The following is a 72,089-nucleotide window of genomic DNA, read 5'->3' as shown; positions in this document are numbered from 1 at the left end:
AGTTTTTCATCTTAAAATATCTGTGCATTTAATATGTAGAGAATAATGCTATACACAACCTAATGGGGTTTCTTGTATTAAAAAAATGCACTGCAGTGTGTTTGTTAAAATGGGGAAAAAAATACTGGCACTTTTTATGTGGCGGTAAATACCTGCAGAAGCAGATGCTTAAAAATACACTTTGTTATCGAATTTAAAAAAATTATATACTTTTTATATATTTTTGTTATGCGGTTATGGATTTTTCTTACTACTATAGCCAGTATGTAGAGAGGATAGGTATTCATAATACAAGCTTTGCATAACCCCCGCAGCCACTCAAAGTATTCTGTAATCAAGAGCAATCGGCAACAACGTATTTTATGGCAGAATATATCGATCCTTCTATACCAGGGGTGTCCAAGTTTTTTCTGCAGTGGGCCACTTCATCAGAATTGTATACGTGTGAGGGCCGCACTCATTTTTCACTGAGAGAAAATATGGCCTTTAATAAAATATGCAGATTAAAATAAAGTAAATGACACAAAACCTTTACTTTTCCTCTCACTGATTTCTGGGATTTCTGGGCCTACAAATTCAGGATTCTGGATAAGTAAAATTCAGGGTTCACTTAGCCAAAACTGAAAGTGACCGCCCCCCCCACACACTTTTAATAAAAGTAAGTTACACACCAACATTGTACAAAAAAATTATATATTATGATTGTTAACAGCAATCTCAGGCATACCCAGATTCCAGCATGTACTGGTTGGCTGGGCATTGTATTTTTTGTCCAATTTTAGTGTGTAACCACACTTTTATTAAAAGTAACACACCACAATTGGACAAAAAAAATCAACAATATGACTTGGCATGATAGGAGTGTGATTGCTAACAGCAAACACACTCTTTTTATACCCAGGCAACCAGTGAATGCTGAAACCTAGGCATGATGAGACTGTGATTGCTGTTAGCAGATTGCTGTTAGCTGTTAGCAATCACACTCCTATCATCCCAAGTAGGCAATACGTGCTGGTACAGGGTGGCTGTAAGTGCAGACCCCATACTGCTGGAAGCATCAATACACAAGGGGGGCAGCTAGCCAGGTTTCAGCATGTACTGGCTGACTTGGCATGATAGGAGTGTGATTGCTAAGAGCAATCAAAGACCCATCATGCCTAGGTTCCAGCAATTACACATCCATGCTATCACACACACACAAATTCATTCATTCACAGATTCATTCCCTCAATCAGACATACTCATTCACACAACCTACCCCACCCCCTTACCTGCTCTACAGCTCTCGATGCCGCTCACAGACTTCAGCAGGGGGCGCGGCCTCTCTCGTTCTCCCCACAGGGGAAGCAGGACTGGAGCAGAGAATAGACCCTCCCACAAGTAAGCAGCAGGGCTCTTGTGATCCTGGCTGCCGATCTCACCCGGGCCGCATCTCGAGGTTCCGCGGGCCGCATTTGGCCCGCGGGCCGCATGTTGGACGCCCCTGTTCTATACAATGGTTCACTCACACACAGTATTTATGTAAAGATGCGATACAGCGTGTACTCACAAGCGATGCTCCGTGTAACACTCGGTGCCACAGATGGTAACATAACAAACCGAGAACAGTACTAAGGTATTCGTCTAAAAACAAAAGCAGATCCACTGGAAAATGACGCTCAAAGGTTACCCCTCTCTCCTTTAGTTTTATGGCACAAATTATATTTTGGTTTTGTTTCAGAAAAATGAAGACTTTTTTTTTTTTTTTTTATCCTACACATTTAGTATGAAAATAATTTTAAAAAGTCTTATCAATTAAGGAAACAAAATACATTTTCTACATAGAAGCTATAATAACTATACAGTGCTAGGGCAAGTGGCAAATGTGTGTGTGTTTATATACAGTATATATACACTAAAGAACTTGTCTTGATTTAGAAAATATCTTTAATAAATTTTGGTAGTTATAGTAAGAGTTTCACAAATTATAATCTTCCCCAAAAGTGTGTGTGTTTGTTAGCATGTATGTGTACGTGTGTTGGCATGAGTGTGTATTTGTAAATGTGTGTTAGTATAAATGTGCATATGTAAACTGGACTGGAAAGTCTCGGTCAGTTGCATACCTGATCATTTGATTTGATTGGATGCTTTAAGCTTTAAACTGTCTAACAGACACAGGCACTACACACATGCATACACTCTGACTTCACGTTGCATCCTGTCTCACAAGTCTCTACGTGCCACATTGGCTTGAAGATCCTGGCGCATTAACATTGAGCCTTGAGAAAATCATGCAGCTCCTACACTCACCATCTCTGATACACATGTACCAAATGATGGGAAGTGACCAGAAGACTTGTGCACGGCAAGCGAAATTGATTCAGATTAAATGTTTGTTTTGTTTTTGTTGCATTCTTTCTCAGATAACTACTTTAGTTTTTACATTTGAAGAAAAAAAAACATTTAGGGGGAGTTTTTTTTAAGTTCTTTATAATTTATTTTAATTTCTTTTTTTATGAAGGGTAAACACCCTGCTGCACAGTAACAACACTTAAAGAAGACAATCTACACTTAGGTGATATCTAAAAAATCTTAGGGTTCAATTGCTAGTGGTGATTTACCATTATTATTACTTAGTGGTGTGCAGGAACAGTGTTTTAAGATGCAACCTCTAGAAACATCTCCCAAACACCATCAGTAAGAAGAGAAAGCAGATGTCCATTTACTGAAATGTCTTACATTATAAGGGTGCCAATACATTTTATAAATATACATTAATGAGTTATAAAGGGGGCTATGATTGTACAAGCTCAGTCATCCAGTAGAGTAAGTGGAACATCAGTATCAAAGGCTCATCTCTGAAGGAATTTGGGTTTTAGGTAACTTTTCTTGTACTCCTATAAGAGCCCTAAAATCCAACCAATGAAACTTTATTGAGTGTGGTCTATTAATCGTTCTGACCAAGCTGATCATTTCACAGATTACATGGTTACATTGGTACAGTTTCCTTGACTGATTAGGTCTATATGCCACTGCCTACCACCCACATTTTCCTACTAAATGATGACACTAGACACTGTAAGTTTTGGGTAGGGAGTTGGGCACAGCTTTATTATTTATTATTTCACTTCCTAGGCCAGCTGCCAACACTTTCCAAACAACCTGCCAGCTGCCAACCCTTCAAACACTGTGAACACCCCACCAAGCAAACTTCCGGGTCAACAGTTCTCTGTGCTACAACTCTGAGCTGGCCAGGGGACTTTGACTGCGACCAAAGTACAACAGATACACTCAACAAGCAAACTTCTGTATAGATAAAAAAAACATAACCTTTCCATATAAGTCCAGGGGCCCCCATTCCAACCACATTCTTAATAATGACAACTTTTTTTTTATATCATCACCATGTATTTGCTCCAGTTGGAATAACATGTGAATACTTCAGTTCATGATTGCATATTTATTTCGGGCCAGGATTGTCAATCCCATAAAAAAAAGACCTATCTGCAAACATGTCCTATGGAATCTGTCCAATACTGTTGTGGCAAAACACCTCTTAATAGTAGATGAAAGTTGAGTGAGCCTGTTTGGGCTCATGTCCAATTACTTGCTCAGCTCAGTTTGTTAAGAGAAGAGAACCTGAGCCGCAGTGACAAAGTTAGTTAAAATACTTCCTCCTCTAACCTTATTGAGGCACACTCTGGCTCACTTTGAAATTGTGATACCTACCGTGTCCGCCGCGGTCCCTCGCCGGTCTGCCGCTGGTGGGCGGCGCTTGCGCGATGACGCGCTCCCGTCCTCTCAGTGTGACGTGCCCGCGGCACGTACACAGAGAGGACGTGCCGCTGTAATAAAATATATAGGGCCAAACACAAACTTCGTATCAGGAACAACACATAAATATGTGCGTCAAAAATAGGCAGAGTCACTTAGATGCAAACAAAGGTAAAACATTTAATACGAACAAAAATAGAAGAAAAATATTAAAAGTAGATAACAAAAATAATACAAAACGAGTCTTACAAAACCTTGGAGAGGAATTTTAGTTCATGACATCTGTCCTATGCATTCCTGAGGATGGAGGGAGGGAGTGTTGGGACGTGAAGAGTACATGGATGGCAAGTACATCTCCCCTCTACCTCTCCTCCTATGCTTCTCCAAGGCCTTAACTTATATACACGGTTTGAATAATGATGTCAGTCTTGTCAGTCTATTGGTCTTCACCTAATTGGGTAAACATGCTCACTAAGATCTTTACACGTCGAGACCCTATTTTAGGTGGTGGCTGTACGCATACTGTAATGCCCTTTTAGAGTTACAACTATACCCTGCATTAGCAAGTTACTATCCTATCTATAGAATGCCTGTTCAGCAAATCCTTCATTCCATATCTTAAGGTCAAGGAAACCTTGAAGCCTATCATTGAACTATTGCCTATACCAATAATTATATATGGTCCATTTCTTAATTGAGGTTTATTAGAATCTTTTACAATTCCCCCTGATGATAGGATAATATCCTTATCATATATTTTCAAATACACACATTTACTCACCATTCGTATCACATTCGTATCACATTTATACTACAATCACATCACACTTTACCTGGGACCATATGATAATCATTAGCATGAGACACCCTTTTCTCTACATTTGTTATGGAATGAGAGGATTGTGCTCTTTTTATCATTTCCCTTAATATTCCATCTCCCTTATCTACTTCATACTTAACATGTTTATATATCTTACTTATTCTACACATAAGAAAACTTTGATAAACAATACATAATAAAACAAGTATAGCTATAATAACAATTGGATTTAACAATATATTCCCAGCTGCGGATTTTACCGAAGATTGTGACCACATATTTACTGATTTTTTAAAATTTGACCACCAATTAACTCCAGACATATCATTCCATTGATGTTGAATTTGTTCTAATTCACCTTGTTTATGTTGGAAAACAATTTCTGCATCTTTCAATTGTTGCTTTAACATGGCCAATAATCCCTTATCTTTCTTTACTTCCTCTGTCCATGTTTTCCAAGGAAAATGGTCTATCTGTGTCAGATTAAATTGCTGAGGTAGTGTTCTTAAACGCTCTGTACCTATAGTGGAGACATTAAACTTTTTCCCATCTATCTCCAACTTTTTCAAATCACCTTCTATGCAATATAATCCTCTGTGAAGAGTATCATTATGCATACAATTTGAAAAGAATGCTCTGACCAATGACTCCTCCTTCATTACTTGAAAACAAACTTTCCCTATCTTTACTTGAGTCATTAATTCATGCACAGATGTAACACTTTCAATCCTGGCCTCACATGATGAATGATTGTGAAAACAAGAATGATAGACAACCTTTTCTTGCCCTGGAAGACATATTACTTTAGAAACAAAATGAAGACAAGCTGAAACATCTAATTGTTCCAGATTTTCCCCATCAAATACAAAATCTGTATGTCTTAAATTATAACGAATCTAATTTGTCCAACAATGTCTCTTGATGTATCAATGTCCAATTGGCTTCTGGTATAGATCAAACAACACAGCAATCAAAAAACTCAGCACCAACAACCATGGAAGTAATATGTAGCACGCTATCTTGATGTCACGCTTCTTGTATTGCTGTTTCTTTGGAGGTTCTTTGTCCAATAGTAAACAGTTTTGTTCCTCCATTTTCTTGCAGAACTGTGTTCCTGCAAGAACAGAATTTAGTTAGAAACATATAATTTACACTGGTCAACATGTACCCACAGCTTCTGCTGCCTACGGGTATTTTTCACAGTCTTTTCTGTCCTTTGAACAAGGATCATAACTTGACCCATAGTGTCGATTATTTCAAACGGTCCTTCCCAATTACTTTCCCACGGTCCCGCCTTCCTAAAAGTCTTAATCATTACTGATGCTCCTTTCACAAATTTAGAAAAGTGAGGCGGTACCATACGCTGCATTCTAGACGCTGCGTGTGGAAGGATTGCTTTTAAATTATCCTGAAGTACCTGTAACCACTTAGTTCTTGCAATGGCATCTTTCTGTGGAGTAGACAAAAACGGTTCATGAGGAAAGATCAATGGCATTTTCCTCCCTGTCATTAATTCAAAAGGTGTATACTGGGTAGTTGAGGAACTTGTTCCCCTAATACTCATCAATACCAGAGGTACTGCATCAACCCAAGTATTTCCTTTATCGAGTAACATTTTTGCAATTCTAGACTTAATCGTTCTGTTCATTCTTTCTACAATACCTGCGGACTGAGGATGGTATGGAACATGGAATTGTTGACGTACCCCCAGGATTGCGCAAACAGCCTGCATGACTTTGCCAGTAAAATGGCTCCCCCTGTCAGATGAAATCATCCTTGGGATTCCCCAAGTACAAAAAACATGATTCACCAATGCTTTTGCCGTAGACAAAGCATCATCTTTCCTGACAGGCAACAGTTCTACCCACTTAGAAAATACATCTACCACAACCAATGCGTACCTGAGACCTTGTTTACCTGAAGGTAGGGGACCTACGTAGTCAATCTGCAATGTAGACCACGGACCGTCTGCAGGTGCAATTCTTAGAAGTGGAGGCTTTTGTCCTTTAGGCCTGGGGTTTACTTGAGCACAAATGAGACATGACTGAACAACATTTTGTACAGAGTCCTCCATTTTGTCCCAATAAAACTTCTCTTTGAGAATTTCCAGCAACTTTTGCTGACCCACATGACCTAAACTTTCATGATTATAGCGGGTGAATTCCGTCTGCAAGTGTTTAGGCACAACTGGAAGTAAATTACCTTGCATTTCATAACAAATCACTCCATTTTCACAAACAAAAGGAGGTGTTATTTTATTCTTACATTCCACAATGAACGGATCTTTCATCTGTTCATCACTAAATGAAGGTAAATTTGCTTCCTTACTCTTTACTGGTAGTACTTCCAACGGTTCTAGTTCCATCACTATCTCTCCTATCAAAGCTGCTTCCTTGGCTAGAGAATCTGCTTTCTCATTTCCCAAAGCTAAATCACTAGTTCCTCTGCTATGGCCAGGTACTTTGACAATAGCATATCGGTTAGGATTTTTAGAAGCTAGCTCAAAGATAGTCTGCAATGTATCAACATGACTTAAGATTTTGTTAGATGAATCCACAAAACCTCGTTTTTTCCACACAGGTAAGTAGTCTGTTAGTGAACGTACAACATATGAACTATCACTATAGATTACCAAAGGATCATTATTTTCTTTCTCATTAATTTCCAATACTGTTTTAACAGCTTCAATTTCTGCTCTCTGTGCAGAAAAATGTCCTGGTAGTCTGTGCTGAATAGCTCGGCCTTTCTTTGGAAACCAAATGGCATATCCGGTATAATATTGTCCTTTCAAACAAAATCTAGAACCATCTACAAATACTGGTTCATCAGTTTCCTCTACTTCTTTTCTAAAAAGAGATGGAAAATCCCCCTGAAATGTCTCAACACACTCATGTGATTCGCCCTCATATTGCATTAGTTGAGGGAGCACATATTTAGCTTTATGATCCACTTCAATCTGTTTTGGAGATAAAGACAACAACCAATGTGCAAATCTTTGATGTGACACTCCTGGGATACTTTTTTCAAGAAGCAATTTCAAGGTGGAGTGAGGGGTCTGCAGAATTAGTTTGTTAAACCCAACAATATGTTCAGTCGCCTTGACTGCAAAGTGTACACCCACCAGATGTCTTGCACACGTTTCAAACCCTTTTTCCACAGGTGAAAGGAGTTTGGAAAAATAGCCAACTATTCTCCATTCCTTTCCCTGTAGCTGCAGTAAAACTGCCGAGACAGCCGTCTCCGAGGTATGAACTTGTAAAGCAAAAGGCTTAGATGGATACACAGTTGTCAAAGCTGGGGCTCTCTGTAAATCAAGTTTTAGTTGTTCAAACGCTTTCTGCTGCTCATCTCCCATTGGACCAAACAAATTGTCATCATCAGTACTTTTTAGTAAGTCATATAAGGGTTTAGCTTTTTCAGCAAAGCCCTCTATGAAGTCTCTAGAAAAATTTACAAGTCCCAGGAATTGTCTTAAAGCTTTGAAAGTTGTAGGTACAGGCAAAGCTGCTACTGTTGCTACTCTTTCCTGCAAAGGACGTCTCTGGCCTGGACTTATCAAAACTCCCAAGTACTGAACCTCTTGTTTCAGTAATTGGACCTTCCTTGGATTTAATTTCAATCCTGACTCGTACAACAGATCAAACAATTCTGCTAGCAAGGTGAGGTGTTCCTCTCTACTCTCTGTTGCCAACAAGATATCATCCACATACTGTAGAATACAATCTTGCCTTGAGAATTTTGATAACACTTTTGCCAATGCCTGATGAAACAGACTAGGTGACATGTGCGCCCCTTGTGGTAATCTGCAAAATACATATTGCTCATTCAGAAAAGTAAAAGCAAATTTGTATTGACAACTCCTCTCTATCTGAATACTGAAAAAACCATTACTGATATCCAGTACCGAAAAAAACTTTGCCTTAGCATTCAATCGAGACATGATGTCGGGGGTATCTGCTACAATTGGCGCCACGTTTGGGGTACATTTATTAAACATACGCAGATCTAGAAGCATTCTATAAGAATTATCTGGTTTCTTAACTGCCCATAACGGATAGTTTGTCACCGAATTCGATTTGCGTATGACGCCTTGTTGAAGTAGTTCTTCAATAATTTTGGACAAAGGCTCAATTGAATCTGGAGGCAATCGGTACTGTTTCTGAGCTATGGGATCTGTTCCTTCCACTTTGACAACAACATCTTTCATCGTCCCTACCTCATTCTTAGATTGAGCCCATAACGAGGGATGTTTCTGTACAATTTCTACAAGAGTCAAGTCATTACAATCCATTTGTGGCCATACATGATTTGGGGATACCGCCTCAATTAAATTGATGACGGCCACTACACTGTAGTCACTTGGATCAATTACTACAGGCCCTTTAAGGTTATTACTTCTCCAAATCACTTGATTCCCTAAGTCAATGACCCAGCCTCGTTCTCTCATTACATCAGCCCCTAAGATATTTTCTGAGCTAGGACAATGCCAGATATCAATTTCAGTACACAAATAGCCAGGAATCTCAAACAAAACACCAGTAACCAAAGTTGCTGAAGTATTACCTTTACCACTAAAACCTACAATCGTGCAAACAGGTGAGTTAGATGTTATAGGTAAAGCTTGATTAGTCACACTTAATTGAGCTCCTGTATCAATTAGGAATGTAATCTCTTTTCCCTGTAATTTTCCCTTGACATATGGTCTGCCACAGTTGTCAGTTGACACTGGAGCTACATAGGTCAACTTACAGAGTGATTGATTCTTATCTAGTCACTGAGAGGGCGTCAGACCCCCCCTGACATTCTTTCCTGTTACATTAGTAGCAGTACTATTTGTTGTGAGCTCTTGCACCTGTCTTATTAGTGGAGTGTATGGGGACGTTGACTTAAATTGTTCACCAGTAGGTGGGGCTGTTGGCACCAGCCCATTCTCTTTCCCAAAATTTTGTGTTCTAGGGACAAATTTTCTATTTTTAAGAAATTGTTTACACTGCCACTTCAAATGTCCTCTTTGACCACAATGATAACAACTAACATTTGGTCTGAATATCTTTTGGTTAGTATTATCAAATCGTTCAAAATTAGTAGGATTAGTTTGTGGCTTGTGACAGTCATTCTGAGTTAATTCTCGCCGTTTGTCAATTAGTTCCTGTACTGTAGATACTTTTACCTTTACAGTTGACATTTTCATTGCTCTTCTAATACGATCAATGAATATGGCTGCTTCTTGCAAACTAGGTTTTTCAGAGGCAAGCTGAACTGATACAGGATCTAGATATTTAAATTTCCTTACAAATGCTATAATCATTGCCTGTGGTTCATCTCCATCATCAACTCCCATTACCATTCTATAGGCTTTCTCAAATTTCAACAAAAATGCAAAGGGATCATCTTGCAGATTTACTTTTAGAGATTCAATTAAGTCAAGAGATGGAGATGAGTCACCAGTTGTAAACAGAATTAATTGCTTCAATCTATCCATATCATTTGCATGCACTAATTGACCTAATGCATCCTCTGTAGGTGTGTCCTGTAACCTTTTGGACATATGTGAAGGTATCCATAGCCTAAAAATGGTGTTTCTTTGATTGTTATTTAATTGGAATTTGTCTGTATTTGTTTCAAATACATCAATATTATGGAATGCATCCATCTTATCGTCATATTTAGGAATATCTTTGGCAATTTTTATTAATTGATCATTAATTTTTAAAGTCAATTTTGTTGCACTGTCTCTGAGCTTTTGTCTCTCAACTCCTCCTACGTCAAGTTCCTCATCAGAATCTATTGTTGAGGTACCAGATATTTCAGGGACAAAAGATACGCCCTTCTTACCTTCTTGTCTTGTGATAACTGACACCTTCTTATTTTCTAAACATAGTTTAGACAGTAACTGAGCTTGTCTGTCCCTAGCCCTCTCCAAGTTCTCTAATTGCTGAGCTAAAACAAAACAGTCGGGACAGCTGTTAAAGTCGTCAGTACTGTCATCAGGGTTAGATTCTGGTACAACTTTGTTAATCATGCAAATACTTTGTCTAGGTTGTAAATCCTCCACAATCAAGTCATTAAACGTTTTAAACATGCTTAGGACATTTTGCAGTTTCTTCTTAAGTTTATCAATACATAACAATTTCTTATCTATCTTCATATTTTCTAGCTCACATTGTTTGTACATACTAGCCCATAACTGTGCATTAGTAGGACAATTATCAAATTGAAAAGTTATTTTACTTTTGTTAGCATATGTTTTTATAAAATCCATGACTTACCCTTCTTAATGAACTCTCCTTGAATGGCTGTTGTATCACGCTGTATGGCTTTCTTGCGTCTGCCGTCAATAGCGTCTCTTAGCACTTGTTGTTCCAATAAAATCTGGAAGTCTGTATCCTCAAAGGTTCTTTTCTTAATTATCTCCCGACAGTTTGCAAAAAGTGTACAGATATATCTGCCCTTCCCCCTGAGCAAGCTGGAGGGCAAAGGCCAGGAAAAAATACGCAGGGCTGGCACGCCAGATATGTAATAAAATATATAGGGCCAAACACAAACTTCGTATCAGGAACAACACATAAATATGTGCGTCAAAAATAGGCAGAGTCACTTAGATGCAAACAAAGGTAAAACATTTAATACGAACAAAAATAGAAGAAAAATATTAAAAGTAGATAACAAAAATAATACAAAACGAGTCTTACAAAACCTTGGAGAGGAATTTTAGTTCATGACATCTGTCCTATGCATTCCTGAGGATGGAGGGAGGGAGTGTTGGGACGTGAAGAGTACATGGATGGCAAGTACATCTCCCCTCTACCTCTCCTCCTATGCTTCTCCAAGGCCTTAACTTATATACACGGTTTGAATAATGATGTCAGTCTTGTCAGTCTATTGGTCTTCACCTAATTGGGTAAACATGCTCACTAAGATCTTTACACGTCGAGACCCTATTTTAGGTGGTGGCTGTACGCATACTGTAATGCCCTTTTAGAGTTACAACTATACCCTGCATTAGCAAGTTACTATCCTATCTATAGAATGCCTGTTCAGCAAATCCTTCATTCCATATCTTAAGGTCAAGGAAACCTTGAAGCCTATCATTGAACTATTGCCTATACCAATAATTATATATGGTCCATTTCTTAATTGAGGTTTATTAGAATCTTTTACAGCCGCGCGCACGTCTTCTCGGTGTACTGTGCGCGCGGCACGAGCACAGAGGGAGGGTCGCGTCGATGTGGCGCGCTCATGACGGACGCATGATAACATGCGAGCCGCCGTGGCATGCCCACGATGCACCCGTAGTAATGAACGAGCCGCTGCGACTCGTTCGCGGTGCTCAACTTATACTGCATCTGCCGGTGTGGCACACCCGCGGCGCTCGCGGGTGTAGCACACGCAGATGCCGTTTTGTTTATTGTTTTTGTTATCGCACCGACGCCATTAGTGTGCGCCGGTCGCGATGACGTCTCGCACATTTGTTTCTTTTTGGTTTCTATAGTTTTCCCGCCCTTCTTCCTATTTAAACCTCCTGTCCCATTAGTGCAGTGCCCGTTCAAAGAGTCACTTGTGTGTATCTCTGGGTTATTGTGATTTACTTTATTCTGATTGATCTACGTGTACCTGACCTTGGCTTTGTTTCCTGACTTCGATTCTGTGCTGCCTGCCCCGACTTTGGCTTGTATACCGACTTTGCTCCTGTGCTGCCTGCCTCGACCATGGAACTTCCTATACCCGTTGTGCTGTGCTACGCTACCGTCTCTGCATTGTGGGTGCATTATCCTTGTTGTCCTAGGTCCCGCATAACAGAAATAACATAATTGCATATATTTATAGTTATTTTGAATATTTTAGCTTTAATGTATTTAATGTTTTTCATTTTATGTACTAACATTACTTCTGCTTTTTGCAAAGTTTTAATGTGATGATTTCATGCAAACATCCCATTTACAATAATGCTTTAGCACCTCCATCTATCAGACAACATTTGTAATACATAGGGCCAGTGCTTGACCTAATGGCACCCGAGTCAAAAACGCATTGACTAAATCCACCTTTTTTGTCACCATTATGTTTTTTCACAACGTGTGTTTACAATTTAACTTATAAATACACTCTCTGCATTGCCTTACTCTTTCATCTAAAAGCTATTGTGAGTTTTAAAGTCTGTAAAACATAGTGGTACATGACCCATGCACTACACATTATCATTACGGCACTGTGTATAAACTGTTCGAACACCAAATAAATGACACGGAGGCACATTGGATTTAGAATTGGCCACGGCATTTATTTACTAAATGCCGCGACATTGTTTATTACTCCAAATTTAACAGTATTAAAGAAATGTACACGTCTTAAAATTCTGAATTTAAAACTGAATCGACCATAACTTAATGGTCCTATTGACGACACCAGCCCCGCCAGATACCACCGGTCGTTGTAAAACTCAGGACACGATGGGTCGGGGCAATAAACACCTTGAATGTAGAAAACCTGTATGGGCCTCACTCTAACATCTAACACAACATGAATGTATGCCCATACCACAAACTAGATCAAGGTCTAAAAACCTCTGGATCACTCCGCCAGATCCCAACGCAATCCAATGCAGCCGTCCTCCGCTGAACTCCTAGACTCGGGGAGGGAGGGCGGGAATCTTCTCTCCTCTGTATATCAGTTTGAAATAATAAATATGGTTATTTTCACATAAATTTATACAGTATATTTTCCCTCCAAAATAAATCCCACCCAGGTGATACTGAGTCGCTGACCGATGTTTGACCCCAAATCCTCCCCCAGTTCCTTCCTGAGTGCATGGCTGGGTCATGTAACCCCTTCTGCCTATACGTCTCCAGGGGTCTCTCTCATGTGCACCAAAACCTCTGCCCTTAGAATGAAAGACAAAAGAGGGGGCACATGGATATGGGTCCCAGTAGGATGATTTGCCCCTAGTAAAGGGATCCAAGGGGTGCCACCATTTCGGCCTGGTCTCTGTAGGAAGAACACATGACTGCTAGTAACATAGTAACATAGTTCATAAGGTTGAAAAAAGACCAAAGTCCATCAAGTTCAACCTATATACATATTGTGTCCCTACTGTGTTGATCCAGAGGAAGGCAAAAAAACCCTTATGAAGCAGATGCCAATTGCCCCATACCAGGGGGAAAATTCCTTCCCGACTCCAAATATGGCAATCAGAATAAATCCCTGGATCAACGTTCTGTCCCTATTAATCTAATATCCATAACTTGTAATATTATTGCTTTCAAGAAACACGTCCAGGCTCCTTTTGAACTCTTTTATTGAGTTTGCCATAACCACTTCCTCTGGCAGAGAGTTCCATAATCTCACCGCTCTTACTGTAAAGAACCCCCGTCTGTGCTGGTGTAGAAACCTTCTTTCCTCCAACCGTAGAGGATGTCCCCTTGTTATAGATACAGTCCTGGGTATAAATAGGTCCTGGGAGTGATCTCTGTACTGTCCCCTTATATATTTATACATAGTTATTAAATCCCCCCTAAGCCGTCTTTTTTCCAAACTAAATAACCCTAATTCTGATAATCTTTCTGGGTACTGTAGTCCTCCCATTCCCCTTATTACTCTGGTTGCCCGTCTTTGAACCCTCTCCAGCTCCACTATATCTTTCTTGTACACTGGTGCCCAGTACTGTACACAGTATTCCATGTGTGGTCTGACTAGTGACTTGTACAGTGGTAGAATTATTTCCTTGTCGTGGGCATCTATGCCCCTTTTGATGCACCCCATGATTTTATTTGCCTTAGCAGCAGCTGCCTGACACTGGTCGCTACAGGTAAATTTACTGTTAACTAAAACTCCTAAGTCCTTTTCCATGTCAGTCGTCCCCAGTGTTTTCCCATTTAATACATATTCCCAGCCTGGATTTTTCTTCCCCATGTGCATAACCTTACATTTATCTGTGTTGAACCTCATCTGCTAGCATCTTGTTGCTGAGACTAGCTGTGGTTACACACTTTATGTTCACAGTGTGCATTGTTTTACGAAACTGAACATACACAACTAGCAGAGATTGTGGACATTCTTGTAGATCTTTTATAGTAAGTAATTCTTATGACATAAACATGCGTAGTGGCTTGATTGGAGTTCTCATTCAGAGCTCAACAAGAAAAGTATTTTTTACTGACTTTATTTGAAAAAGACATACATTTCACACTATGTAAAAACAGTTTACATATTTACAATAATTTACACATGATTACAAACGGGTATTAAAAAACCTTTACCTATAAGCAGCTAAATGTTGTAAGCCTCAATTAAAATAAATTTTATTCTATGATATTGTATATGTATATGAGATTGTATAACACACTCATATAATAAAATGAGAAATTCTTTCACGTAACACTGGCAGTAAGGATATAGCACAAAATTACACAATTGTTTGTTATATATTATTATATCAATGTGCTAGGATGAAACCTTTGTGAATCTAATTCTTTCCGTGATTGAACCCTGGGTTCATTTTGCTTGCAGGGTTCAGGAGGACATTCATAATGCAGATGATTTTTCTTAAAGTCGCACACAGTTCTGATATAGAGACCACACAATACTGTGCTAGGAAGGTACAGGCAAGCAGCAATCAGGCCAAATATAGCAACAGCTGCATCCCCTCCTTGCACCTCACAGTTCATCCAGGTGTAGCCACGGCCCGCATAAACTCTCTCTCTTTAGCCTTGCAGATTTCAGTTGAGTTTACCTGCTTAATAAAGTGCAGGTAAAGTCCGACTGCAACAACATACGCCAGGAACGCAAGAGCGTCAAAAATCAGTTCTGCAAAGAGGATTCGCACGGAGACACTGTGTAATGGTTTAGCCCCCAAAATCAGGAATAAAATAGTAAATGCACACAGCAGCATGCTGAAAACCACTCCGCCATAAACTCCTGGTGCCCTCAGCTGAGTGTATTGCATGTCCATCTCCCGCACTTGCTGTAGCTCATTGCCTTCAAAAGGACTGTATGTGGAATCGATACTGAAAGTACTAAAGCCAGCTGCGGATGTGTACCCAGTAATAACTGCGTAAGATGCTACAACACAGATCAACACCCCGGCGGTGATTTCCACAAACTGCAAGACTCCTGCAAGTAGAAAACAAAAGATCGTTAATATTTTCTTTTTTCTAACTGAAAAACATGAGACAAAAAGTAAGAAAGAAAATGAAGGGAAGAAACGATTTGTTGTAAGAACATGTGGTAGTACACAGTGGCGTCTCCAGCTTTCATATTAAGGGGGGGCACATGGGGGGCCAGGGACCAAAGTAGGGGGGCCAATTATAAAACGGTACATATACACTATATATATATATGTATATATACATACATACATACACACGTTAGACGTGCATTTTTAACTACATAATATGCACTTATCTCTTTGAAGTAAAGACCGTGATTGAAATATGATTTCAAAATAACAGCTAAACTGGCAGTTATTTTTCATTCTTTAATATTAGCCCCTGCTGCCGATATATAGAAATATTACACCCTGCTTCTGATATATATTAATATTAACCCCTGCTGCGGATATATATCTTAATATTAGCCCCTGCTGCGGATACATACTTATATTATACCCTGCTGCCGATATACATAAAAATTATACCCTGCTGCCAACATATATTAATATTAGCCCCTACTGCCGATATATATTATTAGCCCCTGCAGCCGATATTAGACCCTGCTGCCAATATGAATATAAATACTAGACCCTGCTGCCAATAAATATTAATATTAGCCCCTGCTGCCAATATATGTTAATATTAGCTCCTGCTGCTGATATATATTAATATTAGACCCTGCTGCCAGTATATATTATTAGTCCCGGCTTCCGATATATATTAATATTAGCCCCTGCAGCCAATATATATTAATATTAGACCCTGCTGCCAATATATTTGCCACACTGACTGCAGATCAGGGGAAGACTGTGAGAGTCAGTGCAGTGTTCCCTCCTTCTGACTGCACCATCACATTGAAAGGTCCTCTCCCCTGTAATCATCCCCAGAGTCCCTTTGTCCCCTCATTCACTAAACCATACCGCTCTTTTACTTACACCCTGTAGTTCTGGTATAGATCAAATAAACAACACATGGAAACAGCACATGCAACTGAATAAGACAAAAAAAACCTGTATTTGCAGGTATACATAAATAATGTATGGAAACATAGCATAGCAGATATAGATCAAAAGAATTTGACACACTATTTGACATCCAAACAACTATAAATCATTCTTTTTTATCACATTATTAAAATCCCAGAAATCAAAAAAGTTAAAAGGCCCAAATAAATTAAAGAGATTATACATAATGGAATCAAACATTTGCTACTGCAAAAATTTTTAGATGAAAAAGTCCAGTTTTATTCAGCGCAACAAAACAGTGATAGCATTATTCTTAACAATATTCTTGAAAACTAAATATGAAACTTCAACAAAACTTTTAGCCATTAATGCAACACAACCATCTTAGCACTGCGTCACCAAATGAACACCTCATCACAGATAACAACATGCGTACAGCTGCATATAATTAAGCTGAATACCACTTGGTCTCCCTTAACAGGGAAGGCCTGTGAAACCAAAGGGGAATAGCGTCCTGTATAATGAAATCAAGAATTGAGTTTCACAAACTCTGAACCAACATCTACGTTTCCTTTTTAATAATATATCCAGATTGAAATAAGAGTAAATAACACAAAACCTTTACTTTTCCTCTCACTGATTTCTAGGCCTAGAAAGTTTTGTCCTCTGAAGTGACCACAAAATCTGGATAAATAAAAATTACAAAGTTCTATTTAACCCTCTACAGCAAGTAAAGTGCCAGGAAACGGATGACCAGGACAGGCTCTGCCACACTGACACCCAAACACATACACCAGGACAGGCTCTGCTGCCACATGGACCCCCACATCAGGATGGGATAACCTACTAATAGTATAAAAAATGCCTTCCACATTGCTTTGTTGTTTGTGTGTATTGACCCTTGTGTATTTGTGCCCCCCCAGCCACCCCCTTTGTGCATTTTTGCAATACACCCTTGTGTATTGATTTATTTGATGCCCCCAGCCAGCCCCCTCCCTTGTGTATTGATTTATTTGATGCCCCCAGCCAGCCCCCCTCCCTTATGTATTGATTTATTTGATGCCCCCAGCCAGCCCCCCCTCCTTTATGTATTGATTTATTTGATGCCCCCAGCCATCCCCCCTCCCTTGTGTATTGATTTATTTGATGCCCCCAGCCAGCCCCCCTCCCTTGTGTATTGATGCACCATCCCCTTGTACTGGTTTATATAATGGCCCCCATACCCATGTGTATTAACCCCCCCGTTTGTGTATTGATATATGTGACATCCTTCTAACCACCCTGATGTGTAATTATGTCCCCAGCCACCATCTTTGTGTATTATTTAATTTTGCCAAGGCAGCCCCCCTTGTTAATGTCCCTCCTTCTGTCACCTCCACTATTTATTTAAAATAAAATACTTTTTTTGCTGGCCTTCATTCTTCCACTGTAACACCGCTGCTCTTCTCCCTCGTGCTCTTCTCCCTGTCAGGCAGTGACAAGCAACTGTTCCGTAAGAGCCCGCCCCCTTCAAAGGGGCGGGACGAAGAGCCTCAATCAGTGATCGGCATGCCGGCAATCCATTAAGTGGCCAGCAGAGGCGGTTTTACAGCTGCCTTGAAACTGTCAGCCGCATCGGCTGCAATTGGAGTTTAGTGTGCCGGCACACCGGTAAATGTCCCGGTTTCCCGGCGGTGGGCCGGGTCAATGGTATAGCGTTTCAGTTGGGGGGGCACACTGGGGGGCACAGCATAATGTAGGGGGGCCATGGCCACCCCTGGCGACGCCACTGGTAGTACACGAGTGCAGTTTTAGGTTAGATGGTAAAGTCTTATCGGTAGAAATACTGCTTGACATAAATGGGTAAACAGTGACGGCAAGAACTGAATAAGGAAACAAAAAGTAAAGGGAAACTGGGATATCCGCAATGTGCCTTATGTGATTAAAAGCTTATAATCAGAATATAAGCTTGGTTTAAAAAATTAAAGTGGACCTAGCATTCAGAAATGTCACATCTACACACCAGCGCCATTCACAGAAACATGGAATATGACGGCACTTAAAACGCTTCAGCCCATCTAGTCAGGCCATCCATTTCTGGGCTGCAACATCTTACAAAGAAGAACCACTTTTAAGATATATTTTATAATATGACATACAGATGAAATTTCACTCAAAAATACACAAACCTAGTTTAAATCTCAAATGGATGTTAAAAGGATAAATGTTATCAATATAAGGGGTCTTTTAATTTTGACTTTGGCATTCTTGGCAAGCAGTTACAACAAAGCTGTCTGTATTCATGACAGTGGCCCTTATTACCGTATTTGCTCGATTATAAGACGACCCTGTTAGAAAAATGTTTTACCAGTAAATGTTAATTCATGTAAACCATGTAAACTATTTTTTTTTTTATAAAAGCTATGATTGAGAAAAATATTTTGTTTTTAATTCCTTTTATATTTCAACCTGCCCCCCAGTTATGCACATCTGCCCCCAGGCTTGTCACTCTGCCCCATAAATGCCTTAAACCCCCTATATGCCACTGTGCCCCATGATATGTCTTTTAACCCTCTAAATGCCACTGTGCCCCATGATATGCCTTTTAACCCTCTATATGCCACTGTGCCCCATGATATACCTTTTGACCCCCTATGTGCCACTCTGCGTCCAGAAATGCCTTATACCCCTATATGCCATATAGGGGGGCATTTAGGGGGGTTAAAAGGCATATTATTGGGCAGAGTGGCAAATAGGGAGGTATAAGGCATTTCAGGAGGCAGAGTGACAATAAGGGGGTTAAAAGGCATTTCATAGAGCGCTCTGTCTACAGAAATGACTTATGCCCCCCATTTAACATATACACATTGGTTTGTGAATGCAGGAGCATTCAACCTTAGTTGAGTTTGGTCAGTCCATTCACCCTTCCACTCAATACACCACTCTATGTAATCAAGACTCCGGAGCCATCCCTTGTGGGGGGTGTTCCTGCCCGGGCAGCAACCGCTCGGCGTCCCTCACTCTCCGTGACTCCATCGCGGTGCCGCGTTTTATGCTGAGCGCCAGAATATTCCGGCGCTCAACTGTGAAGTGCGCACCACCAGAATACGGACGCCTCCCACTCCCACCGCTGGACTCAACAAGGTAAGTAAGGGGAAGGGGCAGAGGGGGGGTCAGTAAAAAGAGGGGGGGTCCGTGAGAAGGGGCAGAGGTGGTAGATAGTGATACAGGGGGATAGATAGTGAGAAAGGGGAGTTTTGTTACAAGTTTTTATTCCTTTCTTTTTTTGGGATGGGGGGGCGCCAGTGGAGTAGTCCACACAGGGCGCCAGAACACCTAAGGCCGGCTCTGGATATAGCTTATCCCTTTGGCGTTAAAGACGCTCAGAATCCGGGATGTACATAAAAGAAACAAATAATAGTGCAACCTGTGTGCAACACAAATGAATGCAATAAAAGTAATGGTCTAGAATACTCACATGAGTGGAGCCAATGTGACTGGCTCCAATCGAAATCGCTATGTGTGATTTGGGATCACACACCCATCTGTTGGTGAAGATCTAATCCAGAGACCCCACCCGGGCTCTGGTGTGGATTACGCTGTGCTAACTGAGGACAGCACTTCCCCTTTAACACCAGCCTAAATGTAGATAGCAGCTGGAAAAAATAATGGATCCAGTAGGGGATGAGTCTTTAAATGGTACTGTGCAAAACTGAGCAATATGTGCAGAGGATGCAGTATGTGCCAGTAGTGCTAAATGTGCAAAATATGCAAACTGCGGTATTTATTTTAAACACAATATAACAAATAAAAACACATAATCCAAATGCAATACTCAAGTGAAAAAATAGTCCCCCCTGTGATCCTCCAATAACGCGTTTCGCCTTGGGGCTTACTCAAATTGGTGGGAATTTGTCCAGGAATATGGCTACCATATACCCAACGGCATATATGGCATTGGGAACGATGTAACTTTCACTTTTAGATGAACAAAGCAATAAAAAAATAAAAAAATATATATATTCTAAATGAATGACAAGAATATATTTTAGAAACAAAGGATTCAACAGGAGCAATTCAAATTCTTCTTAAATATGAATTTCCGTGAAATTATTAAATCACTATACAATAAAGAGAAAAAGCAACAATAATCAATATAACCATCAGAACCAGTTAGAAAGTTAGGAATCAATAATAAATAAATGAAAAGTTAAATGAATGCAAATACAGTGTAACAACAAAAACAATATACACACTGAGCATTTAAACCTGGGAATTAATCTGAATATTAATTTTATTGTAGTTTTGTGTTTGTTTATTTGGAGAATTAAGACCCAGCAGGCCAACAACGTACTTCTCTAGCAATCCCAGCCAACTCATCACAGACGATGATAGAATAGGATGTTAGGAAGGTGAGGTCATTTTATACCATTCTGATGTGCGATTGCAGGTTCCTGATCATGAACTGCCTTGATACCTCAAATATCAATACAAGAAAAACATACATCAGTAGCAAATATTACTTCATAACGAAAGCCTGACAGCCCCCACACCTCGGAACGATTGCCGAGCAAATGCTAGGATTAAGTGGCAATAAGAATATCACGCATATATTATGCATTTACGAGAAGGACATCAGAAAAGCTTAAATTGACTACTCAGCTATCATATGTATTAAAGAGTTAATTTGCCAAAATTCCACTAGACAGATACAAAAGCACATTTTTGCACATGATTTCTTTTTTTATTACATTGATCATTCTGGCATTCCCCCCATCCATGGGTGTAGGAACCAGGGGCGTACCTAGAGTATTTGACACCTGGGGTGGATCCTGTATGTGGCCCCCCCACACTTTAAAACTGCATAGCTTCTATCGTTATATACTGGCGCAAACACTGAAGGTGGTACAGCATTACTGTTATCATTATATACTGAGGCAGACATTGACAGTGGTACAGCATAACACTTATCACTATATACTGAGGCAGAAATTGACGGTGGTACAGCATAACACCTATCACTATATACTGATGCAGACATTGACGGTTGTACAGCATAACACCTATCACTATATACTGAGGCACACAGTGACGGTGGTACAGCGTAATCCCTATCACTATACATTGAGCCAGACATTGACAATAGTGCAGTGTAACTCCTATTACTATATACTAAGCCTATACATTGATGTGGTGTAGGCCTACCACTTTGTCTGGCTTAGTAGTAGGGATGCACCGAAATTAATTCTGGACTGAAACCGAAAATATGACCCCCACAATAAAAAAAAACACTTTTATTTAAAGTAAGTAATACACCAAAATAGGACAAAAAAATTAAATAACAATATATATATATATATATATATATATATATATATACATCATATACATGATTGTTAACAGCAATCACATTCCTATCATGCCCAGGCATACTCAGATTCCAGCATGTACTAGCAGACTTGGCATGATAGGAGTATGATTGCTAACAGTAATCACACTCCTATCATGTCCAGGTTCTAGCATGTACTGGTTGGCTAGGCATGATAGGAGTGTGATTGCTGTCAGCAATCATATATATATTAATATTGTTATTATTATTGTTCACATGTAAACTCAGCACTGGAGGCAAAGAATCAGACATACAAATCCCATATTTACAAGTATACAATAATAATGTATGGAAACATAGCATTGCAGGTAAAGATCAACTGGAAATCATATAAAACTCAGCAATAAATGTAGAGATAAAACTACAGGCATAGATGATAGGTTGCACAACCCAAAGAAAGGCCCTGGCGTCCACACTGCCCACATAGAACCTGACCAGCACCCAAATTACACACATAGGACCTGCCATCCCGAAACAGCCCCGGCCTGTGCCATCTTTGTCCCATAACCACCCTGCCTGTGTCATCTTGGTCCCCAAGGCTCAAACATCCTGCTTGTGCCATCTTTGCCTTTCCACAAATCAATTATACATCTATCATACACACAAACACTTTTACAGTCACTCATTAATTCACTCATAACTTTCATTCACATAATTAATTCACACAATCATTTATTCTCTCACTCATTCACACAATTTTTCCACACATTCATTCATTCATTCTCTCACTCATTCTCACTGTTCATTAATGCATTCTTACAAACTCATTATTTCCCTCATTTTCACAATGCATCCACACATTCATTTATTCTCTCACTCATTCTCACTGTTCATTTATTCCAATATACTTACTCTTTCGCCCTATCTACCCCTTCTCACTCCCTTCTGCCCTATCTACCCCTTCTCACTCCCTTCTGTCCTATCTATCCCTTCTCACTCCCTTCTGCCCTATCTATCCCTTCTCACTCCCTTCTGCCCTATCTACCCCTTCTCACTTCCTTCTGCCCTATCTATCCCGTCTCACTCCCTCTTGCCCTATCTACCCCCTATCCCCCCGTCTCACTCCCTTCTCCCTATCTACCCCCTCCTATCTATCTACCCTCTCCCCCATTTGAAGTTCACTTACCTTTCAGGAGTCCTGCGGTGGGGGTGCAAGGCCTCTGTCTCCCTGCTCTGCCACTGTATAGAACGGTATAGAGTGATGGGAGTTATGATGTACTTTAGAGCATAATTATTTAGTGAAAAAGACATTGGAAATGGTACAGCATAACACCCATACCAATCCACACTTACCAATCCACATTTACCAATCCACACTTACCAATCCACTCTCAATGTCACTGTCACTCTCACTGAAACTGAATGCTTTCCCACCTTTCCTCTTTTCTCCTTACAGCAGTCAGCTCCTTTTCCTCCTCTTCCCTCCTCTTCTTCAGTTCTTCTGTCTTCTTCTGGTTCAGAGGGCACAAACGGCGGTGGGCGCGGCTTCAGTATTGTGCACCAGGGTCTGACAACAAACCCTGTGCGGCGCACAGCAGCAGTTGTCGTGCGGATCTTTAACAGACCTCTGGCTCCCTTGAGTGATTTTAAGTCGGGTTCAAGGGAGATCCTTGAACCTTCTTAAAATCACTCAAGGGAGCCGGAGGTCTGTTAAAGACCTCCGATACCGCTCCCTTGCAAGCCTGCTCCTCCAGCAGCTGACATTACTGTCCGTCGCTGGAGGGGTGCCGGGTGCCGGCAAGTTGGCACCCCCCTGATGAGCGGCACCCGGTGCGGGCCGCCCCCCCACCCCCCGCTAGGTACGCTACTAGGAACCCCTAAAAATCTGGGGGGTAGCATTTTTACTGGTAGGGTATATTCTTTTTCAGTAAACTGGGAATTGTTCATGGCAAATTTTATATAAATTTATGTGTGTGTGTGTATGTTCAATTTCCTCACAAAAAAAGTATCATGTTCAGTTTTCACAGAGAAGTTCTTTATTTAACAAACAGGTCAAAGAAAATTCACCAAAAGTTTGGAATATATTTCAGTTATTTCACTTAAAACCACTGGTAATAATGCTTTAAGTAATGCACAATTGCCTAGATTTTAACAAAACAAAAGATCTTACAGAAATACAGTGATGCAATTAACCCTTTCTGCATTTGTGGTCTGGGAGCAGACAACACTTAAATACTATTAATATTTAAATAGAAACATTTTATTAACACAGGTCGGTTGATGTCGTGAGTTGTAGTTTTAAGCTGCCCTAATAAAGTAAGGTAAATAAAATACAAATTGACACAAAAATAAAGTGCTCTCAGTATTCATCTGTATTTATCAAGCTTGTATGCAATTGAAGAATTAAAGTGTTTTTCATGGCAAGTCATCCCCCAGAGATGTAGCCATGTTTGAATAAAAAAAAGTTGCAATAATGTTGGGTCACAAGTACTGGGACACCTGACCATTTCACCAACAGGGACTTTCATGACATCGCATTATAACTACATAGACATTAATGTTAATTTTTGTAACCATGCCTTTATGGACCTTGTTTTGTACACTGGGGCACAGTCATGATGGAATAGAAAAGGACCTTCTCCAAACTGTTCCCACAAAGTTAGAAGCATAGTGTTGTCCAAAATGTCTTGGTATATCACCTTCAGCTCACAAACGCTCTACTGGATGAATGGGAGAAAATTATCTCACAAAAACTCACAAAAAAAGAAAAGTCTTACAACCACAGCTGGACCCCATTGGACACGGCCACAGAGACTACTATGATGTATTGAAGGAACCATCTAAGACTCCTAACACGTCATGCACACAGGAACATATCCACCCACTCAAACACTTGAATAACATACACGCACTGCTCACACACACACGCCTCCCCATAAATATACACTTCCCTTGCACATACTTACACAGACGCATACACTATAAGACAATACACTCCTTATATACACACATATACACTGCCCATACAGACGTACACATATACACTGCCCATACACATGTATGCACATACACTGCCCTTATATACGCGTGCCCATACACGCACATATAGACACCTGCCCTATACACACACACATATATATGCCTGCCCAAGTGCCCATACACATTCATAAACATTGCCCATATACATGCCTCACCATATGTATATGCACACACACACATCTACCATCAGACCCCCCCCCCTTCATTCTGCACATCAGACCCCCTCCTTCATTCTGCACATCAGACCCCCCCTTCGTTCTGCACATCAGACCACCCTTCGTTCTGCACATCAGACCCCCCCTTCCTTCTGCACATCAGACCCCCCCCTTCCTTCTGCACATCTCTTACCTTTCTCTTCCTCCTTTCCCTCTGGTTTGCCGCTCGCTCTCAGCCTAGTGCGGCTGCGCACAGATGTTTATGCTGAGCGCCGGGGCTGGGATATAAACGTCATAGCACACTGGTAAGTGTTACCTTAATGTTGGACTGGTTAGCAAAATCCGTGATCTCCCCAACCAGTCCTGCGGGCTGCAGCTGCTCATCGGGCACGGCGGCACTCGCCTCACTTACAGCCCTGGGGGGGATTTCTCTTACAGCCCTGGGGGGGATTTCTCTATTATCGGTCCCCCCCGGATGATATCCTGGGAGGGATCCGTCCTCCCCATCCCCCCCGGTTCCTACGCCCGTGCCCCCATCTAAAAAAATAAAGAAGCAGCCTTACATGATGCAATCCCGGGCAAATGTATTTGCATCTTGTAGGTTAATCCAACTGGACCAACGTTAATAAAAGTTTGATGATAGTAGAACATACAAATGGTTCTTATCTATATATAAATGTGAAGGCTGATGTATATTAGCCTGTAGTTGTGGGAGGGGCTATGGTTATTTACCCTCCCTTGCCCCCCCCTTTTAATTTCCTTCCTTTTATTTCCTCTTTTCTCCTCTATCCTTTCTTTCATTTCTATTTACGGGGTGGCCCTCTATAGGCCTACCTGGTACGTCGGTCATGGCACACCTCAGACCGAATGGACCCTCTCTGGGTCTTTGGTTCTCTGTTCCACTTATCCTTTTCGTTTGCCCCTCACACAACTATATATGTTAACTATATATAGATCACACACACGTTTCATTAGTCAAAGCACAGGGCTGTTGTGAGTAATGGCTTTTTATTAGAGAGCTTTTATAACCCTAGTGAGCTTCCTTTCCCCATACATTCATATACCCATATATTCTGTTCATATATTCATAGGACACTTTTAACTTGAGATATGTTAAGCATTCTGTGATGTATGTGATATATTTCTGTATAATCCAAGAATTAAAATATGGGTAAGACGCCACATATAACCGAATAACTCTCACTGACGGTGTCTTGGACTCATTTCTAGAGGTTACTCTGTTACACATCCTCTAGTATGCATCAGGTTTGTGAAGGTACAGTCACTACATTCTGGGGACATTACATTTATTTATATAGTGCCTGCAGATTCTGTAGCGCTGTTACAGTCAGTGGAATAAATTTAAAATCACACGCAAAAAAGAAGAGGACCTTGCTCTTGCATTACTGCACACATACTGGTAAATAAATCTTCCTTTATGACCTTACCTGTATGAAGAGCTTATGAAGAAGGGTCACATTCTTCTTCTGCACTACCATGGATTTCTTTTTGCAATGCTTTGTTCCACCACTTTTACTGTAGTGGTTCATTTGTCTGACACTCTGATGTGCCAAAGGTATGTGGCACAGACTGGTCATGGAAGGCTTCCATCCAGAATGTAAATAATATTCTCATCTATATAATAGTTAGGAGTGGGTGTGCAAGACCAAAATAGGCAAGGTGAGAAATTAGTGGAACCAGGAGGACAGAGCTACTGTAGATGCTCTGAGGCACGGTCATCAGATGTGATAACCAAACCTCTAGCAAATTCAGGAGAGTTTTCAGTTGTGATCACTTACTTCTCCTTCCAGCAAATGCCATTTTTCATCCCATAGTTCTGATGTAGTTCCCAAGGGGCTACACAAGGTGTTTGAGGGGCACTGCTTAAACAGAACTAGAGATGTTAATATATATATATATATATATATATATATATATATATATATATATATATATATATATATATATATATATTGTGAAGAACCATGTCTGATCTTCACTGTTATTATAATTATATTTATTTGTACCTTGTTTGAATGTGGATGCAGCTCCAGCCTTCAAAGAGACAACCCTATAATCTGGCTGGGGCTCTTAATCAGCCAGCACAGCCCTGTCTGCCCAGACGGCACCCGCACTACAGGGGGGATAACACAGGTGGGGGAAACCCATTGTATCCCTTAATCCCCTCACCTGATACATCCCCTGTATACCGATGGGATTTGTGAGGGGATGTGGCTGATAGGATTGGGGGTTGGGTTCGGTGCACAGTGAATGGAGATTGTATATAAGTTCTGTGTGTTTGTAATAAAGAGAGTTCTGTTTTAACCTCAAAGCATGAAGTCCTGTCTCATGATTGAGGGAAGTGCTGGTCTGTGACTGCTTTCTTCGGACAGCCACAGCGTGTCCGCTTACTGGGAGAGGGAAGGAGCTGACGGGCGGATGTGTTCAGTCTGGGGCACAGGACGATCCGTCACATTGGTGGCAGCGGTGGGATCTACTCCTTCCAGACCAGAGCGGACCAAAGCAACTAGCCGCAGAACAAAGTTATACCCTGGCGAGGAAGAGCCAAACGGATCCACAGATGGAGTGGATTGAACAGTCACCGGGATGCGGGGTGACTTGGAGGGGAGTCGAGATCCTCGAATCGGAGACTCCAGTATGGGAGTTTGAGAGACGGACCTGAGCCCGGCTCGTGAGATGGAGAGCAGCCCTGGAAAAGTGGAGCGCCCACCAAGGTACACATCTGCCCACCCTAGAACAACGAATCAGGGACCAGGTGAATGGGAGGCTCTACTTGTTCGGGGAACCTGTGTCTCCAGATGAGGTTGCAGAGCTAGAGAGGCTGGTCCGACAGGAGAGTGGGATCGAAGAGGAGTACCGAGCCATATACTGGGAAGCCTGAGGCCAGCAGCGAAAATCCAGAAAGCCCCATTCTCCGGAAGGGATGGATGTTGGCGGGCCTGGCCTGTTGTGGGAGGCATTTGAGGAAAGGGATGTCTTTGGCAATGGCAACATGGACCGATGGTGGGACATTAGTGACAAGCACCGGAGAGCCCTGCCGCCCACTGCAACAAGTGAACTCAGCCAAGACCTTGAGAGATTAGTAGACAGAGAATGGTGCCTCGAGGCAGAATACTTGGTCGAGGGGCGCTACGCCCTGCAGTGTGAGCCGACAGATGTCACAGAGCGAGCTCCGGAGGCCGCTCACTGTAATTGGCAAGCCTCCGGACTTGAAGGTTCAGCCCCTCTACCTCTGGTATTGCAGCCAGAGCCCGAAGAGGTGAAAGTGGGCAATCACATTTGGGAGGAAGTCTTCTGGGCGATTATGCACCGCATGCAGTCGCCGGAATTTGAGGCAGCGGTCTATGGGTTTCCACTAGAGGCGGCAGAAGCGCCGACAACAGGGCAGAGGGACGCTGTTCTCTGCCCAGCACCATGCGCCCCTCCTACTCTGGCTGAAGCGCCGGCAGTGGGGCGGAGTGCCGCTGGCATCTGCCCGCCCCACAGTGAGAGGTCCCTGCCTGCTAGCAGGGACCCACCAGGGCAGTGCGACGCGATCCTCTGCCCAGCACTGCAAAATGCCAGACCGGCAGAAGAGCCGGCCACGGGGCAGAGTGCTGCTGGCCTCTGCTCATCCCACAGCGAAGGGTCCCCACCTGCTAGCAGGGAACCACCAGCGGAAGAGCTGGCCACAAGGCAGAGTGACGCTGTTCTCTGCCCAGCACCGTTCCCTGCACCAGCAGAAGCACTGGCAACCGGGCAGAGAGTCGTTGACCTCTGCCCTGCACTGCTTACACCCCCATTATCTGGCTCTCCCCAGCACGAGCATACGGGAGGGGGCGCAGGCGGCGACCCTCCCCAGCGGCCGTCACCAATTATGGGAGGAAGGGCAACCGGCACTCCTCCCCAGCGGCATGGTCCAGTGGGCAAAACGAGCCCCAGCTCAGAGAGCCAGGTAGGGGTAAGTGAAACTGCTGCTGCTTTGGAGTGGGCTCTTGTTGTTTGGGTGGGGGAATGTGGAGCTGACTCGGGACAAGCCCGTAGTCAGGGTAACCATGGGAGGGTTCCATCAGGTTGGGAGGGAGCCGAGTCTGGGCTGAGGGCCCAGAGGGGAAAGGAAGCCCTGGAGAAAGGTCTCCCATGCCTGCAGAGGAGACTTAAGAGGGCTGCCCACTGGAGAGGCTGGCCTCTTACCCTTTGACTACGGCCCAGGCCCAGGAGCCTGGGTGACTGACATGGGGCTGCCAGTGTGCCCCAGAGGCCGCACACCCACTCTCCCTACCCCGCAGGACTAGATACAGTAGAGGCCCGGTCATCCCCAAGCCGATCCGTTAGGGATCTTGCTGTGTCTGCCGGACGTTTGCACAAGAGGGGAGTAATGTGAAGAACCATATCTGATCTTCACTGTTATTGTTATTATATTTATTTGTACCTTGTTTGAATGTGGCTGCAGCTCCAGCCTTCAAAGAGACAATCCTATAATCTGGCTGGAGCTCTTAATCAGCCAGCACAGCCCTGTCTGCCCAGACGGCACCTGCACTACAGGGGGGATAACACAGGTGGGGGAAACCCATTGTATCCCTTAATCCCCTCACCTGATACATCCCCTGTATGGGATTTGTGAGGGGATGTGGCTGATAGGATTGGGGGTTGGGTTCGGTGCACAGTGAATGGAGATTGTATATAAGTTCTGTGTGTTTGTAATAAAGAGAGTTCTGTTTTAACCTCAAAGCATGAAGTTCTGTCTCATGATTGAGGGAAGTGCTGGTCTGTGACTGCTTTCTTCGGACAGCCACAGCGTGTCCGCTTACTGGGAGAGGGAAAGAGCTGACGGGCGGATGTGTCCAGTCTGGGGCACAGGACGATCCGTCATATATATATATATATATATATATATATATATATATATATATATATATAATATATATATATATATATATATATACTCTGTATTTTATTTTTTTACTCTGTTAAATTATACCTATTTTTACTTTATAAAAGTTATGAGCTTAGATGTCAGATTGTTGTGACTTGGGTTTTTATGTTTGCTATTCCTTCTCTTTTCCATCTTCTTACTTACCTTTATATTCAAATGCTTCCTCTGACACAACCCCCTCCAGCCAGTCAAGCACACTTTTGTAACATGTTTACAAATAAAATAGGAACAAATTGTGTTTTAGTTGAAAAATTTTAATACAACATGATTATTTTATTGGTTACTCTAAGCCACATAATATTATTTAGACATAGCAAAATTAATGTCCATTCCCAAGTAATTGTATTGTGCCATTATGTTTCCTAAACTGTAATCATTCACACCTTTCTTCAGCATTATCTAAATTAAAGAACTACATGTGAAGTAACTTTGATATAGAGAGTCATGTTTATGTAAAACCAGCTATTTGCATAACTTTATGGTAGACTTTTGGATTTTTCCAATACATTTTATTTGTAAGAATAATGCCATCTATTGGCTGCAGGGGCTGATATTTATACATATCGGCAGCAGGGTATGATATTAATATATATCAGAAGCAGGTGCTAATAGTTATATATATATATATCGGCAGCAGGGTATAATATTAATATATATCGGCAGCAGGGTCTAATGAAAAATAACTGCCAGTTCAGCTGTGATTTTTGAATCATATTTCAATCAAGGTCTTTACTTCAAACAGATAAGTACATATTATGTAGTTAAAAATGCATGTCTAAAGCCTATATATATATATATATATATATATATATATATATATATAGTGTACATGTAGCATTTTATAATTGCCCCTCCTACTTTCATCCCTGTCCCCCCATGTGCATCCCCCCCAAATATGAAAGCTGGAGGCGACATTGATTTGAAAAGGTAAATGCTAGACAGGTTATAACAACAGCTTCTCCTTGGTCTATTATTTTAGTGACCCAGTCAAAAAAAATTAGGTTACTTGCACAAAAAGAAGCAGTAGACCCGTACTGTTTCTGACCTTGCAAACCATGTACATTCAGAGAATTAAAATCCTATCCTTTAACATGGTTTCCATTCATTTCCCAAATAATGATGTTCTGGTGTATAGTTGACCAAGTCTTCCCTGCAGCTCTTTTGTAAAGCGGTTCTACAATTGCCAACTACTCCTGTCAGTAGCCACTGGTTAAATAAGTCTTCTAATGTCTGCCAGGATTACCGAAGCTTTACATAACGTTGGCTGCATCTTATCAGGTCCCATGGATTTGTCTGTTTTTACTTTGTAGATTTTAGTATTCCATTATGAACACACATGTTTTACATGTCTCCCTATTCTTCTTTTATAACGGCCCTTCATCTTCCTCTGAAGAAATCAACAGAAGTATTTTTTAGGCTGTTGGCTAGATCTTCATCCTCATTTATATAATGTCCTTCATTTGTCTTTATTCTAATTATCCTTTACTGACATTTTCTCCTTTTCCTTATATATATTATGTGACAAACCCTATAGCATGAGGGCCATACATGTCACTTTTAGGGGTCCTAAGCACAGTCCTCTAGGGCAATCAGAGTCAGGAACAGCAGCTTTAAACAAAACAGCGCTTTATTTTAACCACTTAAACCCCAAAAACCAAATCATAAAAAGAAAACCTAGCTCCCAATTGGAGCCCTCTCTAACTGAACAATGCTGGTCTAAACTGACCAGCCTAATCACCCACTACCTCAACCTCCCAACCAGACCCAGCTACGCCAGGCTCTGGAAAACCACCTCCCCCAGACAGCACACAAAATGTCCAGGCAGGTATTGCCTCACTTGGCTCAGGGATTGTCTTCTTCAGGGCCTCTCCTTGCCCTGGGAGTGCAGGGAACTTCCTCTTCCCCCAACAGTCTCCCTGAGTATCAAGCTCCAGGGGTTTTTAATGCCCAGCACCTGTGCCTGACGCCGGCCTCATAGAAATCCCGGACCGGATCCTGCAGATTTCTTGCCTCCTGGAAAACCCGGCATGGAGTTTCCACAGAATGGGGGAATGGAGCATTGGCCCACCCTGCTCTCCAATTGCTCCACCCCAGGGACCCATTTGTATAATCTGCATAGCAGCTGTACTCAGATGCCATGCTAATCATCTCCCTGGGGTTCACACGGTCACAATATATATATATATATATATATATATACACACACACACAACTTTATTTTTATACCTAATTTTTATATCTAAAAAAAAGCACCCTTTCTTATTAACCTGTCAATGTTCTTAGCACATATAACAACAAGTTTGGACCCTTTAAACCTAGGTTTTTATTTTTATTTTGGTGTAAACATTCAGTGCTACTATGGCAGCTACTATGATGTCATCAGTAAGCTAGGGAATCAAGGCACTGTGATGACATTGTGCCATTCTGTTATTGGCACCGTTATAACTCTTGTGTGAGAGAGCTGGAGCTATTTCAGAAGATCCCTACTGTTATGGATTCTTTAAAAACAGAGGGGAGTTCAGTGGTTGACCCATTTTGGGAGTTTCTGGACCCCACGGACAATATTCGTGAATTGTTCTTAAAACTGAATCACCTTTTTTTCTGGGGAAAGTTAACCCACGTGGAGGTAAAGTGGAATCGGAGGATGATTACGGCTGCTGGGCTTTGTCGCTATGACAAAAGCAGAAATTTGTGCACTATACATCTTAGTGAGCCCCTGCTGAGTTTGAGGCCGAGGAGAGATCTGGAGCAAACGCTTCTTCATGAGATGATCCACGCCCTTCTGATGATCACAGAGAAGGATACTTCCCATGGACCAGAGTTCCACAGCCACATGGAACGGATAAACAATCTAACTGGAGCCAAGATTTCTGTCTACCATGACTTTTATGAAGAAATGGCTCAGTGCAGAAGGTCCAGGCAAAATAGGAAGAGGATTTCTCGTGAAGAAAGCAGTGGCCACGGAGGGCCAACTAAGAGGCCTCGTATAGATAACTAATAATTAATAAGAATTAATAAGAATTTAATAACATCATATCTATGTATCAATAAATAATGATTGCAATGATAAAATATCTGTGTTTTCTGCTACAGTCATCACAATTTCCACAGGATGAAGAACATGATGATTTTGGATTATGATGCACAGCTATTCCTGTTTGTAGACAAATGTTTCACAGATGTACTCATTTTATTACTGTGAACCTGAATCCCTATTATGTGATATCTTTTATCGGTCTTGTGCCTTAGTTCTTGATGACAGGTTCAATTCCTTGGCAAACTTGAGTGCCATTGAATGGTTCAAACAATGAATGGAACCAACAAAGGTTCAGTTAGGATTTGCCGTTATAAAGAATCTACAGTTGTTTTCATAGATTTTTTATTTTTATATGCATAACACTTCAGCAGTTTTCCTCTTTAGAAAATTTGAAAACTCAAAAGCGCATGTTTTAGTTTTTCATCTTAAAATATCTGTGCATGTAATATGTAGAGAATAATGCTATACACAACCTAATGGGGTTTCTTGTATTAAAAAAATGCACTGCAGTGTGTTTGTGAAAATGGCGGTAAATATCTGCAGAAGAAGTTTAAAAATGCACTTTGTTATCGAAGTGTAAAAATGATATACTTTTTATATATTTTTGTTATGCGGTTATGGATTTTTCTTACTACTATAGCCAGTATGTAGAGAGGATAGGTATTCATAATACAAGCTCTGCATAACCCCCACAGCAACAGATTATCAGCCACTGAAAGAATTCTGTAATCAACAGCAATCGGCAACAACGTATTTTATGGCAGAATATATCGATGCTTCTATACAATGGTTCACTCACACACAGTATTTATGTAAAGATGCGATACAGCGTGTACTCACAAGCGATGCTCCGTGTAACACTCGGTGCCACAGATGGTAACATAACAATCCGAGAACAGTACTAAGGTATTCGTCTAAAAACAAATGCAGATCCACTGGAAAATGACACTCAAAGGTTACGTCTCTCCTTGTGGTTCTGTCAACTCAAAGTATTTCGCTGATTGACAGCTTTCTCAGGGCAAAGCTGATTTTATCTTTGTATATAATAAATAATATATTTTCTTCTGAAAAATTTACTAAATATGCAGTACTTGTGGTTCTCATTGTTGTCATATGATATTTTGGATGACTTTCTGTGCCCAAACACTACACTGTGCTGATTCTTTATGACAATGCTAATGAAGTCCTGCTTACATATAGAAATACTTCCTTTATTTACAGTAAACTTAGTGTCAGGCTGGGTGACTAGGATCATTCTATTGTTCACCGCTAGGTAGTATGATAAGGAGTCAGGGTGTTGTGTGTAGTAGGTTGAGCTAAAATAAAAATTAGAACTATTTAAAAAAAAAAAATTAAGCAGCCCTATACGTTTCCAAATTTTTTTAAATCTGAAATTAGTCTTATGGTGACATAAAGGCTTTTTTTTTGTTTTTGTTTTCATTTAATAACCATAAGTTACCCCTCTCTCCTTTAGTTTTATGGCACAAATTATATTTTGGTTTTGTTTCAGAAAAATGAAGACTTTTTAAAAAAAAAATCCTACACATTTAGTGTGAAAATAATTTTAAAAAGTCTTATCAATTAAGGAAACAAAATACATTTTCTACATAGAAGCTATAATAACTATACAGTGCTAGGGCAAGTGGCAAATGTGTGTGTGTTTATATACAGTATATATACACTAAAGAACTTGTCTTGATTTAGAAGATATCTTTAATAAATTTTGGTAGTTATAGTAAGAGTTTCACAAATTATAATCTTCCCCAAAAGTGTGTGTGTTTGTTAGCATGTATGTGTACGTGTGTTAGCATGAGTGTGTATTTGTAAATGTGTGTTAGTATAAATGTGCATATGTAAACTGGACTGGAAAGTCTCGGTCAGTTGCATACCTGATCATTTGATTTGATTGGATGCTTTAAGCTTTAAACTGTCTAACAGACACAGGCACTACACACATGCATACACTCTGACTTCACGTTGCATCCTGTCTCACAAGTCTCTACGTGCCACATTGGCTTGAAGATCCTGGTGCATTAACATTGAGCCTTGAGAAAATCATGCAGCTCCTACACTCACCATCTCTGATACACATGTACCAAATGATGGGAAGTGACCAGAAGACTTGTGCACGGCAAGCGAAATTGATTCAGATTAAATGTTTGTTTGTTTTTTTTGCATTCTTTCTCAGATAACTACTTTAGTTTTTACATTTGAAGAAAAAAAAACATTTAGGGGGAGTCTAAATAAATAAATCTTTATAATTTATTTTAATTTCTTTTTTTATGAAGGGTAAACACCCTGCTGCACAGTAACAACACTTAAAGAAGACAATCTACACTTAGGTGATATCTAAAAAATCTTAGGGTTCAATTGCTAGTGGTGATTTACCATTATTATTACTTAGTGGTGTGCAGGAACAGTGTTTTAAGATGCAACCTCTAGAAACATCTCCCAAACACCATCAGTAAGAAGAGAAAGCAGATGTCCATTTACTGAAATGTCTTACATTATAAGGGTGCCAATACATTTTATAAATATACATTAATGAGTTATAAAGGGGGCTATGATTGTACAAGCTCAATCATCCAGTAGAGTAAGTGGAACATCAGTATCAAAGGCTCATCTCTGAAGGAATTTGGGTTTTAGGTAACTTTTCTTGTACTCCTATAAGAGCCCTAAAATCCAACCAATGAAACTTTATTGAGTGTGGTCTATTAATCGTTCTGACCAAGCTGATCATTTCACAGATTACATGGTTACATTGGTACAGTTTCCTTGACTGATTAGGTCTATATGCCACTGCCTACCACCCACATTTTCCTACTAAATGATGACACTAGACACTGTATGTTTTGGGTAGGGAGTTGGGCACAGCTTTATTATTTATTATTTCACTTCCTAGGCCAGCTGCCAACACTTTCCAAACAACCTGCCAGCTGCCAACCCTTCAAACACTGTGAACACCCCACCAAGCAAACTTCCGGGTCAACAGTTCTCTGTGCTACAACTCTGAGCTGGCCAGGGGACTTTGACTGTGACCAAAGTACAACAGATAGACTCAACAAGCAAACTTCTGTATAGATAAAAAAAAACATAACCTTTCCATATAAGTCCAGGGGCCCCCATTCCAACCACATTCTTAATAATGACAACTTTTTTTTTATATCATCACCATGTATTTGCTCCAGTTGGAATAACATGTGAATACTTCAGTTCATGATTGCATATTTATTTCGGGCCAGGATTGTCAATCCCATAAAAAAAAGACCTATCTGCAAACATGTGCTATGGAATCTGTCCAATACTGTTGTGGCAAAACACCTCTTAATAGTAGATGAAAGTTGAGTGAGCCTGTTTGGGCTCATGTCCAATTACTTGCTCAGCTCAGTTTGTTAAGAGAAGAGAACCTGAGCCGCAGTGACAAAGTTAGTTAAAATACTTCCTCCTCTAACCTTATTGAGGCACGTCTTCTCGGTGTACTGTGCGCGTGGCACGAGCACAGAGGGAGGGTCGCGTCGATGTGGCGCGCTCACGACGGACGCATGATAACATGCGAGCCGCCGTGGCATGCCCACGATGCACCCGTAGTAATGAACGAGCCGCTGCGACTCGTTCGCGGGGCTCGACTTATACTGCATCTGCCGGTGTGGCACACCCGCGGCGCTTGCGGGTGTAGCACACGCAGATGCCGTTTTGTTTATTGTTTTTGTTATCGCACCGACGCCATTAGTGTGCGCCGGTCGCGATGACGTCTCGCACATTTGTTTCTTTTTGGTTTCTATAGTTTTCCCGCCCTTCTTCCTATTTAAACCTCCTGTCCCATTAGTGCAGTGCCCGTTCAAAGAGTCACTTGTGTGTATCTCTGGGTTATTGTGATTTACTTTATTCTGATTGATCTACGTGTACCTGACCTTGGCTTTGTTTCCTGACTTCGATTCTGTGCTGCCTGCCCCGACTTTGGCTTGTATACTGACTTTGCTCCTGTGCTGCCTGCCTCGACCGTGGAACTTCCTATACCCGTTGTGCTGTGCTACGCTACCGTCTCTGCATTGTGGGTGCATTATCCGTGTTGTCCTAGGTCCCGCATAACAGAAATAACATAATTGCATATATTTATAGTTATTTTGAATATTTTAGCTTTAATGTATTTAATGTTTTTCATTTTATGTACTAACATTACTTCTGCTTTTTGCAAAGTTTTAATGTGATGATTTCATGCAAACATCCCATTTACAATAATGCTTTAGCACCTCCATCTATCAGACAACATTTGTAATACATAGGGCCAGTGCTTGACCTAATGGCACCCGAGTCAAAAAAGCATTGACTAAATCCACCTTTTTTGTCACCATTATGTTTTTTCACAACGTGTGTTTACAATTTAACTTATAAATACACTCTCTGCATTGCCTTACTCTTTCATCTAAAAGCTATTGTGAGTTTTAAAGTCTGTAAAACATAGTGGTACACTCATGTGCACCAAAACCTCTGCCCTTAGAATGAAAGACATCAGGGAAGAAAAGAGGGGGCACATGGATATGGGTCCCAGTAGGATGATTTGCCCCTAGTAAAGGGATCCAAGGGGTGCCACCATTTCGGCCTGGTCTCTGTAGGACGAACACATGAGTGCTAGCATCTTGTTGCTGAGACTAGCTGTGGTTACACACTTTATGTTCACAGTGTGCATTGTTTTACGAAACTGAACATACACAACTAGCAGAGATTGTGGACATTCTTGTAGATCTTTTATAGTAAGTAATTCTTATGACATAAACATACGTAGTGGCTTGATTGGAGTTCTCATTCAGAGCTCAACAAGAAAAGTATTTTTTACTGACTTTATTTGAAAAAGACATATATTTCACACTATGTAAAAACAGTTTACATATTTACAATAATTTACACATGATTACAAACGGGTATTAAAAAACCTTTACCTATAAGCAGCTAAATGTTGTAAGCCTCAATTAAAATAAATTTTATTCTATGATATTGTATATGTATATGAGATTGTATAACACACTCATATAATAAAATGAGAAATTCTTTCACGTAACACTGGCAGTAAGGATATAGCACAAAATTACACAATTGTTTGTTATATATTATTATATCAATGTGCTAGGATGAAACCTTTGTGAATCTAATTCTTTCCGTGATCGAACCCTGGGTTCATTTTGCTTGCAGGGTTCAGGAGGACATTCATAATGCAGATGATTTTTCTTAAAGTCGCACACAGTTCTGATATAGAGACCACACAATACTGTGCTAGGAAGGTACAGGCAAGCAGCAATCAGGCCAAATATAGCAACAGCTGCATCCCCTCCTTGCACCTCACAGTTCATCCAGGTGTAGCCACGGCCCGCATAAACTCTCTCTCTTTAGCCTTGCAGATTTCAGTTGAGTTTACCTGCTTAATAAAGTGCAGGTAAAGTCCGACTGCAACAACATACGCCAGGAACGCAAGAGCGTCAAAAATCAGTTCTGCAAAGAGGATTCGCACAGAGACACTGTGTAATGGTTTAGCCCCCAAAATCAGGAATAAAATAGTAAATGCACACAGCAGCATGCTGAAAACCACTCCGCCATAAACTCCTGGTGCCCTCAGCTGAGTGTATTGCATGTCCATCTCCCGCACTTGCTGTAGCTCATTGCCTTCAAAAGGACTGTATGTGGAATCGATACTGAAAGTACTAAAGCCAGCTGCGGATGTGTACCCAGTAGACTTGTGCATTCGTCTTCGGGCGAACATGAAAACGAACACGAAGAGTGCGTTTTCGTGTTCGTTCCGAAGACATGAAGAAGAGAAGACAGTGCAGGTAAAACGTAGGCGAAGACGAAGACTCACACACGAAGAATCTTCGCCTTCGTCTACTAATCTACCCGGTCCCTCCCCCATCTAATTTACCTTGTCTTCACAGCATCGCGGGAGTTGACTGAAGTGGAAATCAGAAGGTTCGTCGTCAGGGGTTACAGGGCAGTGTGAGTGAGCCTATTGGTCACCTGCAGGGTCTTCCTCTGGCATCAAACAATTGGTTGATGCCAGAGGAAGACCCTGCAGGTGACCAATAGGCTCACTTGCACAGCCTTTTTAATTCCTGATTTCCGCTCCCGTTAACCCCTGCAATGCTGCGTTGGATAATGGGAGCAGAAATCTGTAGGGTAAAGGGCTGTGCAAGCGACCAATAGGCTCACTCGCACGGCCCCTTACCACTAGTTGCTAGGCAGAAAAAAAAAGCAACCTGGGACCCTGCTGCACCAGTTAACTTAAAAGTCCGTGCCAGTGACCAACAAAGTCACTGGTACGGACATTTAACTGACACAGCAGGGACACCAGTGGTCTCCCCACTGTGTCAGTTAAATGTCAGTGCCAGCGACCAACAAAGTCGCCGGTACGGACATTTAACTTAGTATAAATAGCTTACTATAACTTCGGACAGAATGCTGCCCTCTGTTGGTTTTACATTAAGTAGCATATGCTTGAAATCCAAAGTTATTCTGCTACTCAACGTAAAACCAACAGAGGGCAGCATTCTGTCCGAAGATATATTAGCCATATGTGGCAGTGTGTTCATTTTCATTTATTAATTATTTAAATAAAATATATTTCCATGATCCGCTGGTCTCCCCGCTGCAACAGTTAAATGTCCGCACTCGCGGACATTAATTTTGTCGAACTTCCAAACTCTTTTTTTCTATTTATTTTGGGGTTTTTTTGTATTAAACTGTTAGACGAAAGGATCATGGGAATAAATGCAAATGAGCACACGGCCCCATATGGCTTATATATCTTTGGACAGAATGCTGCCCTCTGTTGGTTTTACATTAAGTAGCATATGTTTGAAATCCAAAGTTATTCTGCTACTCGACGTAAAACCAACAGAGGGCAGCATTCTGTCCAAAGATATATTAGCCATAGTCTAACAGTTTAATACAAAAAAACCCCTAAATAAATAGAAAAAAAGAGTTTGGAAGTTCGACAAAATTAATGTCCGCGAGTGCGGACATTTAACTGTTGCAGCGGGGAGACCAGCGGATCATGGAAATATATTTTATTTAAATAATTAATAAATGAAAATGAACACATTGCCACATATGGCTAATATATCTTCGGACAGAATGCTGCCCTCTGTTGGTTTTACGTTGAGTAGCAGAATAACTTTGGATTTCAAACATATGCTACTTAATGTAAAACCAACAGAGGGCAGCATTCTGTCCAAAGATATATAAGCCATATGGGGCCGTGTGCTCATTTGCATTTATTCCCATGATCCTTTCGTCTAACAGTTTAATACAAAAAAACCCAAAATAAATAGAAAAAAAGAGTTTGTAAATTCGACAAAATTAATGTCCGTGAGTGCGGACATTTAACTGTTGCAGTGGGGAGACCAGCGGATCATGGAAATATATTTTATTTAAATAATTAATAAATGAAAATTAACACACTGCCACATATGGCTAATATATCATCGGACAGAATGCTGCCCTCTGTTGGTTTTACACTGAGTAGCAGAATATTCTGCCCGAGTATATGGTACTGTGATCATTGGTCGACAGCAGGAGGCCCCCTGCTGGCGACCAATGGAGTTGCTGATACACACATTTAAAGTACTGGCGCCAGAGCTGCGTTAACCCCGTATTAACCCCTTAACCGGAAAAAACGAAGAAAAAACGAATATTCGCCCGAAGAGAAGACAGGAACGGGCGAATATTCGCGGAATACGAAGATTTTTTTTTCCCCGAAGACGAGCACGAAGACGAACACGAAGAGCCCCCTGGTGCCCAAGTCTAGTACCCAGTAATAACTGCGTAAGATGCTACAACACAGATCAACACCAACACCCCGGCGGTGATTTCCAAAAAACTGCAAGACTCCTGCAAGTAGAAAACAAAAGATCGTTAATATTTTCTTTTTTCTAACTGAAAAACATGAGACAAAAAGTAAGAAAGAAAATGAAGGGAAGAAACGATTTGTTGTAAGAACATGTGGTAGTACACAGTGGCGTCTCTAGCTTTCATATTTAGGGGGGCACATGGGGGGCCAGGGACCAAAGTAGGGGGGCCAATTATAAAACGGTACATATACACTATATATATATATGTATATATACATACATACATACATACACACGTTAGACGTGCATTTTTAACTACATAATATGCACTTATCTCTTTGAAGTAAAGACCGTGATTGAAATATGATTTCAAAATAACAGCTAAACTGGCAGTTATTTTTCATTCTTTAATATTAGCCCCTGCTGCCGATATATAGAAATATTACACCCTGCTTCTGATATATATTAATATTAACCCCTGCTGCGGATATATATATTAATATTAGCCCCTGCTGCGGATACATACTTATATTATACCCTGCTGCCGATATACATAAAAATTATACCTTGCTGCCAACATATATTAATATTAGCCCCTACTGCCGATATATATTATTAGCCCCTGCTGCCGATATTAGACCCTGCTGCCAATATGAATATAAATACTAGACCCTGCTGCCAATAAATATTAATATTAGCCCCTGCTGCCAATATATGTTAATATTAGCTCCTGCTGCTGATATATATTAATATTAGACCCTGCTACCAGTATATATTATTAGTCCCGGCTTCCGATATATATTAATATTAGCCCCTGCAGCCAATATATATTAATATTAGACCCTGCTGCCAATATATTTGCCACACTGACTGCAGATCAGGGGAAGACTGTGAGAGTCAGTGCAGTGTTCCCTCCTTCTGACTGCACCATCACATTGAAAGGTCCTCTCCCCTGTAATCACCCCCAGAGTCCCTTTGTCCCCTCATTCACTAAACCATACCGCTCTTTTACTTACACCCTGTAGTTCAGGTATAGATCAAATAAACAACACATGGAAACAGCACATGCAACTGAATAAGACAAAAAAAACCTGTATTTGCAGGTATACATAAATAATGTATGGAAACATAGCAGATATAGATCAACAGAATTTGACACACTATTTGACATCCAAACAACTATAAATCATTCTTTTTTATCACATTATTAAAATCCCAGAAATCAAAAAAGTTAAAAGGACCAAATAAATTAAGGAGATTATACATAATGGAATCAAACATTTGCTACTGCAAAAACTTTTAGCCATTAATGCAACACAACCATCTTAGCACTGCGTCACCAAATGAACACCTCATCACAGATAACAACATGCGTACAGCTGCATATAATTAAGCTGAATACCACTTGGTCTCCCTTAACAGGGAAGGCCTGTGAAACCAAAGGGGAATAGCGTCCTATATAATGAAATCAAGAATTGAGTTTCACAAACTCTGAACCAACATCTACGTTTCCTTTTTAATAATATATCCAGATTGAAATAAGAGTAAATAACACAAAACCTTTACTTTTCCTCTCACTGATTTCTAGGCCTAGAAAGTTTTGTCCTCTGAAGTGACCACAAAATCTGGATAAATAAAAATTACAAAGTTCTATTTAACCCTCTACAGCAAGTAAAGTGCCAGGAAACAGATGACCAGGACAGGCTCTGCCACACTGACACCCAAACACATACACCAGGACAGGCTCTGCTGCCACATGGACCCCCACATCAGGATGGGATAACCTACTAATAGTATAAAAAATGCCTTCCACATTGCTTTGTTGTTTGTGTGTATTGACCCTTGTGTATTTGTGCCCCCCCCAGCCACCCCCCTTTGTGCATTTTTGCAATACACCCTTGTGTATTGATTTATTTGATGCCCCCAGCCAGCCCCCTCCCTTGTGTATTGATTTATTTGATGCCCCCAGCCACCCCCCCTCCCTTATGTATTGATTTATTTGATGCCCCCAGCCAGCCCCCCCTCCTTTATGTATTGATTTATTTGATGCCCCCAGCCATCCCCCCTCCCTTGTGTATTGATTTATTTGATGCCCCCAGCCAGCCCCCCTCCCTTGTGTATTGATGCACCATCCCCTTGTACTGGTTTATATAATGGCCCCCATACCCATGTGTATTAACCCCCCCGTTTGTGTATTGATATATGTGACATCCTTCTAACCACCCTGATGTGTAATTATGTCCCCAGCCACCATCTTTGTGTATTATTTAATTTTGCCAAGGCAGCCCCCCTTGTTAATGTCCCTCCTTCTGTCACCTCCACTATTTATTTAAAATAAAATACTTTTTTTGCTGGCCTTCATTCTTCCACTGTAACACCGCTGCTCTTCTCCCTCGTGCTCTTCTCCCTGTCACGCAGTGACAAGCAACTGTTCCGTAAGAGCCCGCCCCCTTCAAAGGGGCGGGACGAAGAGCCTCAATCAGTGATCGGCATGCCGGCAATCCATTAAGTGGCCAGCAGAGGCGGTTTTACAGCTGCCTTGAAACTGTCAGCCGCATCGGCTGCAATTGGAGTTTAGTGTGTCGGCACACCGGCAAATGTCCCGGTTTCCCGGCGGTGGGCCGGGTAAATGGTATAGCGTTTCAGTTGGGGGGGCACACTGGGGGGCACAGCATAATGTAGGGGGGCCATGGCCCCCCCTGGCGACGCCACTGGTAGTACACGAGTGCAGTTTTAGGTTAGATGGTAAAGTCTTATCGGTAGAAATACTGCTTGACATAAATGGGTAAACAGTGACGGCAAGAACTGAATAAGGAAACAAAAAGTAAAGGGAAACTGGGATATCCGCAATGTGCCTTATATGATGAAAAGCTTATAATCAGAATATAAACTTGGTTTAAAAAATTAAAGTGGACCTAGCATTCAGAAATGTCACATCTACACACCAGCGCCATTCACAGAAAGATGGAATATGACGGCACTTAAAACGCTTCAGCCCATCTAGTCAGGCCATGCATTTCTGGGCTGCAACATCTCACAAAGAAGAACCACTTTTAAGATATATTTTATAATACGACATACAGATGAAATTTCACTCAAAAATACACAAACCGAGTTTATATCTCAAATGCATGTTAAAAGGATAAATGTTATCAATACAAGGGGTCTTTTAATTTAACAAAGCTGTCTGTATTCATGACAGTGGCCCTTATAAATGGTGATATGTCACTTAAAATAATACATATCACACACTGTGTACATCAGGTGTAGTGCTTTCTAGTCACAAAGCAAAAACAAAATACCGTATTTGCTCGATTATAAGACGAGGTTTTTTCCAGAGCAAATGCTCTGAAAAATACCCCTCGTCTTATAATCGGGGTCGTCTTATAATCAGACCGCAAATAGGTCTGCCTATGAGACTAAGATCCAGGAGGAGGGAGTGTTAAATGGGGGGGCATAAGGCATTTCTGGAGGCAGAGTGCTCTGTGAAATGCCTTTTAACACCCTTAATGCCACTCTGCCTCCAGAAATGCCTTTTAACCCTCTATACGCCACTCTGCCTCCTGAAATGCCTTATACCTCCGTATATGCCACTCTGCCCCATAATATGCCTTTTTACCCCCTAAATGCCAGAGTATAAGGCAATTCTGGAGGCAGAGTGGCCCATAGGGGGTCAAAAGGCATATCATGGGGCACAGTGGCATATAGAGGGTTAAAAGGCATATCATGGGGCACAGTGGCATTTAGAGGGTATAAGGCATTTCTGGGGCAGAGTGGCAAGCCTGGGGCAGATGTGCATAACTGGAGGGGGGCAGGTTAAAAAAAAAGGAAATAAAAACAAAATATTTTTCTCAATCATAGCTTTTATTAACAAACAATATTCACATAGTTTACATGAATTAACATTTACTGGTTTTTCCTATAGGGTCGGCTTATATTCAGGCTTTTTCTTTTTTTCATAAATTAATATTCAGATTTTGGGGGGTATACGCATTGGTTTGTGAATGCAGGAGTATTCCACCTTAGTTGAGTTTGGTCAGTTCAGTCAACCTTCCACTCAATAGACCACTCTACGTAATCAGAGCGATTGTTGCTTCAGTAAACTCCAAGAATTTCAGGGACATTGGTCCATCAGTTCTTGCAATATAATATATATATATATATATCAAAAATATATATATATGTATATGCCCATACCTAGGAACTCTCCAGGCAAATCCTCAGAGTTCTCAGGTATTTATATACTGTATTTGCTTGATTATAAGATGACCCTGATTATAAGACAACCCCAAAATATTAATTTATCAAAAAAATAAAAAGCCTGACTATAAGACTACCCTATAAGAAAAAAGTTTTACTAGTAAATATTAATCACATGTAAACTATATTTTCATATTTAATAAAAACTGTTATTATTTGACAACCTGCCCCCAGTTATGCACATCAGCCACCCAGAAATGCCTTATACCCCTATATGCCACTCTGCGCCTCTGATATTCCTTTTAACCCCCTTTATACCACTCTGTCTGCCTGATATTCCTTTTAACCCCCTATATGCCACTCTGCCTCCCTGATATTCTTTTTAACCCCTATATGCCACTCTGCCACCAGAAAGCCCTTATACCCCCATTTGCCACTATTACCCCCCTACAGTGCTTCCCTAGACTTCTTCCTGTGCTTCAGATTCCTTGGTGTGTAGTGGTGGCAGCTGGCACGATGCGCACAGACAACCTCTGCCGCTGCTGCCCGCACTTCCGCCGGGGCTTCTATGAATGAACATCGTAAGGTCATGTGATGCCGGTGCTCCGTCATAGAAGCCCATTGCACAGACCTCCACCGGCTGCCAGAGAGGAGGATCCGGGTCCTCTGCAGCGCTGACAGGAATCTGGATCTTAGTCTCGTAGTCAGACCTCTATTTCTCTGAAAAAAACCTTGTCTTATAATCAAGTAAATACTGAATATACACACATATATACATCATGTATAGAAGCCCAATACATACAGTATATGAACAAATACCAAAACCAAACATGCCAGAAAAACAAACATATAGTATATGTTGCCTTGTTGTATATACATTCTAATAAATTAAGCATATAAAATCTGTTGGCATGGAGGGCAGAGAGAAATAATAATTCCAGCATATCACTAGTCAGTAGGGTACCTAAAAGAGGGGCACTCAAGGTTCCACTCATCAGAGGGTTGCCCAGTGGCTCGATGGCCGCCAAACCTTGCCCCACATCTTGTATCCGCGCGTGTGATATTTAGAGAATAATTGGACGGATTTAGATTTTTTTCTTACTACTATATCCAGTATGTAGAAGAAATGGATGTTCACAAGACAAGCTTTGCCGCTCTCACAGCAACAGATCATCAGCCACTGAAAGTATTTGGCAATCAACAACACTGTGATCAGCAATTGGCAACAATGTATTTCATGGCAGAATGTATCAATCCTTCTATATAACGGTTCACTCACAGAGAATGATGTGGAGGATAGTATCTCGTGATATGCAACATAAGGAAAAAAGTATAAAGCCTGCAACTGGTAAAGTACGTAAAACACAAGATTTATTAGAATATGCTGTACAGCATGTACTCATTGTACAGTGATTATCTTTTTTTGTGCAGATCATGCACAGCGTCCACAAGAAATCACCAAAATGTGTTCAGTTGCATCTCCAGATTATGTAAATACCCCACACGTAGGTCAGTGAATGATTTTTGGAAGCTACAGGGCGCGCAGGATAACATGCTCATCTTACTATGGGACGGCACACAGCATAGGGAAGGGTAGAAACACATAAAATAAAGAATGAAATGCCAGAACATGCTGAACAAAATACAACTCATGTAAAAAGACACATTAATAAATCTGCAAGTCTTTCCCTCTTTTAGTTCACCCCATTACACCCATCACCAGCCACATCTTTTGGAGACCTTTTCGTGGCCGGATATCCTCAGGGAAGTCACGGGAGACCCCCTGGTTCTTGTTACAATTCCCAATACCGTTTCAGCATAAAACGTCACGGTGATGAGTTACTATTAATGTGCTCTCATGCTCTAGATTGATTATTTTCCTTTGCCAGTAGGATATGTGAGGAATTTCCTCTGCTGCACAGCCTGTGTGCCTTATTAATAGATATAACATGGTAATTGAATTTGTGGCCCCTGGTTGTGTATGATACACTGTATTTGCTCGATTATAAGACGACCCGATAATAAGACAACCCCACAAAATTTAAATATCAATATAGGAAAAAAGAAAAACCTGAATATAAGACTACCCTAGACCTTAGTATGTAAGCGCGTTTGAGCAGGGCCCTCCTCACCTGTTGTCTCTATAAGTCAAATTGTTATGTTACATACTACTTGTTATGTCCTGTCTACCCATTGTACAGCGCTACGGAATATGATGGTGCCGCTAAAGAAAACAATAAATTATAATATTGAAAAAAGTTTTACTAGTAAATATGAACTTACATGTAAACTATTTTTTCATATTTACTAAAAACTATTATTGAGAAAAATGCATTTCTTGCTTTTATTTCCTTTTTCTATGCCAATGTGCCAGCAAGTTATCCACACCTGCCCCCAGTTATGCACATCTGCCCTAGGCTTGCCACCCTGCCCCAGATATGCCACTCTGCCCCCTAGATATACCTTAAACCCCCTTTATGCCACTCTGCCCCTAGATATGCCTTAAACCCTCTAATATGCCACTCTTTCCCCCAGATATGCCACTTTGACCCCACTATGCCTCTTTTCCCCCCAGATATGCCTTATACCCCTGATATGCCACTTTCCCCCCAGACTTACCAATCCATGACCGAAAGTTTTTCTGGTACCTAAATAATAGATCCACTACACTTCTCTTTTGTTAAGATGCGTTAGTGTGTAGTGGGGAGTTGAAGATGCGTTCAATACCAAGAAATTCTAACTAACATGGGTCACCACCACTAATGGTCATGAAGTAATTACCTAGTGGAGAGGATGACAACATACTGCACAGCACATTTTTACAAGCAACTAAATAAATAACATGAGATGTTGTACAATTGATATAGTGTTTATTTTGAATTCTACTTGGATCTACAACATTTAGCTACCGCAACAAAAGGGCAACAATTACAAATGTTATGGCCACATGAAAACATGCCAGGAGCTGACGCTTTATAAGGATTACTTGTGAAAAAAGTGGGAGAGATCATGTTAGCCAAAATTCAAGCTGTTGGCGGTGCAAAGGGAGTTCCTTTTTCAATAACCTGCTATAAGTAGCATCCAATTTTATCTCCCCAAGGTGTCTTTTTAAATAGTTTTGATTGGTTAAACTCCTTGGTATATTGTGTAGAAAATGTAACAGCACCTGACATTGTATCAGATAACTAAACAAGCCTCTGATTGCATTAGGAAGATCAACCCATTATTTTTTAGCAGCTAGATCAACGGCCTTCATTATATCACTATTCCTATAGACTCTGGACAAAAGTCTGCATTCTAGATCATTAAATACATTGATTTGTCACTGCAGTGTGTGTGCATGTGTGTTAGTGTCAAGTATATGCGTGTGTGCGTGAGAGTTGGTTGTGGTAGTGTGAGTGTCTGTGTGCATGCACTAGTGCAAATGTCTGAATGTGTGTGTCTTGGTGTCAGGGTCCGCAACTCGAAGCTACTCGACGAAGCCACTCATTCGAGTACCCGATGCCCGCGGGTACTGAATCCCGCGACGCATCTCTGGCTTCCTCCTCTGCCAGCAATCCTGCCACTAGGCGCGCGCGCGCCTTCAACAAACTTTATGCACCCTCGAATGGAGACGCCGGGGAACGCGCATGGATGACATCATGGTCGGGGGCGAGGTTCCCCGGCTCTCACACGCTACTTATAGCAAGTTTAAAATCCATAGCATAGCTAAGTGCTCAGTGATTGTTTTCCTATTGAGCTTCCTGTGCGTTTTTTTTGATCTCCTAGTGTTATCTTGTGTACCGAACCTGGCTTTTCCTCGACTCTGCTGCTCTCCGTTACCCGACCCTTGGCTACTAAACGGCGTTCCCGATTTTCCTGGTTTCCTGACTCCTGGTTTCCTGGCTTCCGATTTTGACCTTGTTGCTCTCTATTATGCTGACCTCGGCTACGTTCCTGACTACGACTACTTCATTGCACCTTATACTTAGCTGCATTTAGCTTTCTGTTGCCTCCTGGGGTTACGTCCCTGCATTTCGGACTCCACCGTTGTTCCACTCTCACACTTGGTTTGTGTTAGTGTGAGTGCCCCTCCCAAAGTCAGGCTTTGGATGTGTGTGGCTGTGTGCGAGGATGGATGTGTATTTGTGTGGGTATGAGCATGGATGTGTACTTGTGTGTGTGTGTGTGAAACCATGGATATGTACTTGTGTGTGCTAGAGAGCATGGTTGTGTAATTGTGTGTGAGCATGGATGTGTAAGTGGGATAAGATCGGGTGTGTGTTAGTGAGTTTCTATGTATAAGAATCCCATATGTTTGTGTCAATTATAAGGCAAATATTAGGTATATAGAAGGAATACATTGCTGTTTCAAAGTCTTGCATTATTTTAACAGTTATGCTGGCTTGTAAAGATAATCACAAAAACATAATAAACAGACTAGATTGTTTATATTTTTGGAAAGCAGAAAATTTGGGGTATTTCACTAGGAGCACTTAGGCTGTAGTTTTACAGCCATTATATTATTGTTTTTTCAAAAACTCTTACATAGTGATTATCTTTTTTTGCAGATCTTGCACAGTAAGCACAAGAAATCACCAAAATGTTTTCAGTTCTTTTGGAGACCTTTTTCCCCAAAGGAGAAGTATTTTAATACCAAGATCTTGAGCGCTGTTAGACCTCCTGGTTCTTGTTACAATATACAATACCATTTCATCATAAGACGTCACAGTGATGAGTTGCTTTTAATGTGCTCTCATGCTCTAGATTGATTATTACCGTTTGCTAGTTAGATGTACCAGACATTTCTTCTGCTGCACAGTTTGTGTACCTTATTAGGAGATATAACAGCCTAAGATCGAAAAGCTGGAGTGATTGGCCAGAGATCCTTATTCAATGACAAAAAACATGTGCAATTAAAAGGGGCTATCTGACTATCAGAGGCGTATCTACTGAAAATAGCGCCTATGGCAAGCACTGAAATTGCGCCCATGTCCACATATCTAAAACCCATTTACTAGCCCCTGCTGCCTATATATATATATATATATAATTATTAGTCCCTGCTGCCGATAGCAGGTATAGATCAACACACAAACCCAGATCAATTGAACTTCCCTTGTGATCTCAGCACTGAAGGTATATATCAAATAAACAGAATCAGACATACAAATCCTGTATTTGCAGGTATACAATAGTATATGAAACGTAGCATTGCAGGTATAGATCAAATAAATACATGGAAACAGCATTGCAGGTATTAATCAACTGAATAAGACATATTAACCCTGTATTTGCAGGTATACATAAATAATGTATGGAAATATATAGATATGGATCTACAGAATAACGCAAAAACCCAGCTTTGCAGGTATAGATCAATTGGAATTCACATAAAAACACGTCATTAAAAGGTATATTTAAAACCCCCTAAATTACAGGCATAGATCACAGGTTGCACACCCCAAAGCCAGCCCTGGCGTCCACACTGCCCACACAACAATCACACTCCTATCATGCCAAGTCAGCCAGTACATGTTGGTACAGGGTGGCTGTAAGTGATGTGCAGACCCCATACTGCTGGCAGCATCAATACACAAGGGGGGCAGCTAGTTAGGTTTCAGCATGTACTGGCTGACTTGGTATGATAGGCGTGTGATTGCTAACAGCAATCACAGTCCCATCATGCCTAGGTTCCAGCACTTACACATCCATGCTATCACACACTGTCAGGCTGGTAGGAGTGAGGAGAGGAACCCAGTACGCAGGCTACCTTCCAGAAGATGAGGGAAGGTTTAGTGGATAAGGCAAAATCAGAGACGGTCCGAAGGTCAGGGCAGGAGAGAGCAGCGAAATCCATAAGACGAGCCAAAATTCGGGGTAGGAGAGATCAGGATAAGCGAAATACAAGCCAAGGGTCAAAACCAGAAATCACAATATCGGGAGCGCAAACTAAATAGCTCTGTCAGGGAAAATAACTGAGCACTGAATGAAACTCAGTGCCAGTTTATAAATCCTCCACTAGATGTCGCCCCTCCTCCTTGCGTGGTGCCGTTGACGTGCATTCCCCAGGTTATGTCGTGCAGGAAACTAGAAGAGGCAGGAGGGGGCGCGCGCGCGCGCCTAAACACAGTTTGACGGAACTGGTTCCGGGAAGATGGAGGTTGCGGCGTGGGAGACAGTACCCGCTATCGGCGGGTACTCAGGTGAGTTGCTGCAGCGAGGATTCTCTTGCCGCGGACCCTGACACACACACTCATTCATTCATATACTCATTCATTCACAGATTAATTCCCTCAATCACGCATACTCATTCAAACACCCTCCCCACCCCCTTACCTGCGCTGCAGCTCCTCGATGCCGCTCACAGACTTCAGCAGAGGGCGCGACCTCCCTCTGCGTTCTCTGGTACTGCACAGAGGAAGCAGGACTGGAGCAGAATCATGTGATGTCACGTGAACTCTGCTAGGTTCCGCTTCCTCTATGCAGTACAGTGGACCCTCCCACAGGTAAGTAGCAGGGCTCGAGGTGCGGTCCGCGTAAGATCGGCCCCCCTTGCCCCCCTGTAGCGACACCACTGTTAGGAAGGTGAGGTCATTTTATACCATTCTGATGTACGATTACAGGTTCCTGATCATGAACTGCCTTGTGACCTCATATATCAATACAAGAAAAACATAAATGAGTACCTATAACAAATATTACTTCATAAGAAAAGCCTGACAGCCCCCACACCTCGGAACGATTGCCGAGCAAATGCTAGGATTAATTGTCAATAAGAATATCACGCATATATTATGCATTTGCAAGAAGGACATCAGAAAAGCTTAAATTGACTACTCAGCTATCATATGTATTAAAGAGTTAATTTGCCAAAATTCCACTAGACAGATACGAAAGCACATTTTTGCACATGATTTTTTTTTTACATTGATCATTCTGTCATTCCCCCCATCTAAAAAAATAAAGAAGCCGCCTTACATGATGCAAACCTGGGCAAATGTATTTACATCTTTTAGATTAATCCAACTGGACCAACGTTAATAAAAGTTTGATGATAGTAGAACATACAAATGGTTCTTATCACTCTTAATGTGTCTAAACTATATGTAGATCACACACACGTTTCATTAGTCAAAGCAAAGGGCTGTTTTTTTATTTTTTTATTAGAGAGCTTTTATAACCCTAGGGAGCTGGCTTTCCCCATACATTCATATACCCATACATTCTGTTCATGTATTCATTGGACGCTTTTTACTTGAGATATGTTAAGCATTCTGTGATGTATGTGATATATTTCTGTATAATCCAAGAATTAAAATATGGGTAAGACGCCACATAGAACCGAATAACTCTCACTGACGGTGTCTTGGACTTGTTTCTAGAGTTTACACCGTTACACATCCTAGTATGCATCAGGTTTGTGAAGGTCTAGTCACTACATTCTGGGGACATTACATTTATTTATATAGTGCCTGCAGATTCTGTAGCGCTGTTACAATCAGTGGAATAAATTTAAAATCACATACAAAAAAGAAAAGGACCTTGCTCTTGCATTACTGCACACATACGGGTAAATAAATCTTCCTTTATGACCTTACATGTATGAAGAGTTTATGAAGCAGGGTCACATTCTTCTTCTGCACTACCATGGATTTCTGTTTGCAATGCTTTGTTCCACCACTTTTACTGTAGTGGTTCATTTGTCTGACACTCTGATGTGCCAAAGGTATGTGGCACAGACTGGTCATGGAAGGCTTCCATCCAGAATGTAAATAATATTCTCATCTATATAGTAGTAAGGAGTGGGTGTGCAAGACCAAAATAGGCAAGGTGAGAAATTAGTGGAACCAGGAGGACAGAGCTACTCCAGATGCTCCCAGGCACGGTCATCAGATGTGATAACCAAACCTCTGGCAAATTCAGGAGAGTTTTCAGTTGTGATCACTTACTTCTCCTTCCAGCAAATGCCATTTTTCATCCCATAGTTCTGATGTAGCTCCCGAGGGGCTACACAAGGTTTTTGAGGGGCATTACTTAAACAGAACTAAAGATGTTATATATATATATATATATATATATATATATATATATATATATGCTCTGTATTTCATTTTTTTTTAACAAATTTTTCATTTGTTAAATTATACCTATTTTTACTTTATAAAAGTTATGAGCTTAGATGTCAGATTGTTGTGACTTGGGTTTTTATGTTTGCTATTCCTTCTCTTTTCCATCTTCTTACTTACCTTTTGTAACATGTTTACAAATAAAATGGGGAACAAATTGTAGTTTAGTTGAAAAATGTTAATAGAACATGATTATTTTATTGGTTACTCTAAGCCACATAATATTATTTAGACATAGCAAAATTAATCTCCATTCCCAAGTAATTGTATTGTGCCATTATATTTCCTAAACTGCAATCATTATTCACACTTTTATTCAGCATTATCTAAATTAAAGAACTACATGTGAAGTAACTTTGATATAGAGAGTCATGTTTATGTAAAACCAGCTATTTTATAACTTTATGGCAGACTTTTGGATTTTTCCAATGCATTTTATTTGTAAGAATAATGCCATCTATTGGCTGCAGGGGCTGATATTTATACATATCGGCTGCAGGGTATGATATTAAGGAATGAAAAATAACTGCCAGTTCAGCTGTTATTTTTAAATCATATTTCAATCAAGGTCTTTACTTCAAAGAGATAAGTACATATTATGTAATTAAAAATGCATGTCTAAAGCCTATATATATATATATATATATATATATATGTATATATATGAAAGCTGGAGAAGCCACTGATTTGAAAAGGTAAATGCTAGACAGGTTATAACAACAGCTTCTCCTTGGTCTATTATCTTAGTGACCTTGCAAACCATGTACATTCAGAGAATTAAAATCCTGTCCTTTAACATGGTTTCCATTCATTTCCCAAATAATGATGTTCTGGTGTATAGTTGACCAAGTCTTCCCTGCAGCCCTTTTGTAAAGCGGTTCTACAATCGTCAACTACTTCTGTCAGTAGCCACTGGTTAAATAAGTCTTCTAATGTCTGCCAGGATACCCGAAGCTTTACATAACTTTGGCTGCATCTTATCAGGTCCCATGGTTTTGTCTGTTTTTACTTTGTAGATTTTAGTATTCCGTTATGAACACACGTTTTACATGTCTCCCTATTCCTCTTTTATAACGGCCCCTCTGAAGAAATCAACAGAAGACAGAAGTATTTTTTTAGGCAGTTGGCTAGATCTTCATCCTCATTTATATAATGCCCTTCATTTGTCTTTACTCTAATTATCCTTTACGAACATTTTTCTCATATATATATATATATATATATATATATATATATACACAACTTTATTTTTATACCTAATTTTTATATCTAAAAAAATCACCCTTTCTTATTAATCTGTCAATGTTCTTAGCACATATAACAACAAGTTTGGACCCCTTAAACCTAGCTTTTTATTTTTATTTTGGTGTAAACATTCAGTGCTACTATGGCAGCTACTATGATGTCATCGGTAAGCTAGGGAATCAAGGCACTGTGATGACATTGTGCCATTCTGTTATTGGCACCGTTATAACTCTTGTGTGAGAGAGCTGTAGCTATTTCAGAAGATCCCTACTGTTATGGATTATTTAAAAACAGAGGGGAGTTCAGTGGTTGACCCATTTTGGGAGTTTCTGGACCCCACGGACAATATCCGTGAGTTGTTTTTGAAGCTGAATCACCTGTTTTTCTGGGGAAAGTTAACCCACGTGGAGGTGAAGTGGAATCGGAGGATGATTACGGCTGCTGGGCTTTGTCGCTATGACAAAAGCAGAAATTTGTGTACTATACACCTTAGTGAGCCCCTGCTGAGTTTGAGGCCGAGGAGAGATCTGGAGCAAACGCTTCTTCATGAGATGATCCACGCCCTTCTGATGATCACAGAGAAGGATGCTTCCCATGGACCAGAGTTCCACAGCCACATGGAACGGATAAATAATCAAACTGGAGCCAAGATTTCTGTCTACCATGACTTTTATGAAGAAATGGCTCAGTGCAGAAGGTCCAGGCAGCGCTGTGACAAGAAATCAGTCCAGCAAAATAAGAAGAGAATTTCTCATGAAGAAAGCAGTGGCCACGGACAGCCTTCCAAGAGGCCTCGAATAAATAACTAATACTTAATACTAATGGATAATAATCAGATTTTCATAACATCATATATATATTTCAATAAATAATAATTGAAACCATAAAATATCTGTCTTTTCTGCTACAGTCGTCACAAATTCCACAGGATGAGTTTGTTAGTATTATGATGCACAGCTATTCCTGTTTGTAGACAAATGTTTTTACAAATGTACTAATTTCACTAGTGGGAACCTAAGTAGACATCTCTCCACGCATTATTGGCAGCAGCATCAATATGTGGATAGAAATCACAGCTAAAAAAGTAATACTTTTGTGAAATGTGCAGTGTTAGCAATGCAACATCATGACAAATGTGTGCTGTACCTCCCATGTAATCACTTGATTTCCTATTATATGATATCTAATCTATGTATCCTCAGCGTTCCTATGTCTTGTCCGTTATTTGTTGAAGACAAGTGAAAACTCAAATGTGCATGTTATAGAATTTCATCTTAACATATCTGCGCATTAGATATTTAGAGAATAATGCTAAACACAAATACACTGTAACGTGCTTGTGAAAATGAAAAATCAACTTGGCACTTTTTATCTGGCCGTAAACATCTGCACAAGGAAGGCCAAAATGCACTTTGTTGGTTATCAATTTTTAAATTTTATACTTTTTATATATTTTTGTTATGGATTTTTTCTTACTACTATAGCCAGTATATAGAAGGGATGGGTATTCACAAGACAAGCTCCTCAACTCTCAAGCCTGTCTGCCTGAGGAAACTTTCAATCAGCAAAACACTGTTATACGGAGCGTCGCTTGTGAGTACATGCTGTGTCGCATATTTTAATAAATATTGTGTTTTCATACTGCACCAGTGGCAGGCTTTGTTCATTTTTTCCTTTTGCTGCATGTCACGAGATACTATCCTCCACATCATTATCTGTGAATGAACCGTTGTATAGAAGGATTGATAATTCTGCCATGAAATACATTGTTGCAGATTGCTGTTTGCAGTGCTGTAGATTACTGAATTCTTACAGTGGCTGATGCTCTGTTGGCCCGAGACTTATACGCTGCTTGCCGTGTGAGTACCCATCCCTTCTACATACTGGTGATGCACGTTTGAGACTTCTGACCTCTCCCTGTTTGTTAGTGTCTTTGGGTGAACAACATTGAGCTATTTTTGTTGAATGACTAATTTTTGTACTGTGGATATTAGCTCACTCATTATTTATTTTTAATTTTTTTTACTAAAATCCAGAATTCCCTAAAAGATATTAATTAAAGAGTATTTATATTAAGTATCTTGAGGGTTTTTTTTGTGCAGATCATGCACAGTGTCCACAAGAAATGTCACATCTACACATCGGCGCCATACACAGAAAAATGGAATATGACGGCACTTAAAACCCTTCAGCCCATCTAGTCAGGCCATGCATTTCTGGGCTGCAACATCTTACAAAGAAGAACCCTTTTTTAGATAAATTTTATAATACTACATACAGATGAAATTTCACTCAAAAATACACAAACCTAGTTCATATTAAAAGGATAAATGTAATCAACACAAGTTCTTTTAATTTTCACTTTGGCATTCTTGGCAAGCAGTTACAACAAAGCTGTCTGTATTCATGACAGTGGTCATTATTAAATGGTGATATGTCACTTAAAATAATACATATGACACACTGCGTACATCAGGTGTAGTGCTTTCTAGTCACAAAAACAAAATTGCATATTTGTGAATATACACATTGGTTTGTGAATGCAGGAGCATTCCACCTTAGTTGTGTTTGGTCAGTCCAGTCACCCTTCCACTCAATACACCGCTCTATGTAATCAGAGTGATTGTTGCTTCAGTAAACTCCAAGAATTTCAGGGACATTGGTCCATCTGTATTCTTAGGTTTCTATGGGGTTCTAGGTTTCTATGTTTCCTGGGACTGAACCCTGCAGGCAACTGTCTGTTCTCAGCAGGCTCTATGTTAAGATAAATAGATTTTTGCCTAAAAACAAAATCCTGGGACAGTTTCTTGCAATATAATATACTAAAAAAAATATATATATATAGCCATACCTGGGAACTTCTGGGCTCCGGCTACCCGGAGCCATCCCTTTGCTGGATGCGGCCTAGTGATTAGTGATGTCCGGATCATGAACGAATCGTTCATTTGATCCGGTTCTTTTTAGTGATCCGGATGAATCGGTTCACTAGACTGAACGATTCATTTGTAGCGGTTCAGTCTGTGAATCATGCAGCTGTAACCTGATCCTAGAGCTGTGAGTCATCTGCAGAGCACTCAGACACAGACTCTGGGGTCAGGTTACAGCTCATTAATTCACACAGGAACGATGACTCATAGAGTCAGAGAGTCGTTCAAAGAGTCGAATGATCCGAAGAGTCGAATGATCCGAAAAGTCGAATGATCCGAAGAGTCGAATGATCCGAATAGTCGAATGATCCGAATAGTCGAATGATCCGAAGAGTCGAATGATTCGAATCTTACAGGGATCCGGATCTTACAAGGATCCGAATCTTAGAGAGATTCGAATCATTCAGAGAATATTTCTGATACCATACTTTTATAAATAAATACATTAATAATGTTCACACTGCCCCCAGGATTTAGATTCCCCTGACTTGGCCCCCCTTTACCTATAACTGCACCTACAGTTAACTTTATTAAATTAATTAAATTAACCCTCAGTCATCAGCATAAAATTAACCCTTATACCCCATCAACCATAACTGCCCCTGAAATTAACCGTAAAGATCCCATTAACCATAACGGCCCCTGAAATTAACCCTAAAGACCCCATTAACCATAACGGCCCCTGAAATTAACCCTAAATACTCCATTAACCATAACTGCCCCTAAATTAATTGCATGTACTCCAGATAAATTACCTAATAAATTGGTATGGTTGATGGGGTCTTTAGTGTTAATTTAGGGGCAGTTATGCTTAATGGGGTGTTTAGGGATAATTTAGGGGCAGTTATGCTTAATGGCGTGTTTAGGGTTAATTTGGGGGCGGTTATGCTTAATGGGGTGTTTAGGGTTAATTTGGGGGCAGTTATGCTTAATGGGGTGTTTAGGGTTAATTTGGGGGCAGTTATGGTTAATGGGGTGTTAAGAGTTAATTTTAGGGGCAGTCATGGTTGATGGGGTGTTAAGGGTTAATTTTAGGGGCAGTCATGGTTGATGGGGTGTTTAGGGTTAATTTAATGGTGAGGGTTAATTTAATTAATTTAATAAAGTTAGCTTAAGGTGCAGTTGCAGGTAAAGGGGAATGTAAATCCTGGGGGCAGTGATTATTAATGTATTATTTATAATGATTAGAATGCCAATGAAGGCAGAGAGTCGTTCAAAGATCCGGATCTTACAATGATCCGGATCTTACAGTGATCCGGATCTTACAGTGATCCGGATCACTGTAAGATTCGGATCCCTGTAAGATCCGAATCTTTGAACGACTCTCTGCCTTCATTGACATCACTGGAGGCAGGGGGGAGGATTCATAATGAAAGGGGCGGGGCCAATCGTTAGTGTGCCTGCACGGAGTTACTGGAAAACAGTAACTCCGTGCAGGCACACTGAGTGATCCGAAGATTCGGATCATGAATCTGATCATTTCAGTGAACGAATCGAAATGATCCGATTCACTTTAATGATCCGAACTTCCCATCACTAATGCGGCCAGGACCGTCCACTGACGAACGAGCAAAAAAAGAAAAAAGCCTGAATATAAGACTACCCTATAAGAAAAAAGTTTTACTAATATTAATCAAATGCAAACTATATTTTCATATTTAATAAAAACTATGAAAAATGCATTTTTTTTTTATTTCCTTTTTATTTGCCAACCTGCCCCCAGTTATGCACATCTGCCCCCCAGATATGCCTTATACCCCTTATATGCCACTGTGCCTCCCAGATATGCCTCTTGACCCCCTATTTGCCACTCTGCCCCCCAGATATGCCTTATACCCCTATATGCCACTCTGCCTCCCTGATATTCCTTTGAACCCCCTATATGCCACTCTGTCTGCCTGATATTCCTTTTAACCCCCTATATGCCACTCTGCCTTCCTGATATTCTTTTTAACCCCTATATGCCACTCTGCCACCAGAAAGCCCTTATAGCCCCCATTTGCCACTCTTACCCTCCCCATACAGTGCTTCCCTAGATTCGTTGGTGTGTAGTGGTGGCAGCTGATGCAATGCGCACAGACAACCTCTGCTGCTGCCGGGGCTTCTATGAATGAACATCGTAAAGGTCATGTGATGCCGGCGCTCCGTCATAGAAGCCCCGGGATAAGTGCCGATAGCAGCGGGGGTCATCTGCGCGCATCGCACCGACCTCCACCGGCTCCAGAGAGGAGGATCCGGGTCCCCTGCAGCGCTGCGAGAGATCCGGATCTTGTTGTCATATTGAGCCCTCTATTTGAGGTCTGATTAGAAGACGACTTTGAGCATTTGCTCTGAAAAAAAACACGTCTTATAATCGAGCAAATACGGAATATACACATATATACATTCTATATATGATGTATATATGATGTATATATGTATATACACACATATATACATCATATATAGAAGCCCCATACGTACAGTATATGAACAAATACCAAAACCAAACATGTCAGAAAAACAAACATATAGTATATGTTGCCGTGTTGTATATACATTCTAATAAAATTGACAATCAATTAAGCACATAAAATCTGTTGGCATGGGGGGCAGAGAGAAATAATAATTCCAGCATATCACTAGTCAGTAGTGTACCTAAAAGAGGGGCAATCCACCCAAGGCTCAACTCATCAGGGGGTTGCCCGGTGGCTCGATGGCCGCCAAACCTTGCCCCACATCTTGCTGCTGTGAACATTGTGCGAGAAAAACCTTTTCCCGCCCAAGTTCCTGCTTGTATATTTCCTCATACAGTGTGTGGGCGCCACAGCAGTAAGCTGTGGGCTCACATTAGGCGTCCATCAGGCCGCATAGGTGTCTTTGTGGGCCCAGTGATACTCAACTGGCCCCTGGACCATTAAAATATGCGAGGGGTGAGGGGGTTGGTGAGAGTGAATGAATGAGTGTTAAGGCGCAGAAATGGGACATGCAGGTTGTTAAAGCAGAGGTGGCCCAGACAGGCTGCTAAAGGGGCAGAGGTGCCACAGGCATGCTGTTTTGGGGCAGAGGCCTACCACATCAATGTCTTGCTTAGTGTATAGTCATAGGGGCAGAGGCTACACTACCATCAATGTCTGGCTCAGTGGATAGTGATAGGAGTTACACTGTACCATATCTGTACAAGATATTTTTTTAAGTTAATAATTCATTTTTTCAGGTTTCTATTTTATTCCAGTTGACATACAGATTACAAATGTGTGAAATAAATATTCTTCCCAACATTAATCTTCTTGTGTAGGGGTGCCACATACAGGATCCGCAGCAGGTGCCAAATACTCTAGGTACACCCCCATCAATAGTTAACATAATGCATTACATATTACAAAATAAAAACATACTAAACATGCATCTTACATGGAATCATTCAATTCCCTTTAGGCCCTAAACTGCAATAGTATGCATAGACTGTCAAAAAACAATACACTGCTCTTACACACACACATACATACATTGCCCATAAACACATGCCTGCCTTCACACACACATCTGCACTGCCAGAGCCGGCCTTAGGCGCCCTGTGCGGACTACTCCTCTGGTGTGCCCCCCCATTCCCCACCAAAGAAAGGAAAAAAATCTTGTAACAAACAAATAGCTTTCATTAAAGACATAAAGACAGAATAACACTTACCCAGCTTTGCAGCTATAAATCAATTGGAATTCACATATAAACTCAGCATTAAAGGTATAGATAACCCCCTAAATTACGTAGCATAGATCACAGGTTGCACACCCCAAAGCCAGCCCTGGTGTCCACATTGCCCACATAGAACCAGATCAGCAAGCCCAGCCTGGGCCAACTTTGTCCCCAAACAGCCCAGTGTAAGACATCTTTGTCGGCAAACTATGTACCCCTCTTCTCACTATCCATCCCCTCTCCCACTTCTCACTATCTACCCCCTCTCCCCATCTACCCCCTTCTTATCTGCCCCTTCTCACTTTGTATGCCCTTCTCACAATGTACCCCCTCTACCTCTTCTCACTATCTACCCCTCCCCTACTTCTCATTATCTATCCCCTCTCACTATTTACCCTCTCTCCCACTTCTCACTATGTAGCCCCTCTCCCCCTTTTTCACTATCTATCCCCTCTGCCCCTTCTCACTGTCTCCCCCCTCTGCCCCTTCTCAATGTCTTCCCCCTCTGCCCCTTCTCACTATCTACCACCTCTGCCCCTTCTCACTGCCTTACCCCCCTCTGCTCCTTCTCACTGTCTTCCCCCCTTTGCCCCTTCTCACTGCCTTCCCCTCCTCTGCCCCTTCTCACTGCCTTCCCCTCCTCTGCCCCTTCTCACTGCCTCCCCCCCTCTGCCACTTCTCACTGCCTCCCCGTCTGCCACTTCTCACTGCCCCCCCTACCACTTCTTACTGCCTCCCCCCTGCCATTTTTCACTGCCCCGCCTCTGCCACTTCTCACTGCCTCCCCCCCTCTGCCACTTCTCACTGCCCCCCCTTTTGAGAGAATTTGCTCTGAAGAAAACCTTGTCTTATATTCGAGCAAATATGGTATGTATCGAACCCTAATCAAGTTTTATTGACAAAAGCAAAGGGCTGTTGTGGATCATGAAAATTAATTTGAGAGGTATTATTATTATTTACTACTTTATATAGTGCCATCAGATTCTGCTTCGTTGTGCAAAGGGTAGACAGGATAAAACCTCAGGTCCTGTGCCTCTGGGGGCCCGATGTTACCCCTGTGGCAGGATCAAGGTGAGGAACCCGATATGCAGGAAAACCCAGCAAAGTCCAGATCAAACCCAAGGTTTAGCAGCGTAGCCGGTAACAATAGCCAGAGGGTCAGGATAGGAGACAGCAGCGTAGTCAGTAACAAGCCAAAGGTTCAGGGTAGGAGATAGCAGCGTAGTCAGTAACAAGCCAAGGGTAAAATAACAGGGCTCAGGAGAGAACAACAATGTAGCTCTTAACAGCACAATAACTGAGCACTGAATGATTCTCAGTGCTCATTTTTAAAGTACACTATTACAAAATGATCTAGGATGTCGTGGAAAATATCATTTACGAAGTGTTGGAAGGTGGCTGGAGCATTGCATAGGCCAACGGCATCACTAGATATTCAAAATGTCCGTAGCGACACCGAAAAGCCGTTTTCCACTCGTCATCCTTCCGTATTCTGACCAGATTGTACGCCCCACGGAGGTCCAGCTTGGTGAAGATTTTAGCAGAACGCACATGCTCTAGTAACTCCGAGATTAAGGGTAACGGGTAGCGATTCTTCACCGTGATGTTATTGAGTTCCCGGTAGTTGACACAGGGACGCAAACCCCCATCTTTCTTGTGTACAAAGAAGATGCCGGCTCCCGCAGGTGAAGTGGAAGGACGTATAAAACCTTTCGCCAGGTTATCCTTTATATATTCTTTTAATGTGATGAGTTCTGGCTCTGAGAGGGGATAGATACGGCCGAAGGGGATAGCCGCACCTGGCAAAAGGTCGATAGGACAGTCATACGGTCTGGAGGGGGGAAGTTTATCAGCACTTTTCTTCTCGAAGACATCTTTGAATTGATAATAGGGAAGGGGAATTTCTTGTAAAAGCATAACTTGTGTGTGGCAGATGGATTCAGTCTTTATGCAATGGATGGTGCACTGAGTGGAAGTAAATTGGAGTACGCCAGACTCCCAGTTGATACAAGGATTTTGCTTCCTAAGCCATGGGAGGCCCAGGATAATAGGAGATACCGGAGAAGGAACAACGTCGAATTGGATGGTCTCAACATGGCCGACCCCTATTTGGAGGGTCAAAGGGATGGTCTCCCTTACAATAGGGCCGGTCTTAAGAGGGCTTCCGTCCACTAGTTGGATAGAGACAGGAGTTTTCTTGTAACGTGTAGGGATGTTCAAAATCTGAAGTGTCTTGGCGTCAATGAAGTTTCCGCTGGCGCCGGAATCTATCATGGCTGGGAGACGGATGTCCCCTTTAATCCACTGCAAAGATACGGAAATGGATAAGTGAGGTGATAGACAAGGATTTCTTCCAGAATTAACATGAAACAGGGTGGTTGGTTTCTTACCCTGAGTATAGCGGTTACGGGTTCTACAGTCTTTGTAGGTATGGCCAGGTCTACCACAGTACATACAGAGGTTCAGGGCTCTGCGACGTTCTTTTTCCGCATCCGAGAGTGGCCCTCGAATTATGCCGATCTGCATGGGTTCCTCTGTAGAAGGAGGAGAGAGTGCCCTGGGAAGGGTACGTACAGGTGTCCAGCTAGAAGACGTGGCTTGTCGCTCAGATCGCCTCTGCCGGAGCCTTCTATCAATTTGTGTGGCCAGGCGCACAAACTCTTCCAAAGAGGACGGAACAGAAGTGCGGGCTAATTCATCCTTTATGACCTCCGATAAACCCCAGCGAAATTGGTCATGGAGTGCTGGTTCGTTCCAGTTAGACTCTAAGGCCAGACGCCGAAACTCTGTGATGTATTCCTCTACTGGCCGCCGGCCTTGTTTCAAGGTACGTATAGTAGTAGCAGCAGAGGACATTCTGAAGGGGTCCTCATAGAGGGAATCCAGAGCTTCACGGAACGAATGCCAAGAGTCCAACAGTGGGCTATTACTGTGTAAAAGATGGTGTGCCCAGAGTTGAGGTTCACCAGAGAGTAAGGCTATAGCAGTATGTACTTTGACGTAGTCGGTAGGGTAGGTCCGGGGTTTAAGGCGAAACAGGATCTCACAGGACGTAATGAAAACACGATAGGCCTTATGATCTCCTGAAAACCTTTCCGGTAATGGGATTTGGGGTTCAAGGGCAGTAGCGCCCTCAGCGACTGGGGGTGCTGACGTAGAAGGAGTAGGCGGAACTTGCTCGGTAGGTGCACTCAGTTGTAACTGCAGGTGATGCACCTGTTGCCGTAGATTCTGTTGGTCAGCCCGCATATCTTGGAGCGTCTGTTGAAAACCGGTCAACTGCTGTGTAAGGGCAGCGATGGTGTCAGCCAATCCTGCGGGTTCCATGACGGGCTCAGTTATTATGTCAGGATCAAGGTGAGGAACCCGATATGCAGGAAAACCCAGCAAAGTCCAGATCAAACCCAAGGTTTAGCAGCGTAGCCGGTAACAATAGCCAGAGGGTCAGGATAGGAGACAGCAGCGTAGTCAGTAACAAGCCAAAGGTTCAGGGTAGGAGATAGCAGCGTAGTCAGTAACAAGCCAAGGGTAAAATAACAGGGCTCAGGAGAGAACAACAATGTAGCTCTTAACAGCACAATAACTGAGCACTGAATGATTCTCAGTGCTCATTTTTAAAGCTACCACCAGAGGTCGCCCTTCCCCCTGAACGTGCTGACGGTGGTGTGTGTTCCCCGCCCTCTCCATTCAGGAGTGAATAAGGAGAGGTGGGAGCATGCGCGCTCGCTCTTTGAGACCGGCACTGTGGCAGGAGCAGTGAGAGCAGCGGCGTGGGAGCTGGTACCCGCAGTCAGCGGGTACTCAGGTGAGTCACTGCGTTGTGGGTTTCTTCATGGACCCTGACACCCTGTGACCCCAGCCAGAGAGAAAACTGCAGGAGCAGTGACAGGTAAGCGGGGATGGGAGGTGGGATATATGTATAAGTGTTTGTTTATATGTACAGTATTAGACATTAATGGCTGTGTGTTGAGTTAATTTTACACTATTATACAGGCTGTACACTCACTACTTTACATTGTAGCAGAGAGGGGTGTACTCACTTTTGTCAGTGTGTGAGCATTGATGTGTACTTGTGTGTGTGAGCATTGATGTATACTTGTGTGTGTAAAAGCATAGATGTGTACTTGTGTGTGTGGGTGTGTGCAAGGATGGATGTGTACGTGTGTGTGTGTGAGTATGGATGTGTACTTATGTGTGTGTGTGTGAAACCATGGATATGTACTTGTGTGTGCTTAAGAGCATGGTTGTGTAATTGTGTGTGAGCATGGATGTGTAAATGGGATAAGATGGAGTGTGTGTTAGTGAGTTTGAGTAAGTGTGTGTAATTTGTGTATTTGTGTTTACATATGTTGTATGAAGGGGAAGGGCAAAGATGGTACAGACCAGTTGTGTGGGGGCAATGATGGCACAGACTAGCCGCTGAAGTTGGGGGGCCTCAGGGCAGTTTTCGCACCAGGGCCCCGTGGTTTCTAGTTACACCCCTGATACTGCACATGACTGCCCACATACACACTGCCTTTACACACACCTGCCAATAAACACACATATAAACACGCACTGCCCTTACACACAAATGCCCACATGCACTGCCTTTAAACACACTTGTCCATGCACACACATTGTCACGCACGTACCGGCACGCAGGGTCGGCGCCGGCTTTCTCCCGGATCCCTGGTGCCGGCGTCGTCTCGGTCGGCTGCTTCTTCGCTCCCCACATCCACGCGGGGAGCTGGGGAAGATGGCGACGGAGCGGCGTCGGGTGCCAAGAGAGGGGCGGCGCTTCTTCATGCCGCTCCGGCACCTCCTCCTTCTGCCGTCTGTGTGCAGGAGAGGATGGGAGGTGATACTGAGGAGGCAATTGCTAGAGGGGCGGCGCTTCCAGCGCCGTCTCCCTCTAGAGTTTATGTGAAAGGCGGTACTAGGGCTGGATCTATAGGCGTGACGTCATACGTCACACCTGTGATCCCTATAAAAGCCCCAAGCTCCCTCTCAGCAGTGCTCAGATATTCTGAGACGCTCTGTATGCTACATAGCGTCCCAAGTGCTGTGCTCCTTGCCCTGTTTGGTGCCTGAACCTGTGCCTGAACCTGTGCCTGAACCTGTGCCTGAACCTGTGCCGTTACCTGTGCCTGTGCCTATACCTGCACCTGTATCGTTACCTGCGCCTATACCTGTGCCTGTACCGTCACCTGTACCTGTGCTTGATCCAGACCCTGGACTGTACCTAGTAAAGTGAGTCTGAACTACACCTGTTTTTGCTTCCCTATTCCTTTGGTCGTCCTGCATATTGGGCTCCTTCTCTGAACGGAACACAGACACCTAGTGGTGTCTGACACACATATACACACACTCACTGCCTTTACACACAACTGCCCACATGCACTGCCTTTACAAACACTTGTCCATGCACACACATATACACACACTCACTGCCCTTACACACAACTGCCCACATGCACTGCCTTTACACACACCTGTCCATGCATACACATATAGATATACACTACCCCTTTCTCCCCGTCTCTTACCTTTCTCCTCTTCCATGTTCCATCTTCCAGTTTCCATCTTGTATTTACTGCTCCCTAATAACAATGTGCCATCTATTGTTGCCGAGTGCTGGGATAAGACATCATATCCGGGAGCTCTGCTTGCCTTGGAGTACCCATCCCTTCTACATACTGGTAATGCACATTTTAGACTTCTGAACTCTCCCTGTTTGTTTGCTAGTGTCTCTGGGTAAACACCATTGAGCTTTTTTTGTTGAATTACTATTTTTTGTACTGTGGATATTAGCGCACTCATTATTTATTTTTTATTTTTTTACTAAAGTCCTCGAGTTGACCAGAATACCCCAAGAGATATTAATTAAAGTGTCTTTATTTTGAGTTTGGCAATACTTTATACGTATAAGAATCCCATATGTTTGTGTCAATTATAAGGCAAATATTAGGTATATAGAAGGTATACATTGCTGTTTCAAAGTCTTGCATTATTTTAACAGTTATGCTGTCTTTTTAAAGATAATCACAAAAACATAATAAATAGATTAGATTGTTAAATTTTTTGGAAAGCAGACAATTTGGGGTATTTCACTAAGAGCACTTAGGCTGTAGTTTTACAGCCATTATATTATTGTTTTTTCAAAAACTCTTACACAGTGATTATCTTTTTTTGTGCAGATCATGCACACTCAGCACAAGAAATCACCAAAATGTGTTCAGTTGCATCTCCAGATTATGTAAATACCCCACACGTACGTCAGTGAATGATTTTTGGAAGCTACAGGGCGCATGGGATAACATGCTCATCTTACTATGGGACGGCACACAGCATAGGGAAGGGTAGAAACTAGACTTGCGCATTCGTCTTCGGGCAAACATGTAAACGAGCACGAAGAGGCCGTTTTTTTGTTCGTGCTGGCAAAACGTAGGAGAAGACGAAGACTCACAACCACGAAGAATCGAAGATCGTCTTCGTTTTTTCCGCGCAGCCGCCAAAATTTCAAACAGGAGTGAGCTGATCCTCGTCTGTCCAATCACTCTTGTGACGTCACGCTAAGGGTCTCGTCCAATGCCTGTGCTGCAGTTTTTTAAATTTCTGAATGCGCCTTTATAAGACCAGAGCTTGCCTGAGAGATCCATTCATTTTTCCCTGTGACTGCTTTGGCAACACTGCTGTGCTGCATCCGAGCGTTACAGAGAGATTGTTCTGTTCTGTGTGAGACTGGTAAGCCTCAGCCTGCCATTTCTCACAGTGTACTGTGTTCAGTTCTACTGAATTAATAATATTTAATAATAATATTTTTATTAATTTAATTTGTCTGTCATCAACTGTGTAGTGCTGTTGAGTTGACAGTGCACCCAGTGCCTCACTGGCACTGGGGTGCCCTTTCCCTGGGCTGGCACTAGGGCCTACTGCTTGCCCTGCTTAAATAAATGAAATAATAGAATTTATAAATAATTTAATAGAATATATTATTAATAATTGAATACATATAAAATGATATATATATTTGTCAGTTATATATACTATAGTTAGTATAGTAATAGAATAGTATACTAGCGTAGAGTGTACTGTAGACATTCAAGACATCTACTAGTGTCTAATCTAAAATCAGTAATATTAATAATTAATAATTTAATACATTATAAAATTATATATATATTTATCAGTTATATATACTATAGTTACTTAGTAATAGTATACTAGTGTAGAGTGTACTGTAGACATTCAAGACATCTACTAGTGTCTAATCTAAAATCATTCAGTAATATCAATAATTCTATAACTCTTATCTTAATAGTTAATTAAATTAGCTATAAATAAAATTAATAATTAATTACTACTAGCTTATAGCAAATATATCAAGGAATGGGGCGCATAAACATGTAAAGAGAAAAGAACAAAACACAATAGTGTAGTATGTCCAAATAATAAATATGAGTGATAACAACGTGATGCACTCACAAAGGTAGTAAGTAAAGGAGGCCCATCAAATGAGAAAAATTCTTCTGAGTATCTGGAAAGCAAATGAAGAAAACCACAAATGGTGCAGTATAATGAAACTATACTTAATAAAAAGAGAGCTTATATAACTCACAAAAGGGTTGGCATAACCGAAATGTTATGCAAAATAGCAGAGTAAAAACGTCCAGCAGATCAAAAGAAGTCCAAATACAATAAAGGCTCAGTCTCAACGCGTTTCGCCAAACTCCGTTGGCTTCTTCAGGAGAAAAATATATGTATTCAAGCAGGCAAATGATCAATAGAACCACCTTGTAAAATCCTTCGTTTTAAAGGTTCCGGGTAGTCACGTCGTCACGTCATCACGTCTTTGCGGGGCCGTGTATGGGCATTGTATTGCCAGATAGTTCCGTCACCACGTCATCGCGTGGCCGCGTAATGGCGCCGTATCATTGCGTCATCACGTAATCGCGTGCTGACGCGATTACGTCTCCACACGGACCTCCATTCTTCCCGGAAACACCGTCAGCAGAAGTCATTCAAATAGAACGTTAGAGCGAACTCTGCGTTCTCGCTTTATTGTGGATTATCAAATGGCTCAGATCAGATGCACATGGACACAATATCAAGAAAAAAACAGAGACAAGATATAATCAATAAAAATATATAAAACCAGATGAATGATGTATGTGTATTACTTAAATAGTAAGGTAAGTAATAAATGTATGTATATGTAATGTAAATAAAAACGAGGTACATAATAAATATGCAGGCAGCAATAGAGGAATATAAATATATATAAATAAAAAGAAAAATACCATAAAGGAGAATACCATAGGGGGAGAAAATACACTAAAAATAAGGTATAGAAAGGACAAAAGGAAGCTCTAAAAAACAATGATGAATTGGATAAAAAAGTGTCATAAACACAATCAAAAAATATATTTTAAAAAGTTTATAAAAAATATATATTATTATTAAAAAGTAATAAAAATAAATAATAAAAGTAAAATAAATATAAATAAATAATAAATATTAAAAAAAGGAAAATATAATATAATTAACCCTACCCTTAACCCTAGCACTAGCCCTATCAAATAACCCTAATCCTAACCCTAATCCTAAACCCTAACACTAACCCTAACAGGAAAAACTAACCCTAACCCTAACCCTAGCCCTAACCAACTAACCCTAACATTAACCCTAACTCTAACCCTAACTATAAAAAACAATAATAAGAAAAATATAAAAAAAAAAAAATTAATTAAAAATGTATATATTAAAAGATATTAAAAAGTATATAAAATGCAAATATCTAATAAGTATAATAAATATTATAAATATATTAATAAATCCAATTCAACATTTAGACCATCCTTTTTAAAAGTTTGGAATTTATAAATCCATTCTGTCTCCCTCTTAGCTAACATTTCTTTTATATCTCCACCTCTCCAATGAGGGGATACTTTATCTATTCCTATCATCTTAAAGTCAGCGAGGGAGAATTTATTACAACTTAAACAGTGTCTGGGAACACTATGTTTTAGATTTTTATTTCGAATACCTCCTAAGTGTTCCAAACCCCTAATCTTTAACTCTCTAGAAGTGCGACCAATATATTGGATACCGCATTTACATTCTAAAAGATAAATAATATTTTTAGATTTACAATGTATAAAATGACGGATCTCATATTCTTTTTTAGTAATGGTACATTTAAATGTGGTAGTTTTTTTATTTTGTGTATAGCATGTTTTGCAAAACTTGCATACCCCACAGCGAAAAAAACCGGGAGATTTCTGTAATAGAAAATGTTCACTAGTGTTTATTCTTGGAAGGGCACTAGGGGCTACAATATTTTTTAAATTATTTAATTTTTTATATATAATTTTGGGTTCCTCTGGAAGGTAACTTTGCAAAATATTATCTCCCTGCAGAATTGGCCAACATTTTTTAATGGCCCGTTTTATCTGCCATGCTCTATCGTTATATTGGGTACAGAAAGCAAAATTAAAATTCAAATCCTCATTTTTTTGAGATTTATTTTGTAACAGGTCACTTCTCTTTGTATTTTTAACTTGTGATAGACTCTCCGTTAATAGTTCCCTAGGGTAATTCCTCTCTTCAAATTTCTCCATTAGCTTTTAACTCTGAGGAAGGAAATCTGCATCTTGAGTGCAGTTCCTCCGTATCCTCGCTAATTGTCCCCTAGGGATGTTTTTTAACCATTGCGGATGATGGCGACTAGAAAAGTCGATATAACCATTTCCGTCCGTCGGTTTAAAGAAAGTTTTTGAACCTACTTTTTCATTATCTCTACCAATTAAAATAAGGTCTAAAAAATTAATTTGTTCCTTATTAATATTTGAAGTAAAATTTAAGTTATATTCATTTTGATTTATATGTACTATAAATTGTTCTAAATCTTCTATTGATCCGTTCCAAATTATTAAAACATCATCAATATGCCGTTTCCAGAGGACCAGATTTGCACCAAAAGGATTGTTAGACCAGATGTTATTGGTCTCCCAATCAGCGACATATACATTCGCATAGCTTGGTGCAAATCTGGTCCCCATGGCAGTTCCACATTTTTGTAAGTAAAATTGTTGATCAAATAGAAAATAATTGTGGGTAAGGATAAAATAGATACATCTTATAATAAACTGATTCTGTAGATGATCCATCTTTTCATCATTATTGAGTATTGTTTCAATTGTTTTAATCCCTCGTTCATGAGGGATTACTGTATACAAGGAAGATACATCCACTGTGGCCCAAATGTACTCTTTGGACCAAGTGATATTTTCCACAATTTTTAATATGTGTATTGTATCTTTAATATAAGATGGAACTGTAATCACGTATTTTTGTAAGAAGTAATCCACATATTGGGATAAATTATTAGTAAGAGAGTCTATCCCACTTATTATGGGGCAACCTGGAGGATTCAAAAAATCCTTATGAATTTTTGGTAGAAAATAAAAGATTGCAATTTTAGGAAACTTAATATTTAAAAAATCAAACTCATTCTTATTTAAAATATTTTCGTTCTTACCTTCTAATAACAAATTATATAATTCATTTTGAAATAATTTAGTAGGGTCTCCCGTTAATTTTTCATACGTAACTTCATCATTTAACAGGCGGTGTGATTCTTTCATATAATACGCTCTGTCTAAGATGACTGTAGCTCCCCCTTTATCCGCAGCTTTTATAACTATTTGGTGATTCTCCTTTAAGGTTTTTATACTTTCTTGTTCTTTCTTTGTTAAATTGTGTTGTCTCTTTCTATCTGTTTCAAATTTACTAAGCTCTTTTAAGAGCATGTCTGAAAAGACCTCTAGATGCTCACCCTTATTTCTTTGGGGATAAAAAGTAGATTTAGGTTTAAAATTAGTGTGAGTAAATACATCTATGGAATCTCTATTGCTTACCGCCTCATTATCCTTTTGTAGAAAAAATCTTTTAATAGTT

The 72,089-nt window shown here is 41.0% G+C and overlaps 2 pseudogenes; both read right to left on the bottom strand.

Annotated features, from left to right (window-relative positions):
* Positions 1–15,000: 15,000 nt before the first annotated feature.
* Positions 15,001–17,912, bottom strand: LOC149302530 (MARVEL domain-containing protein 3-like; annotated as a pseudogene).
* A 20,356-nt stretch (positions 17,913–38,268) lies between these two features.
* LOC149302529 (MARVEL domain-containing protein 3-like) lies at positions 38,269–53,435 on the bottom strand (annotated as a pseudogene).
* Positions 53,436–72,089: the final 18,654 nt, after the last annotated feature.

Source organism: Sceloporus occidentalis, unplaced genomic scaffold, assembly GCF_023333645.1.
Source record: "Sceloporus occidentalis isolate IW3139 unplaced genomic scaffold, rSceOcc1.0.p SCAF_18, whole genome shotgun sequence".
Classification (NCBI taxonomy): Eukaryota; Metazoa; Chordata; class Lepidosauria; order Squamata; family Phrynosomatidae; genus Sceloporus; species Sceloporus occidentalis.
Note: the sequence above shows the minus strand (reverse complement) of the source record. Positions and strands in the feature narration are given on the sequence as shown.